Here is a 71,961-nt window from a genome sequence, read left to right on the forward strand (position 1 = left end):
GGAGAATGGAATAATGATTAATGCGAGCGAGCGAAGAGAGCGAGCTGAAAATTTGACATTTTACAGTACAAAAACTGCCGTTTGTAGCTATATTTTCGCTTTGGAAATTAAGGGGGCGCATCGGGCGAAAACTGCTGGCAATTACTGGCAGCAACATCAGGAGAATGGAATAATGATTAAATGCGAGCGAGCAATGCGAGCGAGCGAAGCGAGCGAGCTTGAAAATTTTGACATTTTGTATACAGTCAAAAACTACCGTTTGTATATAGCTATATTTTTCGCTGTGGAAATTAAGGGGGGGGGGGGCGCACCGGGCGAAAACTGCTGGCAATTACTGGCAGCAACATCAGGAGAATGGAATAATGATTCGAGCGAGCGAAGAGAGCGAGCTTGAAAATTTTGACATTTTACAGTCCCAAACTGCGTTTGTAGCTATATTTTTCGCTTTGAAATTAAGGGGGGCGCACCGGCGAAAACTGCTGGCAATTACTGGCAGCAACATCAGGAGAATGAATAATGATTAAATGCGAGCGAGCGAAGTGAGCGAGCTTGAAAATTTTGACATTTTACAGTCCAAAAACTGCCGTTTGTAGCTATATTTTTTGCTTTGGAAATTAAGGGGGGCGCACCGGGCGAAAACTGCTGGCAATTACTGGCAGCAACATCAGGAGAATGGAATAATGATTAAATGCGAGCGAGCGAAGTGAGCGAGCTTGAAAATTTTGACATTTTACAGTCCAAAAACTGCCGTTGTAGCTATATTTTTCGCTGTGGAAATTAAGGGGGGGGGGGGCGCACCGGGCGAAAACTGCTGGCAATTACTGGCAGCAACATCAGGAGAATGGAATAATGATTAAATGCGAGCGAGCGAAGAGAGCGAGCTTGAAAATTTTGACATTTTACAGTCCCAAAACTGCCGTTTGTAGCTATATTTTTCGCTTTGGAAATTAGGGGGCGCACCGGGCGAAACTGCTGGCAATTACTGGCAGCAACATCAGGAGAACGGAATAATGATTAAATGCGAGCGAGCGAAGTGAGCGAGCTTGAAAATTTTGACATTTTACAGTCCAAAAACTGCCGTTTGTAGCTATATTTTTCGCTGTGGAAATTAAGGGGGGGGGGGCGCACCGGGCGAAAACTGCTGGCAATTACTGGCAGCAACATCAGGAGAATGGAATAATGATTAAATGCGAGCGAGCGAGGAGAGCGAGCTTGAAAATTTTGACATTTTACAATCCCCAAACTGCCGTTTGTAGTTATATTTTTCGCTTTGGAAATTAAGGGGGCGCATCGGGCGAAAACTACTGGCAATTACTGGCAGCAACCTCAGGAGAATGAATAATGATTAAATGCGAGCGAGCGAAGCGAGCGAGCTTGAAAATTTTGACATTTTACAGTCCCAAAACTGCCGTTTGTAGATAAATTTTTCGCTTTGGAAATTAAGGGGGGCGCACTGGGCGCAACTGCTGTCAGTCACTATCAGCAACATCAGGAGAATGGCATAGCGGTTAAAATTTAAATGCGAGCGAGTTGAAAATTTTGACATTTTACACTCCAAAAACTGCCGTTTGTAGCTATATTTTTCGCTTTTGTTCGTCCCACTTTATCGGGAACCATGGCACCCCCCCCCCCCCCCCATTGACGCCTCTGCATATGAGGGGGCTTTTGTTAAGTAAAGATCTGCTGCACACTTTTTGATAAATTAGGGAAATATACGTCAATGTCAAAATTGTACAAAGTTTATCGAAAGGGATCCTGTATAGCGGAGCTTTTGCATGTTTATGATTGCAATACAACGATCTGGTGCAGAGTTCTGGCATTTTTTCGACAATTTTCCATTAAGAAAGTTCGAGATTGTGTGTGTGTTACAACAAATGCCCCTTTGCCCCCCCCCCCCATAGATTCGACGCCCCTGATCTTCCCTGGGTATACCGATAGATGTATCCTGACTGAGTCATTAGTCACTGTCGTTTCTCAGGAATGATTCAGGAAATGGAGGGGGTTCAATTATGGCGATATAGTTTTGTGTTTGTTTGTTTGTTTGTTTTCGTACATATTTTGCAGATGGTCCCCAGTTACTCGCGCATGTTTAGGCCTTCATGTAGGCCTATATTGACGTTGTCAACTTCTGGGCCATACCTTACAGTGTATGTCAATGTTTACTTTCTTCGCGAGCGAGCGAAGCGAGCGAGCGCTTGAGAAAATTATGTATACAGTTTTCCTACAAGATATAATACTGTTCAGCTCTGTTACCTGTCTGAAGGCCGGCGTATACAAACGTCATGCAATATGCCAAAATTGATATAATCACATTTCTGCTTCCTCCATTTTTTCCCCTCAAAATTCAGGGGGGGGGGGATGATTGTACAGGCCATCCCCCCTCCTCCATTTCAGGGGGGGGGGGATATATCCCCCCCATCCCCCCCGGGATTTACGCCCATGCTCTGTACTATATTATAAGTGTTTTCTTAGTATCTCGCAAAAAGCTAAAAACCCTATTCTCATCTCCACCAATACTGTATTCCATCCCTTTTTAACAGATTGCTCAGAAAAGCGGCTGCATCGAACCCGATCATCAAAGGCACAATATTGCACCTGTGGAATTCTCTTGTGCATCAACAGAAAACTGACAATGGTATTGTCAGTGAATAAGTTCAGCAAGGTGGAACTCCATCTCTAAACCTCCTCGGTGTACTGACAAAATGTGTAATTTGTACAGTCAAACCTGTCTAGTTTTTTTTTTCTCTCTCGTGTGCCCGCTACAGACAGGTGGTCGCTAAGACAGATTTTACTGTACATCATTAAAGGACAAGTTCACCTTCATAGACATGTGGGTTGAGTGAATGCAGCAATATTAGTAGAGCACATCATTGAGAGTTTGAGCAAAATCGGACAATCCGTTCAAAAGTTATGAATTTTTGAATTTTCTGCTTACTCAAGGCTGGATGAGAAGACTACTATAGCTTGTGATGTCACATGAGTACAACGATATAAAGAAAGAATAAAGAATTCTACTAATATTGCTGCATTCACTCAATCCACATGTATATGAAGGTGGACTTGTCCTTTAAAGGTCAGCGGTATCCGACGCAGAACGATTAGGCCTATCTGATATAAGAATGACCATCATCGTTGTGTCCTCTTCAAAGTGGCAGCAAGTCTCCACTGTCTTCAGAATTGTGGTATGCATGTACAGTAAAATTTGTCTAAGCAACCACCTGTCTGTAGTGGGCACCTGCTGTAAACGGTCACTAAAACAATTCCCTCTGAGTGAAATAAAACCTATGTCTATATCCATAACGGCCACTTTTTTCGTCTCCCTTGGGCATTGGCCGGCCGCTATAGACAGGTTTCAGGGGCGGATCCCGGAATTCCGTAAAGAGGGGCACGTTTACAAAATCAAATGGGGGGTGCACGCACCACTCCCCCATTTTTTCATTTTATTTCTTTTGTTTCAACAAAAAATAAAGGGGGGGGGGCGTGCGCCGGTTGCGATCCTCCCTGGATCCGCCCCTGGGTTTGACTGTACAATGTACTTTCCAACAGACTCAGGCCATGCTCAGGCTCAGCACGTCTTACACCCATCCGATCCATCAACGCATCCAGCAAAAATCGATCCTACAAAAAGTGTAGGGTCTGTTACACACATCATAGTGGGCGAATCTTTTAGCCACCCCGTGGTTACGTGCGGAGTCACGCCGTGGCCGTCTGCATCGTACGCAGAGGAAGTAGAAGAGTTTAGCAGTAGTAATCCTTTCGCTATCAAGTCAGTGCAGACAGTGAACTTGTGTGAATATAGCTTGATGTAATATTCTGCGGGCTATCTTTACAACGAGACGTAGCGATTTAAAGGACCAAGTTCAAAATGAGAGACAACGAAAGATGGGAGATAGGGCTGGCCAGATAACACCACCGCCTCCTCCAGTACCAGTGACCCGGTGCTCCGCCGCCTTCCTCGCCCCGGCGCCCCGGCGCTCCGGGCCTTTAGACAACAGCGCGGCGCGTGAATGCACACAAGGCTCCACATGTACGGGCGTCGGTCGAGAGATGCCCTACTCATTTCATGTCAGTCCCTATCATTGCTTTTGATGGGTCCATGAGCACGATATCTTGGTTTGACAGTCTAACTCAGCCAGTGTGATTAAACATACACCAATAACCAGTTAAAGTTGTAACACGACACCATTGTTTTGCTTGACATGGCATCAGGTCTTGAGGTAGTCGGAAAAGTCATTCTTCACAGCTCTGCAAACGTGACTTTGTCAGATGAAAGTTTGTGGCCGACAATGTGTTTGATCACGGTGAAAGTTCCATGAATGCTGATACACCACAAGTTGGGGTGTGGTCTGTGCTTTATTGAAAGAAGAAGATAAACATGCACAGATTGTTTATTTGTAGCAAACTGTAGGCATTTTGGACTCCATTGGAGCGATAAAATTGGAATTTCGAGTTGTGTGTTGGGTGGGCATGCGAGAGCTCCGCATCACTGGGTACTCAACAAAATAAACGAATGGCTCTCCGTGCTGTGTGGATCATCCCTCTCCCAGGGAATGGACCAAAAGCAGTTGTATTTTCAAGGTGTGTTCACAACATGCAAAGTTGATCTTTATGTCTTTTTTGGAATGTACGACTATGTACAGTAAGCAAATAATTAACGTTGGTGAAGGTGATGGGACAAACTATCACTTCCGAGGCGATCTGGATGTAGCTATCTTTACGAAGCGCAGCTGAGGAAAGATAGCGTACACATTCATATCGCCGAGGAAGTGATAGTTTGTCTCATTGCCTGAAACTAAAAGGTGAGTATTTGCTTTATATTCCACATCTATAATTTGCTCCGAAATAAAAGTGCATTGCACTGTGGTCTATCACTTGACCCAAGTCAAATGATAGACCACAGTGCAATGCACTTTTATTTCGCGCGTACTCAAAATTGTAAGTTATATCACGCGTTAGGACTGTGTGGACTAAAAGATCAGCGAAACAAAATGACTATCATCATAGAGTGTAACGAACTTTTCTTCTCAGGTGATGTGATGGGCAAAACTATGCTTTATCACGTGATCAGCTCTTGACCAATCTTATAGATTCTTAGTATGTATGCACTCTTATATACACTTTATATCTTCTTTTAATAAATGCTGGGAAAATTTCTTACTTTTTGTCTGAAATGGGAAAATACTCATACCTCAATTTGTTACTGTGATGGGTCTTGATTGTGAGTTTGATGAATTGTGATATTTTCTCACATTTCCTCATTTGAAAAATATAACTCTGCGATGTATGATATCCATGGATGTTTACAGGAAATATTCCACAGTGGAGAGGAGGGCAAGGATTTTTGCAGCCAGCCAAGAAAATGGTGACTTTGTGAGAGTGCCGAATGAGGAAGTTCTCTACCAAAATGTGTTGGATGAGCTGGGTTTCAACTATCCCTCTAACAAGGTAGGCAAGCAAGCATCATGCTTCGGTCAGCTTTTGGACTTTTCTTTCATTTTTGTTACAAACTTCAGTTGTTACCATCTGATCTAGTGTGTCAGTTTGTTATGGCTTTTGCAAGAATTAGAATTCCCCAAATGCCAATTTTTTTTTTGCCTTGGTTATGTTTTTTTTTTTTTTTTTTTTGGGGGGGGGGGGGAGGAGTACATTTTAAGTATAAAAGTAAGCAATGATATTGGTAGATTGATATAGATGAAAGATAGCATTAAGCAGTGATACTGGTACACTGTACGGAGTTTAATTGCAAGTGTTCACCTGTGTCTGTCTATTATGACATTGTATTATGATGTTGGGTAAGGACCAGTCACATGTCCATTCTGTGGCTTCTTCATCCTGCCCCTGACAGTTTATAGCCTCACGAGACAGCTGTGACAAAGCCTTCCAGAAGCCTGTCTTTGAGGTGACAACAAAGGAGGGGAAGCTCTGGCCTGTCATAATGGTCGAGAAGGTGAGAACTTGAGAAGGGACGAGATTGCCAGTGAATACATAATTATGCTTCTTAACATTTGTACCCTAAAGGCCGTGTCACACCAGCCTTGCGTGCGACTTGCAAAGAACAATTTTGACTACCCGGAGGTCCCCGTAGATGATCCGCACATGACAGTACCTAGCATGTATCTCAAAAGTAGTCGCCCGGAGGTGCGCACGCATATTTTTTTACCCGCAACCGTGTTTAGGCCCTGTCACACCTTTCCGGGCAAGCTACTCGGGCTTGTTGCGTGTAGGGATTTTCTAGCATACCGGACATTCCTGAGGGCGGAAAAGGATTTGTGCGAGTCAGCGCATGTGTCTTACTTGCTGGACGCATTATATTTGCGAGTATACTGTGTGAACTTTGTACCAGTCGCGTGGGGGCTGATAACTCGGTGAAGGAATTCCTTTAATGGAATGGCTGAAATCTCACAGAATTTCATTATCTTGGCTGCATACGGGACTGCGAAGTACCTGCGTGGGAATTGCCTGGGAAGTACTGCTGCTAAGGGTCTCCTACTGGCGTTCTGCGTGGACCTCTACGGGCATTCCCGCGACTCACCCGGAAAAAGTTTTGGTCATGCTCAAAACTTGGCTGCGGTTAAATCGGACTTGCGTGAGCACCTCCAGGCAACTATGCGCTAGATACTGTCAGGTGCGGACCAACTGCGGAGAGCTCCGGGGAGTAAATTTGTTTCCCCGCAAGTCAAGCCGCAGAAGTTCCCCCATACGGTATGACAAGGCATGAATGAAAATTGCAAACATTCTTGTTCGCCCGCTGAAAATCTACTACGTGCTGGAAACTACCTCCTCGCCACAAGCCCGCGTAGCTTGCCCGGAATGGTGGACACGGCCTTTATGAATAAATGAGCATGTATATACCTTTCCACTTGACTTTTGATGTTTAGTGAAATCTAGTCCATTGACAGGTAAAACACTACAGCTTGAGAGTGATAACTGTCAATGTATTTACTATTAGTGATTGTCTAGGAAGTGATTGGTAAGAAATCAATTTAAAATTAAGAGCATTCATAAAACTCATGCAGGTGGACAGCATGTGGTGGTGGATTCTGAATGATTGAAATCCTTGTATTGAGACACTACCCCCAGCCTGAAGAATGCAAAGAACCAACTGAGCATGCCTGTAGACTTAAAATTTGCCTTCTCAGTTATGTTCAAGGATTGTACTTGTAAAAGCTTCAATCACCCTTGTAGCCTTCCATTCTATGGGGGCCGGGGGAGGGGAGGGGGAGGGGAGGTATGTAGGGATGTACTGGTAGGACATTTCCTTCCCTTTGTGTGTTTGTATGTTAACACAGAAAAATCAAGAAGTAACCCTTGGGTACATAATTATTCAGACAATCATTTATCCCATTTTGATATGCACTTGAACTTTGCTTTTGCGTCTTCTTACTCAATTGAAGTTTGTGTGTAGAATTGATGTTTATCAATGAGCTGGCATCATATTTGATACCGGGTAGCCTTTTCCTATGTCAGCACACACATGTTGTCCATGAAAGCTCTTTTCTTCTTCCTTTCTGAATATTTTGCAGTATGGATTCCTGTTCTGCTGCTTGCCACTTGTTGAATCGTCAACATCTGCAAGGCCACCACTCATTGATATGTAAGTTTTTGATTTCAAGGAAAGAAATCAAAAGTAGTACTATGCCATGACATCATTCCTATTCTGTGATATGGTGATAACCTTCATATGATGATGGTTTATATATATATAGAACCACTTTTTACCCAAGCCCTGATTTTGTTCTCGGAAACCAGCATGGATGTTTGTTATTGAGCTTCCCGTCTGTTTCACAGTGACCCTGTGGAAGGCATCACCATAATGCTAAAAGCTTCTTTTTAGACCACAAGTTTTGTTTTGAAATATTATTATAATGATGAATTTATAGTGAGAAGAAACATGAAGCATGGATATATTATTGAAAAGAAGTTAACTTTTTATTATCATTTGTTTTATTATGCTAATTGTGCAGGAATACATTTGTCGTCATTTCATTTACTGCAGACCTGGTGTCTCCGTAGGCTTCTCTTTGCTCTATCAACTGGCAGACATCTTGGGTTCTCTTCCAAGGAACATAGATGTGGTAATGCAGCCATCTTTGTTTTGAAAAAAAAAACAAAAACCCACAAATATCAACTGCTTAACTTTTGAAAAGGTCTTTAGGTTGTCATTTATTGATTGAATGCTTATTTTGAATGAAATAATGTTTTTTTTCTTGTGAATTGCTAAACATGTTTATCTTAATTACAGGTGATGTTTTTTGTTATTGTATGTGGCCTATTCTGCCATAATTTTTATGTATAAAGAGTTTTCATTCATTCGGAGAGAAAATGTCAATGGCGGTCGCTACAGAGCAGCGCCCTTTCCGTATAATTTAATATAAGTTTAATGACTTCCCAAGATTCTCTTCAGACTACACTAGGTATCCAATGAAAGAAATGTTTAGCTTCAAATCATATTGGCAAACATACACTGTAAGCCTACTGTTACCATTTTGGCAGAAATTGGTCTAAGCTATAATGATTTATAATTTTATCAATTTATTTTTGACTGCTTGTTAGGTTGCTTGGTTTATACATGCGTATGTTATCATCACTAAATGAGGAAATCATAATATTGATTGTTCTGCAGGATTGGAAAAAAAAAAAGAAATCTCTTATCTGCAATTGTTGACAGTATTGCTGTTAGGGCATATGATTTTAATACCAAATGTATTACATGCATTATAAGAGATCTTGTTTTGTTTTGTGTGTGTGTGTTTTTTTTTTGTTTTTTTTTTAGTGCCATAATGAAGTTAACACTTTGAATCTTTGTGATTAGCAGTTATGGAAACATGTTATACTAATGAACATGCAAATAATGGTGCGATTCTTCAAAGATTTACATATGAAATTGATGTGGGGTCTCTGCAGCTGTGAATGTTTTTCTCTTTGCAGACCCATCCTAAACTCCAAGAGTTGAACAACTTCCTGAGCCAGGCTGCTCCCTTCGGTACTGTAGTAGATTCCAATCCCACCACAGTAAAAGCTGCAGTCAGTGGCAGGGTATGCAGCCAAGCCATCTCTGCACATTCAAAGGTAAGTTGGTTGCCACTCGTGTTCACTATCTTCGGAAACTATAATCTTTGCGACTTTCAGACAACTGGGAATGGGATTGAATGAGTTGGAGAGTTGCATTAATTGGCCTCTAAAGAAGCAATTGAATGTTCACATTCAAGCAACTTACATACCAATGCCGTCACACATTGTCATTTAGTCGACAGTCATACTTCAGGTTAAGATGCACAGTGATCCAGCAGACATCTTGTTCGCTTAGCAAAGTGTTAACAAAAATTGTTAGAAAAGTTTGAAATTAAGTTTTAGTTCTGATGGACTTCAGGTTATGCGCTCCTGACATGTCTCTGAAAAGTAATCCTTGGTGGTGTTATCAACATTCTTCTTCAACTTAGCAACCAGCATGGCGCCCAGTTGTCCCAAAGAGTAAACCTCTGCTTCACTTTGCCATCACAGAGGAGATTAGAGCTGTCTTGTACAACAGAGATGACGTTGACGATGTGTACCAGTTGTTTGGTGCTATCACGTGCAAGGTAAATATCACTGGATAATTGCTACTCACCATTCAGTGCTGCATACTTAAATTAGTGTATGACAATGTGACAGTGAAATATATGATTTTGAAATGACACTATTCTTCTCATTTTCAGCATTTTACAGTGATTAATTACAGAGACTCCAACCCCAAGCACCTTCTGATCTGGAGATTTTCCCGCCCGACACCCCTAGCAAATGGGAGACTGCAAGTTGATGTGTGCGAAGCGCGAAGTTCCTAGGGTTCTAGATGTTCTCTGGTGCTAATAAGGCTTATTTTGTCGACATACGATAGCAATAAGTAAGAAATCCTTTCCACCGGGAGACACAGAGCCAGGGCGGGAGAAATCAAATCTCAAACGGGAGAATGGGAGATTTTGCAAAAATTGACTTTCGGCGGGAGATCTCCCGTCGAAAACAGGAGAGTTGGAGTCTCTGTAATTATAGTGTACCAACAGTTTGTTGTAATACTCAGTGTGTCGGAGATACCATCATAACTCAGAAATTAGCCAGGAACTAGTTCATCACCAAAACCTAGGGACCCCATTTAGGGAGAATGTTGCAAACGATACCAAGAATCAAAATTGCATGAGCCACTTTTGTTGGTGGAGTAAGCAACGGTGAATTGGTCGATCTGTTAACCTTTTGAGGACTGACTGATTTTGCTACAACACGCATTTCCCATAGACACCTGCTCGAGTAAACTTGGGACTCGTCCTCAAAGGGTTAAATTTGGAATACTTATACTTCAATACAGGCTGAACTGGAAGGTGCCATGCCAGAGGTGACAGTCAACCTGACAGTTCCCCAGGACTCCAACCCCATCGAGAACCTCGTCATACACCCTTGTGTTGCAGCATCAGATCCCCTGAATGTCCAGCCAGGTCAGTAGGACAATTTGCTTGTGCAAAAAGAAAACACTCCACTCACAGTGTGAGAGAGTTGGCTTTTTAATGTATGCTTGTGTCAAGTACAGAGTATGAAAAGCAAATTCGTGATGCGCATTTAGTAACTAATAGTGAAACCATGTGATTATTCAATAAGAATATTCAATCTGTTTGTGGGTCTGCAAGTGTAAACATTGTGTAAAGAGAAAGAGATAGATGGTGGGGGGGGGGGGGGGGGGGAGAGGGGAGGGGAGGAACATTCCACTAATTTCCAGGGACAAGCTGTCTGTGGATTTCTACCATCCCCACAGGAGTGGAAACGTCTGCTAATAAGCCAAGGAATCAGTTACACTATCTTCCAATATAACCAGGTGCCTAAATTAGCAGATACAATGCTAAATGTATTCTGCGCACAACTTATGTCTACAATTGTACATGCACGGCACAAAGAGTGTTACCCCTCTATTTCAAGTGTGCAATATGTCTGTGTGTGTCTGTGTGTGTAATAATATGCACAAGAGAATCCTCCAAGAGCAGTTGTGGGAAGTATTTTTCAATCTTCTTGTAATGGACAAATCAAATAAGGGATAAAATGACAGTTTTACCAGCAAAATCCTCCTTTACGCATGAAATTTTATTATGTGTTTCTGAAGTTCAGCTTGCTGTATACAGTGACTTGTGCCATAGATATGCATGTTAAAATATCCATACTTGGAAAAAATCTTCTAACAATAACGAAATCTTGTATCTGTGTTGTAACGATGATCGCCCGTATCATGTTTTTCGTCCATACTTGCAGGTGAACTCGCATCAACCGTGCGCAAGTTTCACTTCAATCCTCCTGCCGAGATGTTCATCCTCTGCCACTACACAGCCACTGCTCCAAAAGAGTCCTCCAGCATGACCTCGCCAGCATCAACTTCTCGACCAGGATCTGTTTCCATGGCAAGATCTGCCACGCCCACTTCCATCACAAGGTCGACAAACTATTCATACAGGGATATACCCCAGGAGACACCCACAAGAGGGATGACAATCCGTGAAATCACGCCGACTTCGGACAGGTCAGCATCACCCACTCCTTCTCAGTTGTCGTTCCAGTCCATGGCCACGCCTTCTGAACTGCCAATCAAGGTGGCGTATGAAATGACAGGTGACGAACAGGAAGTGGAAGTGAAGGTCAAGGTGAAGCTCAGTGGCAATGTCAGGAATTTCTTTGAATACCTGGAGGTACAAATTCCATTTTTCAACAGGTAAGAACCTCTCTGAGCTTTATATATGAGAATGATATTTGAGTCATGTTGATAACTCTTGCATTTGTTTGTTCCCCCAAAAAAACTTTGAGTGGCTTGATTGCTAGAATGTTGTTTTGTTTTGTTGTTTTTATAACTATCAAAACCTTTTGAGGTATCCTAATGAAACTTGGCATGTATGTGTATTAGGGGGTGAAGTTGTGCCTATCAACTTTTGGGTGCACATGCTCAAGGTCAAAGGTCAAAAGGTCAAGGTCAAATACATAAACTTTCACTATTTCCATCATATCTATTCAATGCCTGAAGATATTTTCTTGAAACTTAGTGTATACATGTATTACCCAATTAAAATTCTCTGGTGAAAGTTTGGGTCATGAGGTCAAAGGTCAAAGGTCAAAAGGTCAAGTAAAATATTAAAACTTCACCTTTTTTCTTTGTACCTTGAAAATTGTTCAAGGTCTCTTCATGGAACATAGTATATATACATGTACTGACTGGCAGTGATTATCTAGAGAATTTAGGGTTCATGGGTTCAAAGGTCAGGGGTCAAGGGTCAAGGGCAACACTTCAAAATTTTACTAAATACAGTCAAACTCGGATACCTCGAATTCGTCGGGACTGAAGAAAATGGTTCGACGTACGCGAATTTCGAGGTACGCGTACGTCGAATTTTCTTCGACTTATCCGATGTTTATCGCTGTTCAACGTTTATCGATGTTCAACATGGTGTCTGTTATAGTGCCTACTGATTGTTTGCATGCTTGTCAATTTGAATTGAATCAACTTTTATATGAATGAATTGAGTGAAAATCGGAAATGAAATCAAATTTCAGAAATAAAGATTTTGGTGGCCCGATCGCGCCACCAAAAAAAAAGTCGGATGTTTGCCTTTACTTTTCAAAATGAACAGCGGTAACAATCGGCTACGTAAGATGCTAAAATAAATGTCAGAGTTTTGCGTTTAATTGTGGAAATGAATGACGGTAATATTCGACTCGGTATGATACTAAAATAAATGTCGGATGTTTGCTCATACTTTTGGAAATGAATAACGATAAGACTCAGCTCCGTATGGTGCTAAAACTAATGTTACATATTTGATTTTGCGTTCGGAAATGAATAAGGATAACATTCGGCTCCGGAAGACGCTGAAATAAATGTCGAATTTTTGCTATGACGTTCGGAAATGAAAAACAATAACATTCAACTCCGTACGATGGTTAAATAAATGTCGGATGTTTCGTTATACTTTTGAAAGTAAATAGCAATAGCATTCGGCTCCGGAAGATGCTAAAATAGATGTCAGATGATCGTTTTTATGTTCGGAAGAAAATAGCAGTAATATTCTGCTCCATCATGTCCATATGATGCTAAAATAACTGTCTGATGTTTGCTTTTAAATTTCGAAATGAATAACAGTAACATTCAGCTGCGTTTAATGGTAAAATCAATGTTTGATGTTTGCTTTGACGTTCGGATAAGAGTAACAATAATATTCAACTCCTGACAATGATGAAATAAATGCTGGATGTTTGCTTTTATGTTCGAAAGTAAATTGCAATAACATTTAGCTCCGGAAGATGCTAAAATAAATGTCGAATGTTTGCTTTGATGTTCTGAAGTGAATAACAATAATATTCAACTCCGTACGCTGATAAAATAAATGCCGGATGTGTGCTTTTACGTTCGAAAGTAAATGTCAATAGCATTCAGCTCCGGAAGATGCTAAAATACATGTCGAATGATTGCTTTTACGTTTGGCATGTTTGGAAGTGAACAGCAGTAACATTCTGCCCCATACGATGATAAAAAAAATATTGGATATTTGCTACGGTACATTTCAAAATAAATATCAGTAACATTCAGCTATACGTTTCATAGTCCAAAATGTCTGATGTCTGCCTTGATGTTCAAAAATGAAAAACAGTAACATTCGGCTCCGTGCGATGATAAAATAATTGTCAGATGATTCATTTCACTTTCGGAAGTGGACAGCAGTAACATTCGGCTCCGTTCGATAATGAAATAAATGTCGGATGTTTGAAATGAATAACGGTAATATTCTGCTCCGTACGATGCAAAAATAAATAACAGATTGTTGCTTTAACATTTGGAAATGATTAATGGTATTAATCCGCTCAGTTAGATGCTAAAACAAATAGCGGATGTTTGCTTTCACGTTTGGAAATGGATTAGAATAGTATTCAGCTCCGTAAGATTCTAAAATGAATGTCGGTTGTTTGCTTTTACATTTAAAAATGAATAACGGTAACTTTCGGCTTTTTACAATGCTAAAACAAATGTCGGATGCTAACAAATGTCAGCAAATGCTCCCATTTTCTCATTTCAAACGTAAGTTTTGACCTCCTCAATATATGGGCATCAACTTTTATAATAATATCTACGCCTATTTGTCAAATCTTTAAACACAGAGTAAGATGATTGAATTTTCTATTCATTTGTTTTAGACATGGACATCTGTATCACTTCAATAATGCTTAATATTAATTTGTCTACGTTTAGTAGGACCGATTTAGTTTTTCTAATGTTTTTCCTGAATTTTTTTTTTTTGTCACCAGATTTTACTTTCGACCACCAGAAAATAAAAATCAATGATATTGGTGGCCCGATAAAACTTAGTGCGGAGCCCTGTGTATTCTATTGTTCATTGCGATCGGCCTATACTTCCAGATTTTCATAATCGCATTGCTGGAAAAAAAAAAGTTTCAGTGCTTGCGTTCTCGGGGAAGTAAACTTTGTGAAAGGCAAAAAAAAAAATAGTTTAAAAAAAGGCACTACGAGGTAGATTGATGTTTTGACAGTGGATCGTGATTAATGGCAAAGATATTACTGTCAACGTAAGCAGGTGCGCCCCGACGGTTGAGAAATCTACGCGCACGGTATGACTGTCTCGATCAAAAATGAAAACACAGTGGTTAAAGAAAAGCAAATGATGGGCAGCGCGTAGTGCTATATCGTAAAGCACTCCATTGGCACGGGTGCTATGTGCATACCATGCTACGTGTGTTGGTAGGTGTTGGGGATTTTTCTTGTCAGCTGTGTATCGGGTATTTCTTCTTGGGCGCGCGATTGTTCTGGTCTCAGAATATTCACAATCGAGTGTGAAAACATGTGACATGTCTTCGCTGTCCACGCGCGCTTAATCGGAGATGCTGAGTGATGTTTACAATTTCGATTCGAGCAACATGCTGGGAAAAACAATAAGTTAATTAAGATCGGGACATTAGATTTCCCTTCGAGGTAACCGAACTTCGAGTTATCTTTTTCGAGCTACGCGAATTTTAATACACGGAAACTCCATAGGAACAATCGGGACTTTCATTTTGCCCCCGAGGTAAGTGATATTCGGCTTATCCGACGTCGAGGTATCCGAGTTTGACTGTATGTCCCTCATGTTTATGCAATGCCAGCAGGATTATTATTTTTTAACACTAGATGTATGCATGTTTAACCTAATAGAGATTCTCTTGAAAGTTTTTTTTCTTTTGTTTTTGCCTCAAAGGTCAAAAGGTCAAAGATCAAGTGAAAGTGCTGAACTAAGTTTTTCCTCCATATCTCGGAGGTGGCTCAAGTTATCTTGACATGTACTACATATTTATGCATCTTCTGCCTGACAGTGATTATCTTATGAATTTTAGGGTCAAAGGCCAGATGAAAATGGTAACAATTTACTATTCAATACAGAAATTGCACTTTTTCTCCATACCTTGAAAATTACTCAATGCATAAACGTATGAATGGGTCAAAGTCAAGTTAAAGTCCGTAAATCCCAAATACATGCTCTCCTATTCATCCAATTAAACCTAGGTCAAGGAAGGTGAGCATTCAACACATTTGTGACAAACTTGTCATTTTAACATTTTGCCAATTTTGTGACAATGTAATCACACATTGCCCACTTGTACTATTTAGACCGATTAGGAGAATCATGCATTATGGCGGAGGCATACCAGTCACCATAGCGACATTTCTAGTTTCAATGTGATTTCTTGCCTGGTATATTCATATGGTAATAATAATTATAATAATTAGTAATAATAGTTGACAGTGCTTATATAGTGTATAACACAAAGTGATAATGTGCAATGGATACCATTTTTGGAAAAAGAAGTCCTTTGCACATTTTATGGGACATTTCTTAGAGCAGTTCATGGACAGTGTAACATTTAGATCAAATTCAGTTTTATGCCCCTTATAGGATTTGATTTGGGCAGTCAATGTTTTTTCTATGATGGACAAGAAAAACAGTCATAACAACTTTTTTAGTAGATGTTGATGGCCAAAAAATGATACCTGAAAAATAGACAATAGAACACTTCTTGCATACACTGCATTCAATATTACATGTATGCTTAGAACCATGGTATTTGACTGTTTATGTAAAAATATCACATATTGCAAGAATCAAAGTACCTTGTTTTTTCCCCCATCATACATTTGTCCAACTGTCTTCACCTTACAGGGGTGTGGTCATAGGAGTGGATGTCAACCCAAGCATAGGGAGTGTAGTCTTGTCTCAAGACAGGCACACATTGGCCTGGAACCTGGGCCAAAAGCTGCCTTCCCGCACGCTGGAGGCCAGTCTCAAGGCCAGTGTCCAGTTTGGATCTCGGGATGAGCTGGACAAGAAGGACTCTTTCTGCGTGGGACTGAATACCTATGTATTAGTGAGTAGGATGTCAGACATAATGGACTGATCTTTAGAATTATAGGCCTACACACTGGATAGGAAAGAGTTGATTGGACCAGACCGTAGCGTACACTAAGGGATGGTTCTTGAGCGTATGGTTCTTGAGCTGCAACAACAGGATCTGAAAGTCGGGCAAGGACAATTTTCTGAAAATTATATATTATTCCCTTTCTCTTCCAGTTCAATTTCATATATAACACAACTCATAAAAGTACTTGGTTTCGGAGATATTGATGATTGTATTAGCGCATGTCAAGTGGTTTAGGAAATCAGAGTTTCGAGAAAACGGCCTTCAAAGTTTCCTTCCTACACTATCATGATCAAGGGGAGGCAAGACAGTTTTCACCGCCTGACAATAGAAGGTAGGCTCCGAGCAACCTCCGCGATGTTCATTTAAGCTTAGCGCCAGTGGTCTATGCATCAGTAACCAGGGTGCAACACACTGACCAATAATATCACTCCCTTGTTGCTAGGGGCGGAGTGTAGCTGGGGCGCTAAATCCAAATCTTCGTATACATTCCTGTTCCGTTGAAAGTCGGAAAATCATGGCCCAGAAAAATGCTAATTTCTTGCCTTTCCTTTGATCATTTAACTTCGAAATTTCGGCAGATGATAGACAATACATCAGACTACAAAATTATGCCAAAAACAGAAATCTAATCGTTTCGACCGATTTTGATGATCTGACTTAAAACCTGATTTTCTCAGCTCATCTGTCAGCGACTGTAGGATCCTTTTGTTGTGGTGGGTCACATATCCATTGTGAGCACTGAGCAAGGATTTTGCAGGGTCTTTGACTTTCTTTCATGAAGGACATAGTCATGACATTTTAAAAGCTGAGTTACTTAGTGTTTAAAACTTGCCAACAGCCATTGAGAATCACATACTACAGACAACTTGGACAGGAGCTAACTCAAGCTTAGTGGATAAAACACTGTCCTGCATGTAATGCAAGTTTCCAACATCAGTGTTGAATGATTACTTCTGTATGCCATATGAAAGTAACTGTGAATATCAATTTTAATTTTTAAACTAAGTCTCACAAGACTGATGACATCCAGACATTTTAATGAAATTTTATAGAAATTTGCCCTGTGATGATCCACCATGTTTGCTGCGATTATGAAGAATATGAAAGTTGATTGCACCTAGGACTCTCAATATGTTATTGTGTTGTTTCTCCACAGGTCTACTTCAAAATTTCTGACTACACACACAGCGGATGTAAAGTGGATGTGAAGTCAGTGCAGGTCCAACCAAGCTCAAAAGCCAAGGTGACAGCAGGTAAGCCAAAATGTCCACTCTGGGACAACTGGATCGTGCTACCCAAAGATCTGGTCAACTGCCCATCTGCTGACCAGTTTATATAAGGGGTCCAGCACATACAACTCTACTATGAGATGAGCTATTTTGTCTTGCACCCGAGTATTTTGTAGATACAGTAAACCTCGGATAAGTCGACGTCGAGTGAGTCGAAAATCACTTAACTCGAAGCAAAATGAAAAGTCCCGATTTTTCCCTATGTATTTTCTCTAAGAAATATTTGGATAAGCCGAAGTACGAGAGTCGAATTTCGGCTGTGTCGAAGTAAAACATTCAGTCCCTTTTGTACAAAATACACGTAGTTTACATCACTTGAGCCGAAGAAGATTTGACTGGCATTCTCATTTTAAGAGGAGAACAAAAAAAAAAATCGGCATGTCGCAAACTCCGTCCCTGACCTGCTGCAGGTAAGCATGCACACTCACCGTACCGCTCCGCACGCATGTCGAATACATACACATGTATACATGTATACACACAGCACATCGATCCATACTTTATCCATACACACAGCACATCCATACTTTATCCATGTCAAGCCAGAACTCCTTGGTCAACCAATCGCTGCTTTGATATTCTAGTGACAGGCCAAGTGGGCGGAGCTTGTTTGTGCGTGCCCCGGCTGTTCAATGGAGGTGGGATGGGCCTGGGAGAGTGTTTGTCTCAGGGTAGATTGACAGAGACGGCTACCTATGTTGCACCATTGCATGGACATAGCACATGCACATTACCACATTAGCGCAGACATTCTCAGAACTACGTTTAACTACTAGTATTGATACAAATTCCATGTTCAATTTAGAACAAAATAAGAACATTATCTTCAAGAACAGACAAATTTGAATGCAAACACACACCCGCACGCACACACAAACACACACACACACACGCATGCATGCAAATGTACTATAATACATGTACTAAACTGTGAGTCGAAAAAAAATCGACTCTCGCGAGAGTCGAAGTTCACTTAAGTCGACGCATTTTTCTCAGTCCCGAGAGCTTCGACTCATGCGAGGTTTACTGTATTTTGATATGGCATGGCATGCAGTACACTAGGCCTGAAAATCAGTATCTCATACACCATGAGGTGGACTACACTGTCCAAGAAGAAGCTCTTGATTTATTCTCATGAAGTAGGCCTGCATTTTTCTCTCTTTAGCTGATTATCACAATCATCTTTAGATTTCTATAGAACATTGTAAAAATAATGTCAGTAAGATTAGTTTAAGTTGTAACTGCACAAAGTACAGAACACAAGTTCTGTACTTTGAAACATTTTATAATACACCTGTCACTTCATGCATCATTTGTGTAATATTGTGTCTTTCGACTCTTTCTTCATTTAATCCACAGTTCGCGAGTTCATGACCATGGAATACAAGGTGTGGAACTCACAGGGAGATGTACTATCTTGCCTTCCCCCAGTACATCAGGAAACATGACTCTCCGCACTCCTTTCTCTCTGGCATTCCACAAGACAAACTGTAATCCCCAGATGTCTGGCACAGTTCGGCTCTGGATCACAGCATAGCATCATTTACTTGATTCTATTTGATCTGGCTATTTGAGTCATTGGTGTGAAAGCCACAAACATAATACAGGGGAAACTCGGTATAACGAACACTGCTATAACGAGATATCTGTTATTACGAGGAAATTTTCCCGGTCCCAAATTTCCTTCCACACAAGTCTATGTAAAATGCTACTCTTATAGCGAGATCGGCTATAACGAAATAACTGCTATAACGAGATAAAATCTGTGACTTCCAAACAAAGAAAAACATAACCAATCAAACCCGTTATAGCGAGGTAAAGCAAAATGTCTTTGGGTAAAGCTTTACTTCGCCTGTGCTATCACCTTCCGAGATTGTAAAGCTCGATGCGCCAAAATCTGTCTTGTACACACATATTTTCTTCAGTTCACTCTACAGCTAGCACCGCATGTTGTTACGTGTATGTGTGTGTGCGCGCGCTCACTGATACAGTTCATGCAGAAAATGTGGTGGGACTGCCATTTGTATAGGCCCAGATGACATCATCATGACGTTTAGCAGGTGTGAAGCAATCTGATGCTGTGATTGGCTTTCTACGTAGGGAATTCCCCATCTTCGCACACACATGCAGTCATAATGTACATAGGCCCTACAGAATGTGTCACATACACACACAGCATTGAGCAGGCCATATTCCACACACAACACACACCCATACCATAACCACATACCAATCCACAGACTATCTTGACGCAATCGTAAGCTATATAAATTTACAAATTCAAACATCTACAATTAATAAGAAACACATTCTTGATATTGGATTTCATTGGCGAAAAACATCTTCCCCATAAAGGTGAGTAATTTCCTCACACACATTATCAAGTTATCAGTATTGATTGAAAGATGGGTAGTCCCACATGTGCAAATTAATGTCTTTATGTTATGCTTTCTTTTATGCCTACTGATATAACGAGATATCGGCTATAACGAGGAAAATGACTCGGTCCCGACCATCTCGTTATATCGAGTTTCCACTGTAATATAAACTCAAGCACCCACCACACAGTAGAGCATGCCCAGTACATCTTTCAGAAAAGAGCAGTACTGACTGCTGCCTACATCTTCACCAGTTGTAACTTGGAGAACAAACTTGTTTTGTGATTTATGATCAATGTTACATGATAATTGACACAGGTCTTCACAACAGACAGCAAGTGTAAGTGACTGACTTGCATTTGCTTTTGTAATTTCTGCAAGTAAATAAGACGTTGCTGTACACTAAAGGTCTTAGGAAAATGACACAATATTGTTTAGTCAAATTTGATTTAAAATTGTTTTATTGTTGATGCTGCTGGCACGGTACTTGAGCACATTTTTTTCATTCAGTCTCATTATTACATTGTGTAAAAATATTTCTCCATGGAGCTAGGCATGTATTGAGGACATGATGTTATGTTCTTGCATTATGCATCTTGAATGTAAGACCATCATGCAAATTCAACAAACATCTTTATTTTCATATTTTTCATGTTTCAAACTGCTGTAGGTAACTTACCTAATAGCCTATTACCCCTGGCTCTTTGATCTGAACTCATTCTACCAGCTTGCCAGGGGACTCTGATTTGATCAACACCCACACTCACACACAAAAGAGTGGATAATGCCTAAATGTGGTTAATGGGTTGGACAGTGCAATTCCATGACTAATTCATGTACCGGTACACAGAATACAAGATCTATTGTACAGTTATCAGGGATGTGAGAGTTGAAGAGTTTAATCTAATTACAGACTTCTTCACTCTGCCCAAAGCCCATTCTTTAGATCTTTTGCAGTTCAAGTGCCTTGAAATGTTAATAGTTAAAGGCACTTCAGACTTTAAAATAAAATATAGGTTTCAGATTTTTAAAGATATTTTCTGCAATTAACTGTCACACCCCTGAGTTATGTTAAAAGGATCTACATTACAGGCGACTCCTGTCATAATGAAGTCCTCAGGACCAGCAGTTTTCTTTTGCTATACTTGTATTAAAATTTTGTTATAGTTGAACAAGAAGTATATAAAGATATATACAAGTAGACAATAATTTAACTTGATATTGATAATTTGATTCTTACTTCGTTATAATGAGAGTTTTGTTATAACCACATTCGTTATGAGAGGGCATTGTAGAGTGGCAGTATTATATCTATATCATATTATGGCTGTCTTGATCAATGTCTGTCATTTTCTTAGGTTGATGCGGCATACAGGTTGGCCTTCTTGTTCCATACAAGGGACTAATACTTTTGTTATATCTGCAATATGAAATCACACCAGGTTTTATTGAATACTCTGAATAACACACACTTTGCAATAGTTGTTGCTGAAGCTTCTCTTTATAGATCAAACCATGTTAAATCCTAATAGCACACCAGTACCAAGAAATTATCAATAAGCATGAGGAAATTGTAGCTACAGTCAACCTTACTTAGGTCAACCTCGTATAAGTCGGGTAATCGCCTTAGTCAAAGGTCTTTTCAGGTCCTCTTCTCTTTATATTCTGTTGATTTTAATTCCACATAAGTCAAAATTCTCTTAAGTTGAAGCTATTTCTCAAGTCCAAGTCAACTTATGCAAGGTTGACTGTATCTTCGCATTCAAAATGTGAACTAAACTAGCATCGTTTAACTTGCTGTTCTGTCAGAAGTGTATATGAAAGACAGTTAATCTGTTCATATGTGTGTAATTTATTTACTTCAAGCTATATCTTGGATACTATGAAAAGACAAAAGAAAACTAGTCTATTCCCAGAAGAATCTTTGTAGACTAAATGCCACTTTCAGCAGAGACCGAGAGCACTAGTAAATACCAAGGCTTCACAGCTAACCTCAAACCAAAATTGATGCTGAAGGTAATGTAATATGCACCTTTTTTGTACCAAAGGGGAATATCCAACATCATGGGATGATGCCTTCACCTTTGCACCTCATCTTTGGTATTTACATGAACACTGGATATGTTCCTCTGGCATTATGACTTGAACGCTTTTTGAGCTCAGTTTGAGACATTTGCTGATTTAATTATACAGATATAGACAACGTACTCCAAAATGGATATAATGATAGCCAGGAGACACTGCACATTTAATGTGACCAAAGAGTGTGTAAAAGCAAACTGGTGTGCATGCAAAAGAATACAATGTATTCTTTAAAAAAGTAACAAAGAGTTACCCATGATGTAACATGGTATACGATACATTATATCATATCACTGCATACTGTAAAAGTTTTAAGTTTGTCAACCAACCATTATTCTACAAAATTCTGATATATTCATCTTATTTGCTGATGACAAATAGATGTACATGATGTATGAGTGAACTTCAGGAAATTCAGTGCACGCTCTACTTCAATAGCTCCAATCAGATTTGATATGCATAAGGTGAACAGTCATGTTCTTCACTGTCATTTTTGTGGTTATGTGTGGCTTTCATTCTCATCCATCAAAGATTGACAGAAATTTGTTGTGGGGCTTGATGACCATTCATAATCTTTATGTGGGCTACAGTAGGGTGCTTATGTGTAAAAAAAAAAATCGAAGCTGATGAGTACTTGTTCAGAATATTTAGGACAAGTAGCACCCTTGACACATTTTATGCATATCTCAATATTTTATATCATGTTTTTCCTGTCAACACATTTGTTCGTACGATTTCTCTGAGTATAATATCCCATAAAAATCATATTTTTGTATATCAGCAATAAAGAGAACTGGATACCAGTTACACAAGGAAGTTCAGCTGTTCTGCATAAATGTAAAATGCATTCTTTTTTGCTAGTGATTGGGTGTTGAAGAATGTGCAAATAGAAACAAGTCTATTCCACTATAGAAGATGTCATAAGTGTCCCAATGCTCAAACACACATCACCACTGACATAGGACAAGCAAATAGAAACAAGTCTATTTCACCATGGGCAAGTTTCCCCATTCTAATTGTAATGGTTGTGTCTGCCCTTGAACACTTTCATCTCAGACCATGGGGCGTGACAGTTCGACGGGCCCTCCCCAAATTGCAAAGGACTACGTGTCGGTGTTCTCCCTTATGCTTTCTTTGCCAAGTCTCTTGAGGTCCTTCAGGCCTTCCAGGGACAGGTATCTGATCTCGCACTGTGGCAAGGCTGGGCCCAGGATGCCCAGGACTCCGTCCATGTCCTTCACGGCTGGCAGATCGCAGAGGAACAGCATCTTCAGTTTGCTGGCATGGGACAGATTGTGATTGGAATACAGAGATAATTTCTTACTTGCTGGTGCCAGATCTTTCATCACTCAGCTTGTCATTAGTGTTTAAATCACTGCAAGCTTTCAATACAACAACTGCAAAGAATGAAGGTTGTCTTTACTGCACTGCCATTACATTTTTGCTCATTAGATATTATCTTCTTGAGAAAAAGAAAATAAGCATAGGCCTTTCACATCAAAACAATCTCAATCAACTTCATTGATTTCTATACTCCTTTTATGCACATTTTATTCTCAAAGCATTGGAGCTATTAACAACACCTTATGTAATGACTGAATTTTAACGATTTTATCACTACATATGACACTAGGAACAAATCAGTTTCTTGATATGATATGTGCAGTTCATATAGATGATTTTCATTCAAACGACAGTCAAAGTCTGTAGTTTTATTTTGTTTTTTTTTTAAAAACCAGGTTATGATAATGTCATAACAAACAAGTAAGGTTACCAACTTTCAAGTATGTGTACGAATTCAAGCTGTCTTGGCAAGCAGCATTTATGCAGTGTTGTGTGAACCAAATGTAAGCATTTGGATGGTATAAAAAGCAAGTAAATTTCCAAGTTTCAAGCATGCATGATAAAGAATTTAAACTGTCACAGCAAGCATGAAGTATGCAGTGCCATGTGAACCACAGACAAAGTGGCACAGATTTGTCCAAGTATCATGGCATAAAACTTACTGGAGATGGATCAGGTTTGTTAAACCCTTGTCCGTGACATCACCACAGCTGCTGATCTGAAGCTCCTCCAAACAGTCTTTTAAATAGATCAGTTTTGACACACATGTATCCTGGAGATATGTGCAGTGATGCAGCTTCAGGTATCTAAGGTGGTCGATTCCCTCTGTTGAAGGGGAACAAGAATACAAATACGGTGATCACTGAGAAGGAATCTTCAAGTGGAGAAAGTGTGGAAGCTTCTTTTTTCTATCATTTTTTAATCCTAGTACAATCTGTGTGCAGGACTTGACAGAAACTGACATACTGTATAATATTCATTCCACAACACAAGTAAAATTTCTGTAATCACACAATGAGATAAACATCAACATCTACAATGTGGTGGTTGTTGTTGTTTTAGTTGCCTTCCTGTATTTAGTTATTTCACACAGTGTTTGGTTAGTTTGACACTAATTTGGGAACCAAAGTCTGCCGGTACATACCCACTGCTAGCCAGCCAGCTGCACTTTGCAATGACTATGACCCGTACAGGTAATATATGTGTAGTGCTCTTTGCAGGTCTTCACAGTCTCTCTTATTTTCTCAAACAGTGCACATGTCTAGTGATTTAAGAAAGCATTTTATTGCATTTACCACTTTAAATATACATAATAAACACAATAACGTTACTGAAATAAATATATGTGTATATATATGAATGTAGTGCTCATATCCCTCAAGAGGTGCCGCCATCTGCAATGAGCCCATGTGCCACCAAGACACCTCCTTTCCTGTGCAAATATGGGCAATCACCTTGGACCCAAGAACTTACTGAAATGCTCGAATCCTATGTGCATGATGCAGGAATCTGTGGCATCAACCTCCACTAGCTTCAACTTATCCCTGCCTCCAGCTGGTAAGAGGTTGTAGTCTTCTGTCCACTTCTCAAAGTCTCTGAACCTCACTGCGGCACCGCAACGGAGCAACCACTCGGCAGCAGCCCTGTCTGGGCCAACTTCACGAATTCTTGATCTGTCTACCCTGGGGTCATTGTACAAAAATGAGAGGTTATACTGTAACTAGCTAGCAAAGCCAACAATTAGCTGAACACAACACAAAAATTGCTGATAAATGCTCACTGTATTTAGACACTAGCACTTTTACTAATGTGATTGTGCAAATATGTTGTGAACTATGACACACAATCTAACACTCAAATATCCATTATCACCACAGTATTGGAACATAATTAGAATTGAGACTGCTAGTTAGGATTGCATTATGAGGACATAGATTTGCATGCTTCACAACATTTTATTAACACCCAAAGGCACATCTTTGGCCTTTGACATTCGATCTGTAAGAAACAATTATGAGTGAAGCAAATATATTTGGGATACTCTAACTGACAGTTCTCGAGGACTAAGCACAAAACTGTTTTCAGTACTTGAGTTCAGCTGAAGTGCATTTTTTAGGACATGAGTGTGTGTGCTACAGGGAAGAAACATTTCACTTGTATTGTCCTTCATCTTATTCACATTATTGCACAATAACTGACAATGTGATGGAGTAATACCTCAAACATTTTAACATCATATAATGTAATTGTAATTCTGGATTTATGCTGATGAGAAACTAATTTAATCTTGAGAAGAAACTATCCATTTGCAGATCCTGAAAAAAAGCAGAGAAAGAACTATAACCACCAATTAGTGTAAAACCAGAAATTTTTGCGGCCATGAAACTTACATGAATTTTGTGAGGAGCCAAGATTCACAAAGGTAAAGTATGCACACACAAAAGTTTTTTTTTTTCTTTTCATATGCCATGCATTGAATGCAAATGGCAATTTACAAGTTTCATGCTGCAAGTGTGTCTGGTTTTACAGTAAATTATTGATTTTTTTTTAAATAAGTGCACAGATAAATTATGAATAAGTATAACATATTGGAATGCCACTAATTTGTCTACTATCAAAATAAAAAGGCTTATGATAGCAAGTCATGGTCACTTAATCAACACTGATTTATTTTCACATGCCATTTCATCTTCTGAGGGGGGGGGGGGGGGGGGGTGGGTTGTAAACACAAATACAGAAAAAAATATATAATGAGTCAATCTATCCATTCCATAACTGTAAATTGTCAAGAGAACTGGGAGAATTGTTGAACTGAATTTTATGATGATGTTTCCCTTCGATGCACCAAGGGGGTACCAGCTAGGGTCATCACGACATCACCTAGTACCTCCTTGGGTGTACCTACTCTTTATAGGGCACATACAAAAAAGAAAAAAGAGAAAAAGAGAGATGCCACCTGATGAGAATAGAAGCAGCATTCAGACCTACCAAGTCTCGCACCTATATGCCTGAGACTCGTGCCTAATCGGGGGTCTTTCTACATAACATTTTTAACTTGAGACTTTCATTTAAAGTTGTACTATTTTACTACGCTGAAAAGTGTGACTCACTGGTTGAACACTGCATTCAGCATACCCCAAAGGGACCGGATTCCATACTGCTGATGTGAAGGCAAGCCTTGACAGAGGACACTTCTGACAGGAAGCTGAATGTGAAAAGGGGTGAAAAACAACAACAATTAAAACATGTCACATGCCTGCATTCTTCAATCCAGTGTGGGCCCTCTTCATGCACTCAGAAATGTAACTTGCTTATAGACCAGTACCCATATACACAGGGTTTTCATTCGTACATGCGCATAGACCGATGATAACCATTTCATGTGATTTCTAATTTCTCATTTATGACATAGGATTGGGGTAAATAAATTTAAAATTGAAATGTCCTTTTATTTTTATTTTTTTTTGGGGGGGGGGGGGGCAGTTGTTCAGGCAAAGGTCTCCAATACATTGACAAAGGCACAATGATGTTGTCAGAGCATATACCGGTACTAGATTTCCATTATTGCTTTTAGCAGGACCCACCAAAGGCTAAGTTACAGAATTGCTACTTTGAATGCACCTGACATTGCAAAGTGTGTAAAAAAAAAAATAGAATGCCTAGGTTGTTACATAACCATGGTAATGGAAGTGTTAACATGTCAGGACTGGAGATTCCCTTTGTAAAGAAGGCTCTGCTGTCATCTGAGAACTTTCTTTGAAAAAAGAACAAACAAAACAAAACACACACACATACACATGCACAAAACAAACAACTAGGTAGAATTCCAGCAAGTTGGGTTTGAAATACATCCAGGAAGTACACAGTGTGGAGAGGAGCAGTGCAGAGCCCACGAGCTCGGGTCATTGGGGTCTAGGAAACATCACGGTGTAACTTTGAATCATGATGTCCATAAATAATTCAAACATAGGTGTAGATCTAGTTTCAATTTTTGGTAGTATTTAATAAATTTTCGTGTCATAATGTCACACTGCCTAACCATGTCTTCGACCCTGTGGTCCAAGTGCGGACTCTCAATCACCATCTTCAGTTGATGCTGAACTGTTTGATAGTTTTCTAGACTATGCCTGGGCTGGTGACAATTCAAAACAAGTACGAAGTAGAGTCCAGGTTTATGAATGTTACACCTACACAGTCAGATGTAAAGTTTTGATATCGTAAATACCGTGATGAACGAATGTGAGGAAGTTATGGCAACAAGAATTATTTATATATGGAAACGTTGAACGATGTACAATTGGCTATTTTCGGGCTTTTCGATATTCAAACCCTTGTAAAATTGTCACCTGGAGGTGCTTTTTCATGGTTTTAGGTATCATTTGGTAGGGGAGGGTTGTACCTTTCAGAAAATATATACTTTGTGGTGTTCTTACTGCATTTTCTTAAAGAAATCATGCTTTGAAGCTGAAAAAATTGACAAAAATGCATATTTTGGGAAAAAATCTCAGAATCACACGTCTTAATTTTTGTTCTAATGCAATTCTACAGCTTTGTTTTTCCTTGTGAGTAAGCCCACACACTTCAAATATTTAATCAAGTACTTCTGCCATCAACGTGTGTATTATTTATCTTATCAGGAAACGTTGAATTCACTTATGTCTGAAAAAGAACGTCTCTGAATGAATTATCTTTTCCATGACGCCAAAGATTCAGGATGACTATGAAAACATGTAAGGCCATATTTATTTAGCGTCTTATCCATACTACCATTCCATCAAAATTTGTAAGTGAGCTGTGTGAAATAATCGTGTGGTGGCTCATTAAAGAAAATTATATTGAATAACCATCAGAGATGTTCAGTTGTTTAATGGTTTCATTAATGAAAGTGGATTATGCTTGAGATAAAAAGTGGTGTCAGTGTGAGCCAGGCGAGTATGATGATTGGCAACTTTAGTAGCATACTGTCCACAAAAGTGAGTTCTGGTTGAAAACCCGAATTGATGAATGTCTCTGATCAAAACGCATGTCCCTGATTGAAAGTCTCTGAAGGGATATTCCCTCATCTGACACTTTCGCACTGCATTAAATTTTATTTGCGTGCTTATTTTACGCACTGACGAGCCATCCTGGAATCGAGTCAGCACAGTTCAACGACAGATATGCCCACAAATCTTGAAAATGTGAGTAATAACAAAAACCTTCCTGGTGTTTGTGCCGATTTATTAGAATTATTATTCCGTAGATTTGCCAATCAGTATCATTTGTGAGATTATGTATTGTAATCTTTGGATTAGAGGTAAATTAAAAAAGGATAGACAGTAAATATGTAAGAATCTGCACGAAAATCAAAGACCGCATGTCTCTGAGCAAAATGAAAAACGTCTCTGAAAATTACTGTTTCATGAAATAAAGACATCCACTATACAAATTATGAGAACATTAAAGTAAATTTATGTCTGAATGGGCTCAGTTAGTATAATAGGAACAAGTAGAACCAAGTTAACACTGGCGTGTTGTAATATTAAGAAAAATGAAGCTTCCTGAAAGATATTGAAAATATGTAAAAGAGTTTCAAATTAAAGATTTTCTGTTGATTGAGCAAGTGTAAACACATTGCCAGGACAGAAAATATGTTTTATGACTAGTAATAGGTCAATAGTCTATGATTATCATGTAGTAGTCACTTTAGTTTACGTATTTTTTTGTGAGAGAGGCAGAAATGTAAGAAAAACCGGTTTAGGTCAGAGACGTTCTCTGAACAAATAGGATCTGCTCTCAAACCAATACCAATGACCCACCATGGCGAATTGGTGCCCATGTTTGTAGCACATTGGTTCCTCAATCCAAATACAATGCCAATATCTTGTAAAAATCAAACCCATTAAGTACTGATAAGCAAAGATGTTTACGTCAGAGACGTTACATAGAACGTTTTACACATTTTCAACTACTACAATAAGGAGTAGATCTTTCATTATTCCAGAGTATATGGCCCTCGTATACATACATCGTTCTAGGTAATTTACGCAATCTAAAAACAATGTTGATTTTATAATTTTGATCAGAGACGTTAATTTGTGCGTACATTGTTATTCCAGTGCATGATAAATATATTTCAATATCATTTTAACTCTATCTTTTTTTTTCTTACAGCAAGATGGGAAGACCGGATGGATTTTAAATGCTCCGAATATTAGAATTTCGTCCTGCTCAGGATCTTTAGGCTCAGTCATGTTCATGGAGCCTACAAGTTCCAGACCACGGCCGTGGTACTGGCAAGACGGGACGGACATTTTGGAGGTGCCATCTGTTTACAAAATAATGACTATCCCAACCCCTGTTTCAGGTAGCAAGCGATGCAGTCGGTACCATGCACTGATTGAGGACATGGAATACCAAGTTCAGGGGAAATATAATTCAATGTTATAATGCGGACTCTGTTTTTAATGCACATCACTACGTATGCTTTTGAGGCTGTAAAATCTGAGGCTTACACGCTAAGAAATAAATGTTCAAATTTGCACCTAATTTGTAACAATAGCAGCACACCTGCGGTGCATACTTGCACCCTTTATTGTGCTTAATTGCACCCTTAATTAACTGCCTTTTTGAAGTTTTGCTAATTTCTGCAAACAAGTTCTCGTACAGTTGATAAGAATATGCAAATGAGTGAGCTAACCATGTCATAACCTCACAATTTTCCATTGATCGTGTACAAAAAATAACGAACATTCAATTTTTCTGTCTTTGAAATCTGAAACATGATGCTATTCCTGGTTGATTACCTTCAAAATAGTAATCAGTTAGATATACCCGGATTAAAGCCTCGGGCATAATTATGTTTGAATGAAAAACTGAAAATTTCAAAAGTTTAAGTGCAAACATTATGGCAAGTTGTGAGGGAATGACAAGCTCAATTTGCCATTAGCATATTCATAATGACCGTTCAAAAACTGTTTCCTGAAAAATTAGCGAAACTTCAAAACTTCATAACCTCATTATTTTTTTTCTTGAGCCCGTAAGATTTTATTCTTTCTTATCAGCGGCTAGCTCATATTTGGGCTGAATTTCCCCTGTAGTGACTCCTTTTCTCGTAGAAGTAAGGTGAGATGTTCTAGTGGTATTATTTTTGAGGCTTGTAAGCCAAATACATGAGAAAAGGAAAAATACTAACATCTATGATGAAACAAGAAAATGTCTATTAAGAATGTCCTTTTACTTAGTTTCCTCTACAACACTATACTTATGTGTCACCTTCGAGTAGAAAGAAGGATTGATAATCCCCAACCGATGTGACAGGTAAAATGTGATATTGTAATGTTATCATTGTCAACCTCTTGAAAGGGGTTTTCAGTTCATTTTTGGTCAAACGTTTGCTGTACCACACCGTTGATATTCTTTTGAGTTTGGCGTTTACAATTCATATCTGCCATAGTATACAAAAAAGCACAGCCCAATTTGATGCTTCTAGGATGAGTATAGGTTAATTACAGATTTCTGAGACGACATCATAACAGTGACCCAGGTACGGTCCCTAATAAAAATCCGAACTGGCCTGACATACACATACAATCATATTTGAGGTATAGTGGTCAAATTAAAATAGTATTAGTAAATTCGTGTTTACCTTTGTTATAGATTTGGACTACATTTGAAAGAAAACATAAACAATATTGATAGCATGTGGTCACACCTTCGCATACACCGGAAGGTGAAATACAAAGTAGTGGTCATCATAAACAAAAACAATTCTTGACATATGCCTCGGTAAATGATTTCTCAATGAATGTGGAATGTTGAGTTACGAGCATCTTTTAAAATAGGGAGTTTGGTGTTTAATTCTAGTGATAACTTACAGCCGAAACGTCCCTGATGGAAAAGCAAATGTCTCTGATATAAACAAATAATTTAGGTAAGGTAGTCAAAATTGCAAGTATTTCATGTAATCTTTACTTGGCTGTCATTCAAAAGTGTTGTATATAACAAGGACAGATTTGTTGTTGATTTTTGGTGTAGAAATCGAAAATCCTCTTACAATTTGGAGGTTTGTAGTTACAATCGGTTATTATGAAAAATAATTCAAGTTGAAATTACCATTCTGAATTGTTCACAAAAGATAAACATGTGTTTAATAAAAGAATAATGTTGTTTGTTCACAAACCTCGTAATTATGGATCAAAGGACATTGTTTTTATTGTCTATGTCTGAGGAACGTCTATGAGTGAAACCTGAACGTCTCTGATCAAAACATGGCTTACTTTCAGCATCTGTAAAGGGCTTTTATGGGGATTTGACCAAACGAAATGCACTAAATTCATTATAAGTATCTAGTGAACATTAACATTTAAACAAATGAGACCCATGCTATATGTTTTGTTCAAATGAGATGAAAGTGAAGATAAGAATATAAAAATCTCTGCTTAAATGACAAAAACTCCACTTTTACTTTAACTTCCGTGTGTATTAGCTTTTGTAAACTTCACAGGAGGTAAACAATATTTTAGGAACAAATTAACACGGTCTTCAAAAGCATGAACAAGATGAAAATATATTCATTTGAATGTTTTTCTACCCTTCATTTGAATTTTCACTAAAACAATGTTTATTTTAGTCAGAGACGTTCGCCAATATGTCACACTTCTATCTAATCTTGAATAAAAACAACACCCTTGGAGATATCCCAGTATAATCGGGTTTCCAAGAAAGCTGGTATCAATGACATTTGACTGAGATATTATATTTATATCAGTGAGTGACGTTTTTTAATGTTGACCCCTGATTTGCCCAATTGTACATCGTTCAACGTTTTCACCCATATATATATATATATATATATATTTTTTTTTTTTTTTTTTTTTTTTTTTTTTTTTGTACCTGACTAACTGCGAAACACAGCCCGAACGCCGAAGGCGAAGCGTTGGCTGCACAGTACTGTGTACAAGGAGTGCCCCGGGGTTAGCATCTGACATGAATATACACACGTCGGACTACCAAAGGGCACAATTCCTGACCAGACATGAATACATACACGTCGGACTACCAACGGGCACAATTCCTGACCAGAGCTGCTGCAGCTGTTCACTGACTGAGCTGCGTTTGCACAGAAATACTGTGAGAAAGAATTCATTAACAGTACACTAATGTCAACTGTACACTGAGGAAAATTCAGGTTCCGGGATTCACTTACCCGGCTCAGAAGAAATGACATTTTCAGTTAAAAGATTCAACTTCGCTCCAACTCCTGAATGTATTTATAGAGCCTTGTAACACTAGACTACTAACTCAAGAGACAGCGACTGCAGTCAGTGTCGTCTGCTGCTGCTGGAAGCTCGTTTAGATTACATTTCAATGAATTCATTTCACAATTGACTCAACCTTAATACATGTACTAGCTATTTCTTTCAAAAAAATCAAATGTGTCTCCTTCGAACAACAGATTGACGCTAGGGCACAGGATGTGTTAAAACGGTGTCAAAAGTTTGTGTGTTTTTTTTCTCTGGATTGATCACCATCACGGAGCACGGACCACCGTTGCATTCAAAGAGCGCACTGCGTGCGCCTCTTCTTCTTCTTCTCATGATTAAGTCTGCCTCATTCAGTCATAGACTGAAGATTCTTGCAGACTGATACTCTTTGGTTGCATTGTAGTTCCGTTGCCGATATACATCTTGGATAGCATAAAAATAGTTTAAAGGGGTAATAATAGTTTTGATTGAGATAGGGATTCAGCTGTTAACTTTTTTAATGTGAGATACATCAGAAACTATTTTCAAATATGAAAGAGCATAGGCCTACAGTTCATAGAAGAATTTATTCAAATTTTGTTTTATGAAAATCGGTTTTGAAATGGCTGAGGTATCGCAAAAAAAAGTAAAACAAAGTTATTCTTATAAAAAGTGGGTCCCCCCTTTTATTCGGATTGCTTTTTTTTTTTTTTTGGAGGGGGGATATATAACAATTTTCATCAGTAAACTTTAAATTCCACTTAGAATTTTATGCTCTGTTATATTTCATGAGAAAGTTTCTCATTAGCTGACACACACACACACACACACACACACACACACACACACACACACACACACACACACACACACACACACAACAAATGGAAATGCCTGAAGCCCATATAGATCTCACCCAAAACTATATCATCCCTTTAATTGCAAAACCATAAATATTCTAACGCTATAAAGGAGTACTGACTTCCTCGGCAGGCTGCATATACGGGAATAATCCATGTCAGTAAAACCGTAATATACCCTGGAAGATGTCAGTAACACAACGAGGGAAGGTGTGTAGGCCCTACTTTTTATAACAATTGGGTGAAAATCTCATGTTATGTACAGACAAGTATATGAAAATGTTAGGGTGATTGGCTGGCATAATGTAATACCATAAGCATGGCTCGACACTGACTAACTTTTTTGTTTGGTGGCCCGATGGGGCCACCAAAATCCTAAATTTCAAATTTTGGTGGCCCGAGAGAAAAATTTGGTGTGCCGAAAAAATCAATAAAAAACATTAAAAGTCCTTGGGTGGTATTCTGAGACCGTTTTATCTCTGTTGTAAGTCTGTTGTAACAAATCGGTATTCTGAACACCGTTTTATCTCTGTTGTAACTTCTGTTGTAACTTCTGTTGTAACTTGTGTTTTATCTTGCGCACTCTTTGCCTGAGCATTCCAATAGCCATGTCTACACCTATCCAAAAACTTGTAGTTATACTAACTACGAGCGCAAAAATGCGTTCCCTTAACCACGACAAAACTTCGATGCCGTTCACACCTACATGCAGTTAGCAAAACCTCGAGGTAAACATAACTACGATAGAAAATAAAGGGCGCCTAGTTTGCCCATAGGGTTGCGCACTATTGTGGAAAAAACTGAGCGTCGTGGTTAACAAAACTCCGTTCACATCTGTCATAAGTGAGGTTCACACCTAGGTCCCTTTACCTTAAGGTTTTCTAAACCTCGAGGTTTTGTAAACTACGAGGCACTAAACTCCAAGTTAGCGTAGATGTAGACGCATGTAGTTTAGAAAACCACGACAAAACCTTAAGGCGAAGACACCACGACAACACCACAAGATTTCTTAGGGTGTTGTCGTGGTTTAAGCGCGTAGTTTAAGCGCGCTGTGGCAGCGCGCTTAAACTATGACAGATGTGAACGGAGTTTTGTTAACCACGACGCTCAGTTTTTTCCACAATAGTGCGCAACCCTATGGGCAAACTAGGCGCCCTTTATTTTCTATCGTAGTTATCTTTACCTCGAGGTTTTGCTAACTGCATGTAGGTGTGAACGGCATCGAAGTTTTGTCGTGGTTAGGGGAACGCATTTTTGCGCTCGTAGTTAGTATAACTACAAGTTTTTGGATAGGTGTAGACATGGCTAATGTTTAAGCGCGCTGCCACAGCGCGCTTAAACTACGCGCTTAAACCACGACAACACCCTAAGAAATCTTGTGGTTTGTCGTGGTGTCTTCGCCTTAAGGTTTTGTCGTGGTTTTCTAAACTACATGCGTCATGAGTGAGGTTCACACTTAGGTCCCTTTACCTTAAGGTTTTCTAAACCTCGAGGTTTTGTAAACTACGAGGCACTAAACTCCAAGTTAGCGTAGATGTAGACGCATGTAGTTTAGAAAACCACGACAAAACCTTAAGGCGAAGACACCACGACAACACCACAAGATTTCTTAGGGTGTTGTCGTGGTTTAAGCGCGTAGTTTAAGCGCGCTGTGGCAGCGCGCTTAAACTATGACAGATGTGAACGGAGTTTTGTTAACCACGACGCTCAGTTTTTTCCACAATAGTGCGCAAACCTATGTGCAAACTAGGCGCCCTTTATTTTCTATCGTAGTTATCTTTACCTCGAGGTTTTGCTAACTGCATGTAGGTGTGAACGGCATCGAAGTTTTGTCGTGGTTAGGGGAACGCATTTTTGCGCTCGTAGTTAGTATAACTACAAGTTTTTGGATAGGTGTAGACATGGCTTATATCTACGCTAACTTGTAGTTTAGTGCCTCGTGGTTTACAAAACCTCGAGGTTTAGAAAACCTTAAGGTAAAGGGACTTAGGTGTGAACCTCACTATTGTCTTAGGGTATGCGCACGCGCGTAACAGTGGGCGCAAACCTGAACACCCATTAGATTACACGGTATTCTGAAAACTGTTTTATCTTCTGTTGTAAGTCACGCCCCGTGCAAATTTATGCTTCTGAGATAAAACAGGGTGGAAGGTGTTTTAACTCCGTTGTAACTTTCGTTTTAACTTATGTTAGATAATGAGATAATTCATTAAGTCAATATTGTGGTATGCGAGTTCAAAATAAAAAGATATACAAAAAATAAAAGCAATGTATGTACAGAAAGGCAAAAGATATAGCAGTTTGACAAAATGTAAACTCATTCCACAATACAAAATTTGGTAACAGTAACACTGCAAGTATACATACGCGTTGCATAAATAATGCACATAGATAAAAACACAAACACATGAACAGAAAGGTTACCGGCACCGTCGGCAATTTGTTTTAAGCACTATTCATTTCAAAAATGTGTTTCAAAATATTAAACATTTTTTTATATGATTTCACTATCTTCACCAATAAGAATTCATTATCAGTACCTTTGGGTGTTTCAAAAATATCTATTGCTGGGGATGGCGCGAATCCTGAGAAAAGTATTAGAAGTCCAAGGTTCCATGATGGAACTTGACGTGATATTGATCTCCAAGAGATATCTTGTGAAGATAGCGACAACAACAACAATGATAATAATGATAATAATAACATGGCATTGCAAGGGCTTAACTTAATTTAGAAGCGTCTAGTTCCCCATAAACCCTGAAATTTGGGTTCCTCTTATGAACGCCAGATATCTTCTTATTTTTTTAGACAAAATTTCAAATAAAAAGACTCAATCTGAGATAGCTTTGCGAATCCCCTACCGCACCAACTATACGTCAAAACCGGTAAGAAGGCATAATGATCAAGCTTCTGTTGTAACTTTATTCTATCTCTGGCTCTCTTTACCTGCGCATGCCATTGTCCTATTTGTGCGCACGCCAGAGAATGAGCGCTTGTTAAAACGCGCAGAGTTAAGCAAGGCGCATTTGCCCAAGGGAGCAATCTTATTGGTTGAAATGTCTTAAGGGCCGTTCACACTGGAACGGTTTTGCGGCAGCGGCAGCGGCAGCGGCAGCGGCGTGCCGCAAAAATCCCTCGCGTGTTGTTCATGTACAACCGTTCACACTGGAGCGGTAGCGGTGACTTTTCAGAGCGGCAACCGCAAGCGGTTTTCTCGAATCGCTCCGCTGAGCGATTTTTCTAGTCTGCCGCTGCGGCGAGGTTGCTATTGACCAATCATAATAGAGTACAGTTCGTGACGTTATTATGTGGGTGGGGTCATAAACTTTAGCTTGAAAAAGAGTCTCGCGAAGGTGCAACACGTCGGTCGAAGAGCGGAACGAAGACGTCCCGAAAAGACAACTTTTGTACAATAAACTCAATTATGTTCACAAAAACACTCCTGAGGAAAATATCGAATTGGAGACCATGATGATGAAATCGGGCTAAATGGTAAGTTGCTCATTTGATTTTCTCAAGGTTTCGCCATTTGTTTCGACCCTTGACAGCGGTCACTCTCTTGCAGAGGCTATATTGCAGATTGTAACTTTCCACGCGGTCCTACTAATTGACGCAAACTAATGCAAACTAATGCAAACTAATACAAACTAATGCAAACTAACGCAAACTAATACAAACTCAATGCAAACTCAATGCAAACTCAATGCAAACTACTAATCAATGCAAACTAATGCAAAATACTAATTAATGCAAACTAATACAAACCATTATTAGCGGTGAAAATTAGGGTGAATTGCAGGGTAACAGGACCTGGCTCTTCCGAGGCCACTCTAACGTTTGTAAGATGCACAGTGGAAATACGGGTATTAATGATCGATCATTGAATGCCAAAATACTAATTGATGCAAACTCGACGCAAACTCCAAGACACAACGCTATCCTATGCGAAAACAACCTATATCGATTACAAATATCGGGAAATGACACTCCGAAATACTAATTAATGCAAACTCAACGCAAACTCCAAGACACAACGCTATCCTATGCGAAAACAACCTATATCGATTACAAATATCGGGAAATGACACCCCGAAATACTAATTAATGCAAACTCAACGCAAACTCCAAAACACAACGCTATCCTATGTGAAAACCACCTATATCGATTACAAATATCGGAAAATGACACTCCGAACGCGCAAACTACAAGTCACAACGTTTGCCAATGTGAAAACAATGTAAATTGATCATGAATAACGCAAATTGACACATCGAAACACTATAGTAATGCAAACTCCAAAACAAAAAGTTTTCCTGCGTGAAAACTACCTAAATTGATTACAAATATCGGAAAATAACACCTCGACACTAAAAAAAAAAAAAAAAATGGTCTCACAGTATTCTATCATATTCCTGTATCAAATTTAACTCTTGCAGAAGCGCAAATTTATTTAACACCAGATTGAATTGCAGTTTCAAGTTCAGATTGTTTCAAATGCTGTTAGACTGCCGTGGGAATATTTAGAATGCCGTGGGAATATTTAGAATGCCGTAGGAATATTTTTGATACAATTTTATTTATTTATTTATTTATTTATTGCAATTCTTTATCCAGAGTAGCCTGATCAGCATGAAATATATAAACAGTATAAAATATTACATTTCAAAACAGTATAAAGTAATCACACACATCAAGTATTTAAATAAAATAATATCATACAATCACACAGATTTAAAATAGACTAACTATCGGTCTTCCTCACGGCTCTGTTTTCGTAAAAATCCATGAAACATGAACAACAACATCAACAACGGTAACAACACCAACAATAAGAAAACAATTTGTTTAAAAATAGATAATTGTGGCTGATCAGCAACGGGACACGTAATACAGTCAAATATAAAAATGAAGTGAACGCACATGTACAAACATGTGGAAATACGATAAAACAAACTGAACATCTAGAAAGAGGAGAGAAGAGGAAATGATTCAATATTTTCTATTAGGCGGCTGCAATCAGAGCGCAATCAGAGTCCAATTAAAATACTCTTCGAATGCAGATCAAAACCTGCCTTAGCGGCCACCTGTCTATAGCGGCCACCTGTCTATAGCGGCCACTGCAAAATCCCCCCGAGAGAAAAGCCCTTTTAAAGACCCTGTGTATAGCGGCCACCTCTCTAACGCGGCCAGCGGCCACAAATTTTGTTTCCCGCGGGAGATATTAACCTGTCTATAGCGGCCAAAAACCCAATGGAGCCGTAGCCAAGCCGATAATTCAGCGTATTTTTCTGTTTGGTAGCCGTGCGAGCAACGTTCAGTGATCGCCGCCGCTGCATTCATCCCTCATTCAGCCATAATAATGCACGATTCTTCACGACAATAAACATGCTACAGTGTGCAACAATTTCATATACACCGGCATGGTTAAATGCATGAAACACACGGTGTATGCATACGTATACACATACACTGTACATGTACATGTAAGGATACAACGATGATACATGTACATGTAAGCAATGCACACAAAGTTGGATTACCTGTCTATAGCGGCCACCTGTCTATTACTTTCCATTTCGAATGCTCCTCGAATGTTTTAAGCATGGGTAAAACATTCGAGCTGGCCTCAAGAATGGGCCCGAACACACTCAGAATGTCGTCAAAATTTTTAGAATGCACTTTGAATATGTAGGAATGCAGGAAGAATTTTCATTCCAACGGCATTCCGGCTCATTCCGCCTCTGGTTGGACGGGGTATCAGAAAGAATTTTAAAATCCACATTAATTTCATCAAAGAAATGGGCCGATAAACATTTTTTTTTTCTGCAACACATCTTTACCTTCTTTGGCTATCAAAATAATCATCGCTTGTTTTTGAGAAGCGAATAATTCCCATATTGATATGTTTCACTCTACTACTAAATATCCTACGACCGGTCAAAATGTATGTATATATATATATATATATACATAATATATATGGGTCAGAATTTTGAACAATGTACAATTGAGCCAAAACAACGCAAAATTTAAAAAGTAGGAAATCCTCAAAATCATTTATCTTACCTGATAGAGTATAATTCAAACATTAACATGAACCCATACTAGGAATTTCCCAGAGGAACAAGTTTTTTATTCACCGCGGAAGTTTACCATGTCCAGAGCAGCGAACGTCCGTGAGGAATAGTACTGCACATACATTTTGAATACCATTTAACATAGCTTGCAACAATCTGATTCAGTTCAAAATCGTAACCAAATATCTTATGGGACATGTGTATGTGTTGGTAGAATATTCAGCTTGTACTCTTAACCTGTACGTAATGGTAGACAACTGATTATTTATTTAACCAAATACGTCATTTCTGTTGAAATATTACTCCTCCGCTATTCACAAAATGCTTTCTCCAATTTACGCGCATTTTACAGAAACTCAATATTTCGACCTCTTATTTCATTATCCCATACTTTAAACCTTACTCAAAAATAATAAGATACTTTTCAAAGATGTATCTGATCTGGGCAGTCTCTATAACCCAACAAATATAACATAGTTTTCATTACGGAGGTTCGCATATAGCTCACGGACGTTCGGAGCAAACAAGATATTGAACAATGCAGTTCTTTTGAGTTGGAAAAGCATTCTACTCACAACAAACAGCGATTTCATGTCGAGAACAAACTCCTCTGCAAAGTCCTAAATAATTACTACCGATTCTCAATTATAAAAGCTTGTTTATCTTTCCATGCTGAGGAATGAAAGAAAACACTTTTTCCATCTCTCGTAAATGAACGTAAAAACGTACGTGTAATCTCAGTGACGTATAGTGCATCCTTAAGAACGAATATATTTATCAAAATTTTGTAATCATGAAGTAAAGATTTAGCTCCTAAATTTGTTATCTAAAGTCTACAATGCAAAATTTGCTTATAACGAACATGGTCACAGCTAAATATGACAATTACGAATTGACATAGAAAAACAAAAGAAATGTGCTCCGTTATCGAATACGATGTTTAGCTCGGGAGGGCAAACGAATACCTTTCAATGTGTATAGGAAGAAATCCCTCTGCGTTTGCTCCTTGTGTTACACACTGTTACCAAGGAGAATTTGTGTTATTTTATTATTCAGAAATGATACACGGTCCGATACTCCGAAGTTTCGTCATAACAATCCACAGGATAAGTCCATATAACTTGGATGAATGTTTGCGACTTCGATATTATACAATATTGTTCGTTATAACAAACATTTTGTATAAGCGCGTCATTTCGGAGGATCGCTATTCATACGGTTTGTCAATCCGAAAATTGGTTAAGGTTCGTATAATTATGAAGCTTTATTATTCGGTAAATGATAGGAATCTCCGAAGGTTAATCGAAAGGATTGTTAATTGGAACATGAAAAATCTGGTTCGTTTATCCAAATATGGAGAATCAAACTAACAACCAAATCCCCCAGATTTCAAAACCTCATAATAATCGCTTTCACCTAAACTAAAATAAGGCCCATTCCACTTTTAGAAGAACGCAAACCGAAAGGATAGTGAATCTTAATAATTCATTTTCGGATTAACAAACTTTCGGAATAAGAACATTTGTAATAAGAGAAATCCTGAAATAACTACGAACTTTTTTTTTTCATTTTCGGAATAACAAACCTTTGGACATTCGGAGTAACGAGTCTTTGGAAGAGCGAACGCATCAAAGTGCGACCTTACACTCTTAAAAAGAAAAGGGTAAATCAGCGTTTTAAAAGGGGCGAGGAGTGACAGCGTTTAAAAAATGTTGTATTCACCCCTTTTCTTGCTGTATCTAGCACATCTAACTGTTGGATTCAGCTAGATAAAAGGGTGAATACAACATTTTAAAAACGCTGTCACTCCTCGCCCCTTTTAGATGTTGATTAACCCTTTTCCTTTTAAGAGCGTAATCCTGTTATTGAATCATCACTTTTTTAAAATGTGTTTTCAAAGTAAGCACAAAAGCACAAACAACTTGAAGATCTCTCTGTCTCTTAAAGGTGAAATAAAAAAAAAAGCATCTGGGACAGAATTGCAAAGTAACATTGCTTTTCATTGATGAGTATAAAAAACACCATGTCATGATAAACGGAAGATTTGCGTGTTTTCATCAGACAATAAATCGTATAATGCATTATTTTTGTTCGCTTTTGACGACATTTCGATGAATAAAAAATGAACAAACAAACAAACAAACAAACAAAAAAGCTCCTCCAGAGGAACTTGGTATAACGGGACTACACCGGCAATTCCTTTCTCTGTGTGTTGGAGCTCGATCCCTTCTCTGTTTCTTCTCATTTTCATTCAACTGCTTCCACGTCCTTTTGAAACTTGTACGTTTCTTCTTGACACATGCCCATTACAGACTTCTTCCTTCATTTCATCCTTTTTGTTTCAATATATTCTGAATGTTACTGCGGAACACTTTTCTGTTTGGTCGCAGCATGTTCAGGCTACTTAGGGAATGAGAGAAAAATCGTTGTGAAGAGAAAAATAAGAATGTATTAAGGCATAAAATATTATGACAATAACAGCGAACGTCCGTGATGGAGACCAAAACTGGATGACAGCTACCTTACTCAAAAGATATACACGAGGAGCATCTGCCACTAAAAGGTGACACTGTTCTTCTATCTCCTACTATGTAATCCATGGACTTATTCTACCAACGAACATCCGTGAGCAAAACATTTTCCTTTTGTTAGTACAGGTAAATCGAATGCTGAACGTTATTCACTTTTGGGTAAGAGAAACTCAGTGATTTGGTAATATTTTCAAGTAACATTAACTTAATGTATACAGTTATATATTTGCAATTATCAGAAATTTCCTTTCTCCGACCGAACGTCCGTGAGCGAAATTTTCAGAACCTATTACAGTGCAAAGTATCTCCAAAACCTCATCAGAAAGAAATTTAAATGCACAGAAATTACAGATTACGCAAAATTCCATTTTACTTGTTTTCAGTGTTTAGCTGTTTTTATGTAATGGATTAGAGGAAAAACAAGCGTAAATTTGCGAGTAAATTCTGAGCTGCCTGTTCATCATGATCAAATACCGCCTTTAAAATTCTGAAACTACTGCTCTAAGCTCATTGCTTACTTTGTAAAACTTTATTTGTCGCTATTGGAGCTAAAAGATTTAAAGAATATAAGGACACTTTCGAAACACGTTATCCCTATCGGTCGGATTGCATACGTCACGAACGTTCGCTGATTATTGTCACGGACGTTCGTTCTATATACTACTAGGGTCATGTTCCAGGACGGGTAACTAATCGACGGAGAGTACGTAGCCTTCCTAACTCTTTCAAAAAATTGAAAAGGTATTGTCAATGCAAATTATAAGAAATTTGACACTCTTTCAGCATATACATTGCTCAGAGAGGGATTAGAGGGTGAATTTTCAGAGAAAATTGATTTTCGGTGAATCGTGATGTTCCAAAAACTGCAGACGAGCCCCAGTCCGCTCTAAACATGACATGCAGCTCCTCGGCTAGAGAGCCAAAGGTAGAATGTGTACCTTCGCCATCAAAGCAAGATGGTGCCCCACTCGATAACGTTTTAATCCTATAAAGCCTAAGGGGGGCACATTGTGCCCCCCTACCAGATTTGCGTTTGCCACTCCTTCGCCCTTAATCCGATTTCAACCAAATTTGGTGACTTTTCCTAAAATCTTATTGCAAACATTTTGATATATAATTTAGCTATATTTGATGTTGCTGGTTGCCATGGCATTCATAAGCTGACAACCATGTCAGTCAGATTTTGCATCTTTTTTCTGTTCCCATTTCATTTAATAGCATTACAGTGTAAGAAATGGGTGTTTCTTGGCTGAAATTTGTTGAAGGAGCAAAATTTGAAGTAATTATGGTCCTGGAACGTTTTTCTTATTATTTCCTTTGTTTCTATGTGACAAAGGCATAAAAAATAGATATAATAGAGATAATTGAACAATAATATTTTCTAAAGATTGCCCTGATATTTTGAGTTATTTTGATTCCTTCACACAAGTTATGCCTCTTACTGAGTATATCATTAGTTTATGATATTATTATCAATTTTCAATCTCAAAATTCCAGTATTATGCAAATATGAAATGCCATAACTATACATGTACCCATCCCAAACATTTCATCTCAGGTCTCATAATGTATCACTATGTTGATATGGATAGCGCCCCCATGTGGTGACCTTGAGAAATTTCAAACATAAAAATAACAAAATTCCACACATAAAAATAACAAAATTCCACTTGCTTATCATTTGTGGCAAACATGAAAATGATTGGTCTATAATAAGACATGTACAATGGGGATAGAGAAATTATACAGAAAATCATGTTTTTAGCATATTTCCTATGTATTCCTTTATATTTCGGTAAATAGCGCCCTCCATGGGTGACCTTGTGAAAATTCAAATGTACGGTCATGTAGAGTATGAGTTACTCTACCCACGAGCCAAATATTCAATTCAATTCAATCTTTATTTCCAATTCCATATACAGTATAGATTAAAAAATACATGTAAATATGAGCACATTGTGCAAAGGTGCAGAAATACAAACAAAAAACAATGAAAACATTGACAAAACAGGAAATTATTATGAAAAAAAAATAAGGAAAACAGATAGAATATAGGTACAATAAAAACAAAAGCTCATTGACCAGAAAATGGTATGCGCGTAGAAAGCCAGAATAGGCTTGTTATGTTGCACATACCCCGTAATATAATCATTATAAAAACTAACTCGAATGCTATTATGATATGTACCTAAAATCAATAACAGCAATGGATATACTTTATACAACATACAAATAAAAAAGAAGACTAATTATCAATATCAAAAAATCAATACTTACTAATCAACATCTTCTTATACTGTCTTTTAAAACTATTATTAAATTGCACATTAAGTTTGCTCAAATCTAGCGTGTTCCAAAGAACAGGACCAGTATGACGTAACGAGTATTTACATTTGTCAGTTAAAAAAAAACGCCATCGATGAAAATGAGTTGAGGATCTCGTATAATAATAATGTACATCAGAGTTCAAAGAAAACATATTTTGTATATAAGGCGAAATATGACGATGATACATCAAATAATACAAAAGTTACATGGGGGGGGGGGCACAATGTGCCCCTCCCCCCTTCGGCCTGCGAGGGGTCAAAATAGCTTGGGCTTAATAGGTTTAATCATCACGGACGTTCTGTTTTTTCTCGGAGGTCAGGCTAAAAATTTCATTTCGGTTCGCATTTGACAAGGGATGGACAGAAACTCAAAACATACATATTATCGTGTGGCTAGATCTTAGTTGATTACGAATCAGAACAATATCGCCAATAACGTTTAACCCTAACCAGGCCGGGCTTTTTGGGGTGTTCTGTGGCCGAGGGGGGGGGGGGGGGGGTTGATTCAACCCCCCCCCCCCCCCCCGAGATCTCGGCCGTCGATCGCGCAATCACCGTGAAAATTGGCACATGCATTATCTGTGGTGCAATCTACCACATTACACGAAAAGAAATAGAAATTTTCATTCAACTAATTAATTATACTAATATATGCATAAAATCATACATTTTGCTCTAAATCAGAAAGTAAAGCTCCTGGAATCCTAATTTTTGGTGATAACATTCTTTGTAGCATTCCTAACAATGTACTTGAAAAGAAAATCCGGTCTCAAACTTAATTTCTTATGTATTTTATTGTTTTATGAATTTTTAATGTATTTCTGTTTTTCGACCTTTTGTTTTTTTCATTTTTTTTTCGCAAAAAATTATGACAGAACCTTTTCCAAGCATAATTATGCTAAAATTAATTGATTTCAGCCTATGAAAGCGAAAATAATCATCTCTTTACGAATAAGGTGTGAAAACTCCATTTGCATAGACTTTATACACAAAATCACGTTTTTGAGCCATTTTCGGTCTGACAGGCATGTATAAAAGGTCGTGCAGCGTTGTAACGGTGTGCACGATTTTCGCGAAAATGGTGTCAAAAGATGCGCAAGACTTGAAAGTAAAAAGTCAGCGACTGGCGCGGTCAAAAAATTTCGCGCGGCGGAATAGTCGCGAAAAATGTCGGGGGGGGGGGTTGATTCAACCCCCTTCCCCCGGCCTTTTTAGGGTTAATGTTCTGATACGATCTCTATTAGTAGGCATAAATAGCGGACGCACGCCCGTGACGAAAACTGAGTATAATCTTGCATAAAAGAATGTTACGTCCCATGGGTACAGTCAGTAGACGTACAAGTTTTGCAGGGTATGTACAGTAGGTGAAACACCAAATTTTCGTATACAGTTGGGACAACAAAGTGGAATTTGCAGCAGCGATAGAAATAAAAGCATCACGGACGTTCGTCAATTTAGGGCTTTGATATTTCAATACATTCTCTGTATACGTGCTCATAAAGTTCTTATAGTTTTGTGGTAAATACCCATGATATGTCAGATCCAGAACACGGTCAGATATTAGATGCCACGTACCATACAAAAGGCACATAATTGGTTTGAAAAACAAAAATTATTGTGAAAATAGCGTTTTTACCTTATTTTTACGTTTTAAGTCCCTGTCAAATGCAAAATATCAGTCAAAAGTCACCCAACAGGGACCAAACCATACATTTCCTGAAAGGAAATTTACCAGGCTTTGAAATGACATGAAAGAATCTGGTTTCTTAGATCATCCTGGTGTGTTCTATTCTAAAGGGAAAGAATGTCATAAGGTGCGAAAATTGGCAATTGTATATCCTTATATATATATAATATATATATATATATATATATATATATATATATATATATATATATATATATATATATATATATGTATATCTTATATATATATCTTATATATATATATATATATATATATAAGATATATATATATATATATAATTTTCGCACCTTATGACATATCTATTTAAACAAGGAAGGGAAAACTGACCAGAAACAAATAGCAAAAAAAAAAAAAAAATACAATAAAAAAATAAAAAGCTTCTGACCACACGAGCAAAGAGAATTAAGGGTTTGGGACGAACACCGAACTAAGGCTTTCAATGGCTCAGTCTGTAGAGCACCGGTCTAGTAATCCGGAGGTCTCGGGTTCGAATCCCGATGAAAACCCATTTTCTTTGCTCAAAGTTTTCACTATATATATATATATATATATATATATATATATAGACATTTGCCCTTATTTCACTGCCAGATCGTATATATTTTGTATTCCGCGAGGTGGTAGCCTGCATTTTTAGATGATCATTTCCAAATGGTAAATTGTATAATTGTGTATAGGCATTTTATTAGCATTATTCGTAAGGTATAACATCTATTTGTTTATAATTTCATGAAATGAAGTTCTATCATAAATAATTAGATATTTTCATGAGATAATATCAGTAATATCATATTACCATTACACAGACAGACAGACAGACAGACACACACACACACACAATAGTTCCCCATAATAAAATTTTGATTTTTTTTTTTTTTACGAAAATAAAAAGGAGCAAAAATAAAATGGCAATGGTATGTCTGCACGTATTGACTAAGGTCAGTATAAAAATGAGAATGATTTCCTGAATCGTGGATGAGTGAGCACACATCAAAGGCAAATTTGATTACTTTTTAAAAGTATTATTACGGTCTTATTTTTTTCGGGGGGGGGGGGTGTCACGTATTCTGTTTGTTGTGTATTGTATATAATGATTAATCGCTGTTGCTGTTTCATCATCCATCACTTCGACCCCTTCACATCAACTGTGACGCTTTTCATGTTTTGTTTTTTGTGAGGAAAATAGCTGTGTCAACTCTCATTAAACTGCAAAATCCATTTAGTTCAATAGGATTGTTGTCAAATAATGCAGCCAAGATCTAGCAACCCATGTCGAGTTAGAATAAGAAAGAGTAGTTGTGTCTTCATTGAGTAAGCATGTACACTTTAAAGATGGAGTAAAAACTGCAAAACTATACTCTTGATATTGAATAAGGGAGTGGTGGTACAATGAATCATGGAATAACAACACCACTAAAACATTCACCGGAAGCAGAATGTTTCACATATACCCCACAAAAGTAACTTTTGTGACTTTTGAAAAGTAACCATTGTCACTCCTACATGACTATAAAGATCACTGTCATTATTTTCCACATAGAAGTTTGTCAATAAGTGTAGCAATATCCCTGCGAATTGATTTTGCTTAAAACTTATTTTTTTCGTTAAGTGAGATTATTTTAGGGGAGTGTGTATATCGGTTTTGTTAAATACTGTTAAATAAAACAATAAATCAAGCCAAACCTACCAAACTTTCAATACCCCATGAGATAACGACATTTTTGAATAAAAAGGCATAAGATACATACTATGCAGATATGAATTCAAACATATTAGCAGTACTATCAGTTCGGCCAACTTTTTTATATTGAGCGTATGTCATGTTAGCATTCAAAAAGATTCCATCCTCTTTTTTTATCTCCCATTTCATCACATTTTCTTCATGTATTTCAAAGGAAGGCGAAAGCATTTGTCTTAATCTTTCTTTTTTTTTTTCTGGGGAAGAGAGGGCGATGATCTGGGGCCCGTTCATAAAACGTGTCATTAGTGACAAGTTGTCATAGATATGACAAGATGCTGAAATCCTTGCATCTGATTGGCTGAGAGCGAATTTGTCACAGAAATGTAGTAGCTGTTACTGATGACAAGTTTTATGAAACGGGCCCCTGATCTTCTGTATGCGTTTTTTTTTTTTTTTGGGGGGGGGGGGGGGGGGGAGGGGAAGACCGAGCATGTCGATTCAATTATCTATTAATTTCTTTAGGTTGAATGAATGGAGGGCCTATCTGAAGTTGTGGCTGACCTAGGTGATGCTTTCTCTCTGATAACGTAATCGTCATTCGCAATACTGCACAGGTCACGTTGTCATCATCCTATAAACCTGCCAACCCTTAGCTATCATCGATAGTTGTGGATAGCAGGCCTATAATCACTCTGCAGAAGTTAACGAAACAATAAAATCAATTGTCAGCTGAACTATAATATTCCCATTCGGGTCCAAGTCCGATCCCGATTGTGAAAGATATCATATCTTATCTCAACAGCCCGCATTGGTTCGCGGTATTCGTATTGAATTGAATACTTGAATTGAATAACTGAAACGGCACTGGTCTTACACTCGAGACACAGTGAACAGTTCCAGCACGTTTATTTTCATATTTCACTTGACATCAAGATACATCACAAAAAGAATACAAACAAGCGAGATACAAAATATGATATAAGTCTGGTCATGAATAGAAACTGTGTCAGCATGTACATAAGACAATTGTCTATAACGTGTGAAATGTGATGGAACCGCAAAAGCAAAGTTTGTATGCGCAGGTTCCAGGAAAAAATTACCAATGTAAATTTGCTATGCAATCAATGGAGATAGGACACACAGTAATAATGACGAAACTATATGGAAGCTAAAATATTTATATCAAGGTACAAAGGGAAGAAGAAATAAAAGAGGAGAAAAAGAAAGGAAAAACAAGAAACCACAGAATAAGAACTCAGTGAAAACATAGCATATAGATACACAAGTATACGAGCACATATCTAGAATCAAGTCCATAACGACTTCAAAATGTAAATACTGATGTAGGGATTATACAATGGGATAATAAACCAGAGGTAAATCGATCATACACTGCAGGTTGAAGTGTCATACATTGAATGAGGATACTGCAGATAGCATATTAAAAAGTTCTAATCAGGTAAGTTATATTCATTAAGTAACATTGATTTTAATTTTTGTTTAAATGTAAACATATTAGAACATTTGATTAAGTCTGCGGGAAGATCATTCCAGAATGTGGGTCCGGTAAAAACAATACATTGTTTTTTACTAAGGAGTGTGCGAGTACGTGGAAGGTGAAATTAGTCTCTTTGTCTTGTGGGGTAAGCATAAACTGCATAGTTTTTTTGTTTTTTTCTGAAACACATGGATTTATACCAACGACGTAAATCCGTACTGAGGAGTGGGGAGGATGGTCGGCGATAGTCATCATCACCACGAATACAATTGACAAGCCCATAACCGGACCGGCGCAGCCTTGTGGGGGATTGTGAGAAATGTTTGCATCCCCCACTCTTTTGCATGAAATATACAGTTGGAGGGAATTAAGTGGCAGCAAAAGTGTGACGACTTTTTGTTCATGCAGTATGTTTGCTTTTTTATTGCTTGTCAGCCGACTTTCGGCGGAAAATCAGACCTTAAAAGTATATAGTAAGACTATTTTGTTGCTGTTTCTATTTGTCTTTTGACTTTATTTCTTCTTGACTGACAGGCGATTTTGACCCCCCCCCCCTTTTCAAAAACGTAGCTTCGCCCTGAATGATGCCCAAATAAAATCAATAGAATGGTAAGATGGATCTCCATTTCTTTGTATGTAATAATGCAGTAGATATTTTCACGTAGCTATTGTATTTTTCAATTTTCTTGATTTAAGTCAATAAAGCTATCATCTCCAGGGGCATCGTTCCATTTTAATGATGCTGGGTGAGGGAACAACTTGGAGTTGGAATATCTGTCCAAGGGAGCCGAGTAACGGAGCGGGGGGAGTGTGTGGGAGGGGGATACCCCCTCCGACACAAGGAAAATTTTGCATTTTCAGACTTGAAATTCGGCAATCTGGTGCAAACTTTTGGTGAAATTTTGGATTTTTCCTATCAAAAAACAAATAAGATAAAGAAATATTCATAGATCATTGAATGACTTAACCGTGGTATCTCAGCTCTTGCTCCGCCTGTGCGACATCACTGTGTAGGCCTACTAAATAGTTGGGTCTATAACCGGTGAAGCCAGGATTTGATCCTGGCGGGAGGGGGGGGGGGGGTTAGACGCGAGGGAGCGAAGCGACCGAACCCGAGCGAGCGGAGCAAGCGAGGGGGGGGGGGGGGGGGGGGAGGGAGGATGGTGCGGGAGGGGGGATTCCCCCTACCATGGCGCGAACCTTTCATTTTGATGTTGTACATGCATGGTGCAATTTCATGCATGTGTTTGCGCGTTTTGTCGAATTGAAACAGTCCCACTTGTTTAAGGTAGTAATATATTTTGATGTTGATTATTATTAAACAATTTGGCAATAAATGGTATCATTTAAATGAACATCTTGTATTACATTACACCGAATATCATGAACGCGATCGAGCTCGAACGAGCGGAGCGAGCGGGGGATTCCCCCTGCCATGGTGAGAACATTGTGCAATAACATGATGCATGTTCTTGTGCGTCCCACGATGAGAACTTTTTGCGTTTCGATATTATAAAGGGTGCAATTTGATGCGTGTTTCGGCGTGTTTTATCGGGTGCACGTCACGAGACCGACACCCACGAGTCATACAGCCCACAAGTTATACAGCTCACAAGTCATACAGCCTACGAGTCATACAGCTCACAAGTCATACAGCCCACGAGTCATACAGCTCACAAGTCATACAGCCCACCAGTTATACAGCCCACGAGTTCGACACTGAGTAAATAAAGCCCACTAGTTCGACATCAAGTAAAATAAGTCCAGGAGTTATACGGCTCACGAGACCGACACTACGCACAAAAGGCTCATGAGACCGACAGTAAGCAAACAAAGCCCCATTATTGATGTCGGTCTCGTGGACCGTATGACTCGTGGGATGCCCCCGTTTTATCGGGGTCATCCCAAGAGACCGACATCCACGAGTCATACGGTCCACGAGACCGACATCAAAAATAGGTCCATGAGTCATACAGCCCATGAGTTATACGGCTCACGAGTCTTACAGCCTATGACTTCGACACTACGCACAAAAGGCTCACGAGACCGACACTAAGCAAAGAAAGTCCACGAGACCGACACTACACAATAAAGGCTCACGAGACCGACAGTACGCACAAAAGGCTCAGGAGATCGACACAAGGCAAAGAAGGCTCACGAGACCGACACTAGGCAAAGAAAGCCCACGAGACCGACACTAAGCAAAGAAGGCTCACGAGACCGACCGGATGAACAGCGCCATCTACATGTCAATTACCTGTACAGCGTGTTCATGAAGGTGAAAATTACATACTGGCGGGTGCAATATCGTCATGCTATCGAGCGAGAGATTGTAACTATTAAAGTTAACATCACCATCTACATATCAACGATATCAAATACCTATGCATTTCTACACGTGTAGCTTTTAGAGGGCAGTTCTGTCACGCTACAGGGAGAGAAATTGTTACCAATTTATCTTTTAAAAAAAAAAATAAAACTGTCCTCTCCATAAGACCCCCCCCCCAAAAAAAAAAAAAAATGTATGAAGAAATAATAGAGGACAAGAAAGATGTATGGTTTGATTTTAGATGCCATTGTGCTATTTTTGATAGGCCTTCCGAGTTTCCAGATAGACGGTGGACAGGATGTAAGTTGTTTTTTTTTTCGCCCTTTTCTTTCTTGCTTCTTTATTCAGGTATTCCTTGTTAGATAACCTATCCTCCTGCTTATACCCGCCTCCTTGGAGTTCAGTTTGTAATTGTTTTCTGTAACTATAATGTATGACATTTCAAAGGATGAAAACGTTTTATATCGCAGAGATTCACCTAGATTTGTGGCTTGTATTTGTTAAATCATTCTCCTCAAAACGGTACATTTTTCATGAAATAGAATGGCTGATTTCATGGATTCGTGTTCTTTTTTCCCCCGAATACTTAACGATTCCTTGATGTTATAGACGATTACATAATTATTTCTGCGAATTTATACTAAATCAACAGCTTTGCAGATGACTGTTCCCCTAACATACCATGCAAAGCAAGTGTGCACTGCAACAGTAGCCATTTAGTGAAATATTTTCTTGTAAACTTCAGTGTGGGAGGGGGAGGGGGGTGTCCCCCTCTCACGGTGAGAACTTTTCACATTTCGATGATGTAAAGGTGTAATTTGATGCATTTTTTTGCGTGTTTTATCTATCCTGCTGTCCCACTATTTTGAAGGTAGCGATTTATTTTGATGTAGATTATTATTGAACAATTCACCTTAAATGGTATCCTTTAAATAAACTTCTTGTATTAATTGTTGCACTGAATGTCATGAATGCGACCGAGCTCAAGTGCGTGGATCGATCAGGGGGGGGGGGGGGGGTGGAAGGGGGGAGGTGTTCCCATACCACGATGAGAACTGTTTGCATTTTTGATGCATGTTGTAAATGGTGCAATTTTATGCCTGTTTGCGTGTTTTATTGACTTGAAATAGTCCCACTTGTTTAACAGTATGTTTTGATGTAGATTAAATTGAACAATTTGCCTATAAAACGTTATCATTTAAATAAACTAATTGTATTAATTCCTACAATAATTATCATGAACGCTGTATATTAAACAATTCAAACAGAAAAAGCAAGCACACGACAGCGTAGACAAGGGGCATTTCTCCTCCCACACGAAGGTGATTTTGCATTTTCAGACCTGAAATTCAGCAATCTGGTGCAGCATTTTGGTGCAATACTTTTTTTTTCAGCGCCCCCCCCCCCCAAAAAAAAAAATGGAAATAAATTGGGTTTTTTTTCAGGGAAGTTTTAAAATCACGGAATTTAGCTCTTATTCCGAGTGTGCATCATGTGTGCGTGTATGTACAAAGTCTATATTATGGTAGAGCTTAAAGAGAGGGTGTGGGAGGGGATTCCCCCTCCCACTCGCGGAGCTTTTGTGTTATCAGAATTTAAATAAAGCGATCTGAAGCACACTTTTTGTGGAAAATTCACAAATTGTCATTCCCTCAAGTGTACTAAGTCTGTAGAGGGGACCAAGCAAAAGGAGGGTGGCAAGATATACCTCTCCTATATTCGAGGGAGCTTTTATCAGTTTTCAAACTGAAATTGAACAATATGGTGCACACTTTTATAGGAATATCTGGAAATTTGTCAATCAGAGAAGGTGGGAGGGGATAAGCCCTATCCCCCCCCCCCCCCTCCTACACGAGGGAGATTCTGTATTTTCTGATTGCATTAAAACGTTTTGGTGCACATATTTTGTGGCATATTTGGAAAATTGTCTATGTTCAAAGTGTAGCCACAGCCTAATGCATGGGGGGGGGGGGGGGGGTGGGGGAGGGAGGGGCGGGCGAGCAGGGAGAAGGCGTTGGGCGAGTGCTATCACCATCCTTCCCGTATGACGGAGCTTTTGCCATATACGCATATTTGATGGAATATTTAGGAAATTAAAAAAAAAAAACTGATCTGGGGGAACTGAGCGAGGAAAGAATTGAATAAAAGGGGTATTCCCCTTGTACACGAAGAAACTCTTTGATTGAGTTTTCGGAATATAAGTATTTCATCAAATAAGATATATTTTTTTAATATTTCACTCAAAGTGTGCACCAGATCGTTGAATTTCAATTCAAAATATGCAAAATCTCTCGTGCTTGGGAGGGGGTATCCCCTCCCAAACCCTCCCCCTCTGTGCCTCTTTCCCTAGCCAAGTACACTTTTTAGATCTACAAAAAATTCTGAATAATTCTGAGTGCACAAGACTTATCACTTATATTCCGAAAACTGAAGGTTCCCTCATGTATCTTAAGGGGAATTTCCCCTTTTAATCGACCCTTTCCTCCCTCAGCCCCCCCCCCCCCCAAAAAAAAAAAAAATCAGTTTTTTTTTGTGTGATTTCTCAAATGTTGATTCCATCAAATATGCGTATACGAGATATCTCAATTTCAACCTTAAAAAGATAAAAGCTCCATCGGAAGGGAAGGGTGGAGATAACACTCGCCCACGCCTTCTCCCTGCTCGCCCCCCCCCCCCGGCCATGCAAAGAAGTAGACTGTGGCTATACCCAGATCGCTTTATTTCAATTCTAAAAACGCAAAAGCTCCGCGAGCGGGAAGGGGAATCCCCCTTCCCCTAAGCTCTATACCTCACTAGACTTTATACATACGCACAGATGGTGCACATTCGGAATAAGAGCTAAATTCCGTGATTTTAACACTTCGATGAAAAAGTATTGCACCAAAAATTTGCACCAGATCGCTGAATTTCAGGTCTGAAAACGCAAAATCACCTTCGTGTGGGAGGGGATATGCCCCTATCTACACCCTCGTGTGCATGCTTTTTCTGTTTGATTGCTGAACAGACAGCGTTCATAACATTCAGTGTAAGAATTAATACAAGAAGACTAGTGTATCTAAATTATACCATTTTATAGGCAAATGGTTCAATAATAATCTACACTAAAATATACTGCAACCTTAAACAAGTGGGACTGTTTCAACTCGTTAAAACACGCAAAAACGTGCATCAAATTGCACCATTTGCAACATCCAAATGCAAAAAGTTCTCGCCGTGGGAGGGGGGACACACCCTCCCCTACCCCCTCGCTCGCTCCGCTCGCTCGGGTTCAGTCGCGTTCATGATATTCAGTGAAGAGAATTAATACAACAAGTGTATCTAAATTATACCATTTTATAGGCAAATTGTTCAATAATAATCTACACTAAAATATACTGCTACCTTAAACAAGTGGGACTGTTTCACGTCGATGAAACACGCAAAAACATGCATCAAATTGCACCATTTACAACATCCAAATGCAAAAAGTTCTTACCGTGGGAGGGGGGACACCCCCCTCCCACACCCTCCCCTCCCCCCTCGCTCGCTCCGCTCGCTCGGGTTCAGTCGCGTTCATGATATTCAGTGAAAAGAATTAATACAAGAATTGTATCTATAAATTATACCATTTTATAGGCAAATTGTTCAATAATAATCTACACTGAAATATACTGCTACCTTAAACAAGTGGGACTGTTTCACGTCGATGAAACGCGCAAAAACATGCATCAAATTGCACCATTTGCAACATCCAAATGCAAAAAGTTCTTACTGTGGGAGGGGGACACCCCCTCCCACACCCTCCCCTACTCCCTCGCTCGCTCCGCTCGCTCGGGTTCAGTCGCGTTCATGATATTAAGTGAAAAGAATTAATACAAGAAGTGTATCTAAATCATACCATTTTATAGGCAATTGTTCAATAATAATCTACATCAAAATAAACTGCTACCATAAACAAGTGGGACTGTTTCATGTCGATAAAACGCGCAAAAACATGCATCAAATTGCACCATTTACAACATCAAAATGCAAAAAGTTCTTACTGCGGGAGGGGGGAAACCCCCCTCCCACACCCTCTCCTACCCCCTCGCTCGCTCCGCTCGCTCGGGTTCAGTCGCGTTCATGATATTCAGTGAAAAGAATCAATACAAGAAGTGTATCTAAATTATACCATTTTATAGGCAAATTGTTCAATAATAATCTACATCAAAATAAACTGCTACCATAATTATAAGTGATACGTCTTGTGCACTCAGAATTATTCAGAATATTATTGAAAATCTGAAAAGTGTGCTAAGGCTAAGGCACACAGGGGGAGGGTTTGGAACGAGTGGTATCTCCCTCCCAAGCACGAGAGATTTTGCATATTTTGAATTGAAATTCAACGATCTGGTGCACACTTTGAGTGAATTATAAGAAAAAAATATGATTTTGCTTGATGAAAAGTTGAAAGGAAGACCCGCTTCATGTACATACAGTGTGCACGCATTTTTTTCCCCGCCTTCCAAATCCCCGGTCCAAATCTTAGGGGAGAGGGGCGCCCCCATCGCCCCCTTCCCTTAATTGGCTACACCAGTGTAGAGACAGCCCCCATAACTTCCAGTTTAGAAGTTATGGGGGAGGGTGTGGGAAGGGGTAGCCCCTCCCACCAGACGGAGCTTTTGCATTTTTGCGATTGACATTATTTTAATGATCTGATGTGCACTTTTGTGGAATATTCAGAAAAATTATCAATCCCCAAAGTGTACAGAGTCTAAATCAGTGGATAGGAACCTAGAGGGCGGGGTAGTAAATTAAAAGAAGATGAGGGAATTTTTTAATTTATTACAATTAAACAATATAATGGTTTTAGAACTACTCCCACCTGACAACTCCCCCGGAGGACGTCTCCCCCGGAGATCAACTCCCCCGGAGGACGTCTCCCCCGGAGGACTACCCCACAGGAGGACGTCTCCCCCGGAGGACGTCTCCCACTGAAGACTACTCCCCCGGAGGACGTCTCCCCCGGAGGACCACTCCCCAGGAGGACCACTCCCCCGGAGGACCACGCCCCCGGAGGACCAAGCCCCCGGAGGACCACTCCCCCGGACGACAATTGCCCGGATGACCAGTCCACTGGTCGACCATCCCCACCACTTTTCACAGTCAACATAACAAACGAAAATTACAAAATAACATTACTGACAGTGACACACAGGATAGTAACTATATATCATAAGAATCTAAGATAAAAACCATAACCACATTACAAGGTACTTCTATTAACACATTCCTTATCATAATCATGAATTCAAAAAGAAAAAGAAAATCATTCATGAAAGGACTTCTTAAAATAAAATCAAATAATGAAGAAAAACAGGTACATGCTAAGGAAAGAACTCTCCCCTCGAAAGCGAATTTCCGCCAATGTGTTTAACTCTTTAGTAACTTTCAGTAATAAAATGGACCTGCGCTTCTACTTTTTTTTTGACATTACATGTAGCGTGTATAATGGTTAAGCTTTGTGCTGAGATTTCAAAAACTTTGCTATAAAGACGGACGTGTCTTAAAGGTAATGCAAATTTTAAACAGACTTTTATATTGATAGAATTATAATTGTACACAGATGAATTGAGTTTTAATTTTGTGTCTTACTGATCATATAGTTTTAATGCAACAACAGTTTATAGTGCATATACCAAAGTAGGCTTTATAATTACGCAAATCATGTTGTACTCCGGAAACCAATGATAGCTCGGTCACAGTAATGGTTCAAATTTTAGTACTTTTTTTTTTCTTATTCTTTTTTATCACATAGGCATACCCCAATTTTCTTATTTGGCACCATTACATCATCTGGTCTTATCTTCTATCCGTTCTCCGTTTCTTTTTCACGAACACTAATTACTCGGGACTTACAAGCTAGCTTTCATGTAAGTCCTGTCATACTTCTCTTTGATCAACCCCATTTCGATTTCGATTTTGACCAGTTATCATTACATGTAATTACTGTGTTATCACCCATGTATATTGTTTGTGTTCTGCACATTGTTTACAAGGTAAAAGAACTTGTTTGATTTCTGTTATAATGTTCACAAATGAATGGTATGGAAATGAATGAATTGAATTGAATTGAATTTCAAGAGAGACGTCCCCGGGGCAGTTGTCAGGTGGGAGTTGTCCTCCGGGGGAGTGGTCCTCCGGGGAAGTGGTCCTCCGGGGGAGCAGTCCTCCGGAGGAGTAGTCCTCCGGGGGAGTGGTCCTCCGGGGGAGACGTCCTCCGGGGGAGTGGTCCTCCGGGGGAGACGTCCTCCGGGGGAGCGGTCATCCGGAGGAGTTGTCAGGTGGGAGTAGTCCCCGGGGGAGTAGTCCTCCGGGTGAGTTGTCCTGATACGCAATATAATACATGTAGATCTGATGCATACTTAAAGGAGACCTCCGGATGATTTTCAGATTTTTACAGTTAAACAACTATGAATTAGTTATACTGAGGACAGAGTTTCCGAATTTGTGATGTTTGGGATGAAGAAAAAGAATATTTTTAAAATTTAGAACAAATTGCTATGAACAAGGATGATGACATGGCAGAGTCACCGTAAAAATGCGTGAGTTGGGGCTCAAGGAAGCAGATCAAAAGAAGAAGGCATGCATGGATTATACACAGGTGAACTTGCAAGCAAGCGGTATTGTAATGGAATTACACTGTTACATTTCTGAAATATGTGAACCTCCTATGTTATGATCCTTGTTCAGTGTAATTTGTTTTAAGGTTTTTCAAAGTATTGTTTCTCTGCTCAAGAACCACAATGAATTCCACAAATCTGTACATGGAGCTGTCAATTTATGTACTACATGATGTGAAATTATGAAGATCGTCATGGAATGTCCCTCTAATGAAAAATTTGGAAATCTGTCAATCTAAATCTGTAAAAAGTCTATAGGAAAAGGACCGAACCGGGGAGGGGGAGAGAGAGATGTTGTATTTTCAGAACTAAAATTCAGCAATCTGGTGCACACTTTGGATAAGATATTTGGACAAAACGTAAGAAATATTTTCTCATTTCGGGGATTATTGAGGAACAAAATGACATGTTTGCCCCCCCCCCCCCCCCCGTCCTCCAGGATCGACGTCCCTGCATCCGAGTGGGCTTTTGCATTCTTATAATACGAATACAAATGAAAAGTTCTGATGGAATTGGGAAAGCTGTCAATCCCCAAAGTGTACTACAGTTTTTAATGGGAAACCAAGCGGGGAAAGGGTTGATTGAAAGAAGATATCCTCTCCCACCCGCGGTGGATCTTTTGTGTCATTTTTTTTTTTTTTGTAACTGAAGTGGCAGACCTGGTGCACACTTAAGATGAACAATTTGGAAATCTGTCAATCTAAAAAGAAAAAAGGAAAGGACCGAAAGGGGGTATCCCCCTCCAACGCGAGATACATTCTTATTTTCATTTTCAGAACTGAAATTCTGCATTCTGGTACACACTTTGGATAAGATATTTGGACAGTTTTCTATCAAAAACGCAAGATAATTTTCCTCCTTTCGGGAAGCATTGGCGATCAAAATTATAGTGTCACGCATATTGGTTAAGATGTTTGATATGTTATATGTGTATATAGCTTTACATGTTTTTCATTGCTTTCATGATTATTGTACTAGTCTATGTAAAGGATGTCTCGCCCACGCTATAGCAAATTACTAGTTTAACTTAGCCTAATCTCAAATTGCTTTGCATTAGCGGAGTTCTCTCTTTGTTCTTCTTCCTTTTGTTCTTCTGACCTTCACAAGTCTATTCTAACCTCTCACCACTTTGACCTTGTGCTCGCTTGTTCTTCTGACCTTCACATGTTCATTCTGTGCCTCCTTCGATCGCTTTGACCTTGCTCTTACTTCAGTACTTTCGCTTTGTCCCTTCTCACTTTGACTTTGCTTTGTCTTTCAGAACTCTTGTCTTGCTCTCCTCAGTTAAATTTTGTCCTGACTTTTCAGAATCCTTGCCCTTACCCTTCGCCCTTGCCCCTCACTGCCCTTCAGCCTTTTCAGCCTGCTCCCCACGTCCTTGACTATCACTGTCCTTCAGTCCTTTGTGCTTGCTTCTTATCTTGACTTTCTCCTGTCCTTGTATCCTCTCCTTGCCATGACTTTGAGCTGCTCATCTGTGTGCTCAAAGACGTCCTTCTCCTATACTCCGCAGCGCGATAAACGTCTTTCTCGTGACCTTCATGACTGGTCCTCTCTATCTCTCTCGAACAAGAGGAGGTTGTTTGAAAGCGGTATATAAGACAGACTTTATGCTTATCTGAAGTTCACTTACCTCCTTGGGAGACGGACAGCTAGAGAGTAACCAACGACAGAGATAAAGAGTCAACCAGTCCAGAAATTGTCTCCAGTCTTGTTAGCTTATTGCATTAGTTAGTCATAAGTCCTTCACCGCATCGCACCTCTCATGCCTGGCGAGACATTCTCAATATCCATCTCTAGCTGTAAATGTGTTCGAGTGATTCACCATAATAAACTTCTTTTACCGTGATTTCTGCCTGATGACTGTAATTTCTCCGTGACCCTCGGCATCCTTCGACAATACTCTTAAGCACATAGCGGGACTTTATTTTGGGACATTTATAGACTTGGAATTATATTCTGCCCATCTTCAACAAATATCACCGTTACACAGGTGTCAGGAGTGGGATCCAGACTTTAACACGTGATTTGCATATAACATTACTGCATAACATGGCTCCGAGGAAGCAAAAAGCAGATCTGGAAAAGGAGCAGTTGTGCGATTCGAACGTACATGTTATTTATACACCTGACTTCTTTCATTGAAAATGTCGAACGATTATCTATTGACGGAAATGCCAACGACCAGCAAAATTATGGAGAAGGCAAAGGCTGGTGACTATTGTGTATGATCTCTTCTTGGAGGATTAAATCGGAATCATTTTCTGAGCATGATAATTCTGTGACGAAGGACAATGAAGGTCATAATTTTTCTTGCATTGGTAGCTCTTTTCTACTTACTAGTGCCAGCTGATGCCAAAAGGAGTGTGGAATCACGGGCAAAAGAACTAATGATTATTGAAAGTGTTTTCTTGAACATAGTGAGCGGAGACAAGGAAATGGGCAGAATTGAATCCGCATTGGGGATACAGAGGTAGCAAGTCCCAATACATCTTCAATGATTCCCTGATCCACAGAGGTAGCAAGCCCCAATACATCGTCAAGGATTCCCTGATCCACAGAGGTAGCAAGTCCCAATACATCTTCAAGAATTTTCTGATCCGAGTCTTTCCTCATGGAGATGACACTGGAGGCAAGACTGCCACAAATTTGATGATGACAACTTCCCAGCTGAACCACTACGGATCTGGCTTTCCGAGTACGACCAGCGCTGGCCGGGACGTGAACGGATCACAATTTTTTCATCACAACCGGGGAGACATCTTGGCTGGACGGGAAGTTCATCGTCTGGTAGACAGACCCGGCACCAATCACCATGATAACCGAGAGACATCAACTATAAATTCCACCACATGAGCGGAAAAAAAGAAGAAGAAGAATCAAACACTGTGAAAGACTTAGAATAACTTTGATCAGAATATATGTCGCACATTGGATTTGCGATTTGGTACGTGCTCAACAGACTTCAGAGCTGGTTTTTTTTTTTTTTTTTTTTTTTTTTTTTTTTTTTTTTGGTGTTGTGTGTTTTTTAACAACCAGTCATTGCCATTGTTTTTATTACTGCATTCATCATTTGGTGTTGTAGTGTTGTAACTACCTTGTTAATATCTCTTTAGCTGGGAGACATTTGTGAAATTTGTTTCATTTCACAACTGAATATGATTGTCTGCATTACGTTACAGTATGTTTCGATATTCTGTAGAAATTTCGTGGAAATTGTTGCGCATGAGGTTAGAAAAAAAAAGTATATGTATATATATAGATACATGTATATATATATATATATATATATATATATATATATACATGTAATTGTGTGATTAGATGTTGTGAAATGGCACGAAGAAGACATATTGAAAATCCTGGCCAGGTTTGTCAATTAGATGATGATGAAAAGTCCATGCCTAAATGTGAAGAATTAAAGGAGTATTGCGATTACGCGCATTGTTGTTCTTATGGCCGTTATCACTAGTGATTTGCCCTGCGACTCCGTAAAAGTTGCCTTAGCTGATATTTTTCAGGCAGTAATGATCCAACTTGACACCATACATATAATGAATAACGCAACAGTTTATCGAAGCATACTGACAGCAATGTACGCAATTTGGTTAATTGGAGTATCAGACAAAATTTGGGAAGACGCCGCAGTTTTACTTTAGTTGAAAACGTTTTTCGTTCTCTAACGAACGTTGTAGGGGTAGGGAGGCTAGATTGCCCTGCGTCTCAGAAAAAGACGCCTTCCAGGCCGCAATTTGGTCCATGAACCTACGAAATTTGTTGGATGATAGCTAAAGTAATTTTGAAATGGCAAGAAAAAAACACTATATTTTTTAGTTTGTGATTAAATTTTACGGCATAAAGTGACTGGTTTGTGACGAAAAGGACATGTTATGAAGCTATTGTTCAAAACCGAAATTTTCATTATTGGTTTATGGTCACCCCTAAGCATTTTTCTTGTAAAGTGTGACTTGACCTACGCTCCATGATTATAGCACAATAGCTGATTCATAGGTTGTATGGTTATTGCTCTCTTGTGTTTGTCATGGTAAAATATATCAACCAACATGCTGAGCACACGTGGCACTCGGTATACCCTATAATGCACTTTTTCTAGTGTACTTGTTAAGCCTATACGTTTTATGTTTTATGTGTTTTTGCGTCCAGAGAATGCTGACTGCTGTGATAATTTCATACAGTAAAGTTAAATATTTAGTTAAATCATGGTCGTATTTAAGTTTATTTTGATTTATTTGTTACAATCAGGAAAGTGTTCATACTTCCTTTCTCTTTCTCTCCCTGAGATCGCTCTGTTCTTTTCCTCTCCTATCATTTTCTTCACAATTATGTAACTATGTATATAGCCGTTATGTTTTTTACTATTTCGGGTTCTATGGTCTTTCTTCGCCTTATTACCCACCGGCTAGTATCTAATTTTTGCCAAATTGTGCAGAGTGTGCAATTCCGATGAAAATATCTCGTAAACACATTTATGATGTAATTTGGGAAAATTTTCAATCCCAGAAGTGTATCTTTTTTTTTTGGGGGGGGGGGAACCTTCCGTTAATTGAAAGTGTCTAGATATCTCCTCCCCTTTTGCATTTTCTTTTTAACACTGAAGAAAGAGACCTGGTGCACACTTTAGATGAAACGTTTGGGAATCTGTCAATCTATATGTGGAAAGGACTGAACGGGGAGGGTATGGAAGGGGGTAGGCCTACCCCCCTCTCACGCGAGGGAGATTTTGTAGTTTCAGAATTGAAATTCAGCCATCTTCGGGTGAAATATTGAAAGGGAAATTTTGTAAGTGAAAGATCTGCTGCACACTCTTATAACTTATGACTCTGACTCTGAACAAGCTGAAACTCAATGAAGAGAAAACAGAGTTTCTTGTTCTCGCCTCCCAACGCCATCTTAACTTGTACAGGACATCAAACTTGCTCTTGGTACAATTCTCATCTCTTCATCTGATCATGTGCGCAATCTTGGAGTTATCTTTTCCTCTGATGCAAAGATGAGCATGCAGGTTTCACAGATCTTCTCCTGCTGGTCTACAAAGTAGTCAACAAAAGAGCTCCAGAGTACATTGAGGAGTGTCTGGTACGACACTCTCACTCTAGGCGCACTCGTCTTTCATCATCCGTTATCTTTACACAACCACACACGAAAAAACTAGCCGGAGATGCAGCTTTCTCTTCTTGTGCTCCTAGGCTGTGGAATAAGCTCCCTCCTCTTCTCAAATCTTCACCCACACTCGATCATTTCAAACAAAACTTGAAGACTTATTTATTTTGATGTCCCTCTATGTGCACTGGACTTATACTGTCACTGCCTGGTATTTTGTATATATCTTATCTCCTATGGCGACCAGGGATGACATGTCATAGCGCTTTGCATCCAGTGGAAAAGGCGCTCAATAAATGTCTACTATTATTATTATTATTATAAAATTTCAGGAAATACGTCAATCTCAAAAGTCTACAATGTCTATCGAAAGGGATCCAGTAGTGGAGCTTTTGCATGTTTAAGATTGCATTTCGACGATCTGGTGAATAGTTCTGGCCCGTATTTAGATAATTTTCAATAAACAAAGTTCCTAATCTCGAGAATTGCTTGGAGATAAATGATTTGTCTGCCCTCAACATTTCCGTAGGGGCGGGGAAAATGCCCCTTCACAACCCCCTCCCCGAGATAGATTCGATACCCCTGATCATCCCTGTGTATGCCCATAGATGTATCCTGACTGAGTCACCAGAGTCATCATCTTTTCAGGATTGATTCAGGAAATCAGAGACGTATGGCCGAGTAGTCGAGACGTATGGCCGAGTGGTTAAAGGCGACGTCTCAGAGATGTGAAGTTGCGGGTTCGAACCCCACAAGATCACGAAATGGAGGGAGTTCAATATTATTATACGGCGGTATAGTTTGTTTGTTTGTTTGTTTGTTGTTGTTTATTTTTTTGGGGGGGGGGGGTGGTTATTGTTTGTTTGTTTGTTTTTGTACATAATTTGCAGATGGTCCCGAGTTGCTCGCGTCATAGCATGTTTACTATTTGACGTTGTCAACGTCTGGACCATACCTTATGTCGACGTTTCTTTCTTCGCGAGCGAGCGAAGCAAACGAGCGCTTGAGAAAATAATGTATACATTATCCTACAAGACAGAATACTGTTCAGCTCTGTTACCTGTCTGAAGGCGGGCGTAAGAACGGGTGCACGTCACGAGACCGACGTCCACGAGTCATACAGCCCACAAATCATACAGCTCACAAGAGTCATACAGCCCGCGAGTCATACAGCCCACAAGTCACAGCCCATGAGTCCGACACTAAGCAAACAAGGCCCACGAGACCGACACATTATGCGCCGTGTTGTATCTGTCGAACTCGTGGGCTGTTTTTACGTAGTGTCGAACTCATGGGCTGTATGACTCGTGAGCTGTATGACTCATGGACCTGTTTTCAATGTCGAACTCGTGGGCTGTGTGATTCATGGGTGTCGGTCTAGTGGGATGACCCCGTAAGAACGGCATGCAATATACCAAAATTGATACAATCGCATTTCTGCTTCCTCCATTTTATTTTCCAAGTTTCAGGGGGGGGGGGGGGGAGGGGTATGTACAGGCCATCCCCCACCTCCATCGGGGGGGGGGGGGGGGAATATATCCCCCATGCCCCATACGCCCATGGTAAATACGTCAGGCAAGCAAGCAGCAACCATAAGGAGTCTGTTTTCAAAGAAGAAATAATTCGTGTGGCAATAAAAATCGGCTAGATTGATTGAACGAATAGCCCGTTTTTGTATTTTGGAAATGTTATCAATGTGTGATTTTGCACATTTTCCCCAGGCAAGTATACCGTAACTGAGATAGGGTGAAATAAGCGTTAAATATAAGTTTTTCACAATATACTTCAGAAAAATGTTTTAGCTTATTTAAAATCCCAGTATTTCTTGAGAGCATCTTCGATAAATAATCTATGTGATATTTCCATATTCATTCATGGTCAATACATAGACCTAAAAATTTAAACGATTCAACTTGAATCAAACAATCATTATTCATTTTTATATCCTCAGGCAAGTGGGTAACAGAATTACTGAATAACATATATACAAACGGTTTTGTTTACATTGAAAGACAATTTGTTTGCTTGAATCCACATTTGAACCGACGTTATTCTCTGATCACTACATCTAAATGGGCTGTTGGGTTTCGATGTGAAAAAAAGATATTTGAACCATCGGCAAAAAGAAGAAAAGATAAAACATTAGATGATTTTTTTTTTGAAATCATTTATACAAAGAATAAACAAAACTATAGAGCCGTTGATATTGACAAAATGTTTCCTGTTGGTTAGGTAGCTCCTGAACCAGTCCAAGGCCTTTCCACGTATCCCATAATGCGAGAGTTCATAAACAAACTATCGTGATTGATAGTGTCAAAGGCCTTGGACAGGTCCGGGAATATACCAGCTGTATGTGATGAGTCGTCAATAGCGTGGGCTATTTTATCGATAAAAGCAAGCACAGCGTGAGTAGTAGAGTGTGGTTTTTTGTTCTAAATCCAAATTGAGAATCACAAAAAGTATTACATTCGTTTAAGAACTTAATAACAAGAGAACATATCAAATGTTCGAGAATCTTGGAAATCGCGGTCAAATGAGAAATTGGACGATAATTACTTACTTCTTCTTCATTACCTTTTTTTATAAACCGGAACAACTTTAGCAATTTTCATTTGACTGGGTACTACGCCAGTAACAAGGGACAAATTATATATGTAATTATGTTAAAGGAGACAATATTGTGGATACTATAGTATTTTTCAATAAGAAATTCGTAATGCCATCATTTCCAGCACTCTTTTTTTGTTTTTAACTTGTGAACTACGTCCCTCACCTCGTATTCTTGGATGGGAATAAAAAAAAAACCACACAGATTGAGGATTTGGATCAATTAGAAAATAATGAAATTCTTTATCTAGTGTTACTGGTACATTACTAGCAAGACTGGGGCCTAAATCAACAACAACAACAACAAAATCATAAAACGCATAATCAACATGTACCGGATTTTGGATCAAGATACCATGCTGAGATATTTCCTTCACTTGTTCTGATTTATCATTAACTCTGCATGATAACTTCATTAATCTCCTTCATAGGACTCTTGGTATTGGAACGTATCAGAACGTAGCTGCACGCACCAGATCGGGGATCCTGATAGTAATGATCATGTAAGATCAAAACCAATCGTAGACTCAATCGGGGCAATCCTATCTGGTCGTATTTGAAAGGGAGACCAGATCGTGACAGATCGTATTGCTTGAAATAGACCGATCGTGACCATGTCGCATCCAAGCGAACCAACACGTATTGACTGGCATAACCTCGTATGCAAACGTGAATTTCAGACGAGTTCAACAAAACTTCCACGATCAGTTACGAATGTCCAATCGTGTCGTTCGCAATGGATCACACAATAGTGGGAACCCCGATTTAGATGAAACATTTTTGGATGGGTATCCCCCTACCAGGCGAGAGAGATTTTGCATTTTTAGAATTGAAATTCAGCGATCTGGTGCACACTTTGATGAAATATTTGGACAGTTTTCTATCAAAAGCAAGAAATTTTCCCCATTGCGGGAATCATTAGGGGAACAAAATGATATGTTTGCCCCCCCCCCCCCCCCCCCCACTCTAAGATTGAGGGAGCTTTCGCATTTTAGCTCATCTGAGCCGAAGGCTCAAGCAAGTGAGCTATTGCGATCGCTCTTCGTCCGGCGTTCGTCGTGCTTAAACTTTTAACATTTTCATGTTGTCCTTGATAATAACATATTGGATATCCACTAAACTTGGCAAGTAGCATTCCCAGGGGATAGAATCTCAATGTGTTCAAATTGGCACCATGCTCCCCTTTGGGTCCCTATGGGACCCAAACCTCCAAAATCAAAAAGGAATATTCAATCATATTCTTCTGCAGAATCAGACGTGATAGAGTTTTAAGTCTTTTTATTTTCAAACTGCCAAAGTGTATTACTTTCTAATATCTTGGTAAAAATTTACAATGCAATAATTTTACCTCATCTTGATTATTGCAATGAATTTGGGGAACACAAACAGGGTACACATTCACAGATTACAGTATGCTTAAAAAACGAGCTTTACGTATATAAGCAATAGTCATTATATTACAAGTTCACCACTCTTTGTGCAATTTCGGATGCTTCCAATTTTTGAGACGGTCAAACTGAATGTTTTGTTGTTTATGTATGTTTATACATGTTCCCGATGAATTCCTCACTCCATTCATATCCAGTTCGGGAACGCTATAATTTTCGTAAACCTGTGACTATTGAACTCTAAGCGGATTGCAATCTATATATTTTACAGGTGTCAAGAAATGTAATTCTATTGATGATGACCTTAATCTACCGCTACATTTTCTAGGTGTAAAGTTCTATATAAAGAGAGTGTATTTAGACAGAAGGTATCCATGACTGACTAGACTTCCTTTCTTCCTCTACCTTTCTTCTCTCATCTCTATTTCTCCGTACACTTAAGATGGATGTGTGAGTGTGTGTGTGTGTGTGTGAGTGCGTCTGCCAAAAAAAAAATAAGCTAAGGTATGTCTTTGTGTTTGACGACAGATGATTTAAGAACATGTGTTATTTCAATTTGGACTAATCTTCTGTATGTATCATTCAAGTCACAACAAGTGTTGGTTGATTATGTGACAAAATAATATGTTTGCCCCTCCAATGTTTTATGGGGGGGGGGGGTAACTACCCCCTGCGCCCCCAGGATCGACGCCCCTATAAGGGAGGGAGTTGCCCCCTCCAACATGAGAGAGATTTTGCAATATCAGACCTTTACTTCAGAGATCTAGGTGCACACATTTGTGTGTGTGTGTGTGTGTGTGTGTGTGTGTGTGTGTGTGAAATATTGCTTCTGTCACAAAAGTAAGAAACATTAAATTGTATTCACGAAAATGTGCTGTGAAGGGGGATAGGTCCCTTCTCACGCAAGGGGGCCCTGGAATTTAGAGATATGGTGCACACTTTTGGTGAGATATTCGAGTTTTGTTTTTGTGAAAAGCGTAAGTATTCTATAGTAAAATATAAATTAGAATTAGAAGAATGGGGGGGGGGGGGAGTGACTGTGCCCACTCCCACACGAGGAAGATATGCTTTTTCAGATCTGAAATTCGGAGATCTGGTGCTCACTTTTGGTGAAATTTTTGGATTATTCTCCTGTCAAAAAACAAAGAAAAATAAATATTCACATATATTATGAATGACTAAATCGCGGTATCTCAGTACCAAATATATGGAAGTTGACGGGGGGAGGTGACTATGTGGGAGAGGATAGTCCCCTTGCACACGACGGACTTTTTGCATTTTTACAATTGAAATAGAACGATCTGATGCACACTTTTGCGCCATGTTCGGAAAATTGTCAATCCCCAAAGTATGCCACATCTAATTCTAAGGATAGGACCCGAGTGGGGAAAGGGTAAATTTAAAGAGGATGAGGGAACATTTGAGTTTATTAGAATTGAAGTGACAGATTTGATGCACACTTTGTGATGAAATATTCTGCATTTGCCCAACTTTCCAAAGTGTATCAAGTATCAATAGGCGACGAAATGGGGAAGTGTGTGGAAAGGGGTATCATTTTGACAATATTGAAATTCGAGGACCAGGTGCATAATATGGGTTAAATATTTGGACAGTTTCCAGTCAAAAAGCAGGAAAATCTTCCTCATTTCGGGAAATATTGGGGACAAAATGACATGTTTGCCCCCTGTATAGCCCTACTAGGATCGACACCCCTGCATACGAGGGAGCTTTTGTGTTTATTCAAATCAAAATGAAAATATCTCGTAAACACGTTCATGACGGAATCTGGGAAAATTCCAATCCCAAAAGTGAGTACTAATTAAATCTGTGGAGGTGGAAGAACCCCATAGTTATCTCCTCCCACCCACCAGAAAAAACGTTTGATTTTTTTTTTGACCGAATGACAGACCTGCATGGTGCACACTTTAGATGAAATATTTGGAAATCTGTAAAAGTGTATTAAGTACAAAGGTCAGAATGAGGAGGGTATGGAAGGGGGTAGGACTGTTCCCCTCTCACGCGAGGGAGGTTTTGTATTTTCAAAATTGAAATTCTGCCATCTTGGGGTAATATATTTAGACAGATTTCTAAATTTAAAAAAAAGAGTGAAAATTTCCACATCTCCGAAATAACGAGGAGGAGCAATATAATATGTTTGCCCCCAATACTTTTATGGGAGGGAACCACCCCCTCCCCCCATCGACGCCTCTGCATTATTATGAGGAAACTTTTGAAAGTGAAATATCTGCTGCACACTTCTAATAAAACATCAGGAAATACATCAATCTCAAAAGTGTACAAAGTCTGTCAAAAGGGACCCAGTGGGGAAGCTTTTGTATGTCTATGATTGCAATTCAACGATCTGGTGCATAAGAATTTTTTGCGGTATTTATTTTAGACAATTTCCAATCAAGAAAGTTCGAGATGTATTTTTTTTCCTCATCTCGGGAATTGTTTGGTTGTTTGCCCCCAACATTTCCATGAGGGCACGGCAAATGGCCCTTTGCACACCCTCCCCCCTCCCCCCCCCCCCCCCCCCCCCGTAGGATCGACGCCCCTGATCATCGCTGTGTATGCCCATAGATTCATCCTGACTGAGTCATCAGGGTCATCATCGTTTGCTCAATGATTCAGGAAATGGAGGGGGTCAGTTATGGCGGTATCATTTGTTGTTGTTCGTTTTGTTTTTGTTTTTTCGTACGTAATTTGCAGGTGGTCCCACGTAGCGCGCGTCATAGCATGTATACCTGTAAGGCTATGTCACTTGACGTTGTCAACGTTATAGGCTATATTGATTAAAGAGTCGGTGGCCCTGGCTTATTTTCAGTGCCAAATACTGGAGGATAATGGTAGACATAATTCAAATACTTACACAATTTATTTCGAAATTTGACCAGACGTAGTCAAGACTTTAATGCAGTCTACCAGTTTAAAACATTTATCTTCCTGGAAACTTGAGTTGTTTCTTTACCACAGATTTTTGTTTCATATCGCTCCATCAAGGAGGTGCTATAGGCGAGCTTCATGTCATTTTCCTATCAGATAACATTGTGTTTTGTGGTTTTCAGTAATTAGTACTTCGGGTTCCTGATTGGTCGTTGCCTTTGCCTTAACAAAGTGTTACGAAATTATTTAGGGGTAAAATTTTCCTGGAAAATGTCCATTTTTATATAACATAATTTCAACAAAAGTATCCCTGTGATGAAAAGTGGAAATAAAGTTGCCACAGAGAATAAAAGTAACATGTAATAAAGTAATATGTTTGTTTGTTTGTTTGTTGTTTTTTTTTTTTTGGTTGTTGTTGTTGTTGTTAAAGAGTCTGGGCAGGAATTTGGAAAAAGAAGGATACTAGCGCAATGATCTTTTTAACAGAGTAACTATGTTTGTATTTTCTCTTTTTTTGGTAGACTTTTATACTTTATTCCGTCAATATGATTCCAGTTTTGTTACAGTGTATGACAGGGTGTTAAGAAGACACTTCGAACGTCAAAATATATACTATGGAAAATAATTCAGTAGGTGAGTATTGAATATATAGCCGCAAATACTTATTTCACTTCCATGGAAATCCAATATTCCCGTATAAGGACATGGGCCAGCATAATCCTCCAAATATGTCCTGACTTCTTTTACCTGATTTAGCATTGTTTAGTAAAGAGTTGAGTAAAGTACATGTACCTGTAAAAGGCTTTTAATATACCATACCTGCCGCTTTTTATTTTCCCGATTACCCTATTTATCAAACATATTCAATTCCTTTTCTAAATATCTTTTTCATACATAGAAGTAATACAAAGTCAATTCAGCGAACTAATTGCTGAAGCTGTAAGTTAAAGGGTGCGTACAGTTCTGGTCGAGGTGAAGATTTAGCTTTTAACGTTTTGTGAGATATTCAGAAACCACTCTGTGAGATGTCAAAGAGCGTGCAGTTCTAAGGGGTATCAAAAGTTTATTCGATGAAAATCGGTTCTGAAATGGCTGAGATATCAAAAAACAAGGTGAAACAAAGAGATACTAATAAAGTTGGGGCATGTCGCCTTTTATTATTAGCACTTTTTTGGATATCTCAGCCATTTGAAAACCAATTTTCATCAAATAAACGTTGAATCCTTCTTAAAATTACATGCTCTTTCATATTTCATAAGAGGCTTTTCATTATCTCACTTAGGAATGTTCAAAACATGAACCGCTACCTCAACCAGTACTGTACAGTCCCTTTAAAGACGAACAGGGAGCTCTATTATCACCTGTACACCAAGTACCATAATATTGTGGCAATATGCCTATTGTTGGATTTTGTCGGTTAGTTGGCTACTTCTATAAAGATAATCATGACTACTGTCGTTGAAGTATATGTTGATGATATTACGCGCATTGCATTCAACTGAAAGATTCAGTATGTTAGGAAACAATA

General features: G+C 39.1%; 3 protein-coding genes across 3 annotated transcripts; 2 read left to right on the forward strand and 1 right to left on the reverse strand.

The window, feature by feature from the left end:
- The first annotated feature begins 4,143 nt into the window (after positions 1–4,143).
- On the forward strand, positions 4,144–19,198 carry LOC139709262 (AP-5 complex subunit mu-1-like). The gene is made up of 12 exons (XM_071621212.1): positions 4,144–4,578; positions 5,307–5,445; positions 5,846–5,947; positions 7,524–7,594; positions 7,997–8,075; positions 8,929–9,069; positions 9,441–9,578; positions 10,337–10,463; positions 11,266–11,719; positions 16,203–16,407; positions 17,618–17,714; positions 19,110–19,198. Exons 1-12 carry the CDS (start codon positions 4,511–4,513, stop codon positions 19,196–19,198), a joined length of 1,710 nt encoding a protein of 569 aa, XP_071477313.1. The 5' UTR covers positions 4,144–4,510.
- Positions 19,199–23,236: 4,038 nt separating this feature from the next.
- LOC139709263 (ATP synthase subunit s, mitochondrial-like) lies at positions 23,237–32,820 on the reverse strand. The gene is made up of 5 exons (XM_071621213.1): positions 32,742–32,820; positions 26,665–26,759; positions 25,028–25,236; positions 24,217–24,379; positions 23,237–23,488 (listed from the first exon to the last, which is right to left on the reverse strand). The coding sequence occupies exons 1-5, from the start codon at positions 32,760–32,762 to the stop codon at positions 23,314–23,316; spliced, it is 663 nt and encodes a 220-aa protein (XP_071477314.1). The 5' UTR covers positions 32,763–32,820; the 3' UTR covers positions 23,237–23,313.
- Positions 32,821–60,483: 27,663 nt separating this feature from the next.
- On the forward strand, positions 60,484–61,287 carry LOC139709261 (peptidyl-prolyl cis-trans isomerase B-like). Its single transcript, XM_071621211.1, has 2 exons — positions 60,484–60,527; positions 60,948–61,287. The coding sequence occupies exons 1-2, from the start codon at positions 60,484–60,486 to the stop codon at positions 61,285–61,287; spliced, it is 384 nt and encodes a 127-aa protein (XP_071477312.1).
- Positions 61,288–71,961: the final 10,674 nt, after the last annotated feature.

The sequence above is a fragment of the Diadema antillarum genome, unplaced genomic scaffold, assembly GCF_040938485.1.
Source record: "Diadema antillarum isolate AM-2024a unplaced genomic scaffold, OU_Dant_1.0 seq00001422_RagTag, whole genome shotgun sequence".
In the NCBI taxonomy this organism is placed as follows: Eukaryota; Metazoa; Echinodermata; class Echinoidea; order Diadematoida; family Diadematidae; genus Diadema; species Diadema antillarum.

What these genes read in the sequence shown, in the direction of transcription:
- LOC139709262 (XM_071621212.1), top strand. Translation starts at nt 4,511, where the DNA reads ATGGCTCTCCGTGCTGTGTGGATCATCCCTCTCCCAGGGAATGGACCA. An exon ending in CTGTCATAATGGTCGAGAAG is followed by an intron (nt 5,948 to 7,523) that starts GTGAGAACTTGA and finishes AATATTTTGCAG; the next exon opens with TATGGATTCCTGTTCTGCTG. An exon ending in CAAATTCCATTTTTCAACAG is followed by an intron (nt 11,720 to 16,202) that starts GTAAGAACCTCT and finishes TTCACCTTACAG; the next exon opens with GGGTGTGGTCATAGGAGTGG.
- LOC139709263 (XM_071621213.1), bottom strand. Translation starts at nt 32,762, where the DNA reads ATGTCATTTCTTCTGAGCCGG. An exon ending in TGTCATTTCTTCTGAGCCGG is followed by an intron (nt 26,760 to 32,741) that starts GTAAGTGAATCC and finishes TTTCACATTCAG; the next exon opens with CTTCCTGTCAGAAGTGTCCT. An exon ending in ACAAACCTGATCCATCTCCA is followed by an intron (nt 23,489 to 24,216) that starts GTAAGTTTTATG and finishes GTCCCATGCCAG; the next exon opens with CAAACTGAAGATGCTGTTCC.
- LOC139709261 (XM_071621211.1), top strand. Translation starts at nt 60,484, where the DNA reads ATGGCTCCGAGGAAGCAAAAAGCAGATCTGGAAAAGGAGCAGTT. An exon ending in GATCTGGAAAAGGAGCAGTT is followed by an intron (nt 60,528 to 60,947) that starts GTGCGATTCGAA and finishes CCTGATCCACAG; the next exon opens with AGGTAGCAAGCCCCAATACA.